The 72089-nt window shown below is 34.0% G+C and overlaps 2 protein-coding genes across 3 annotated transcripts; one reads left to right on the forward strand and one right to left on the reverse strand.

Moving 5' to 3' along the window:
- The first annotated feature begins 13291 nt into the window (after positions 1-13291).
- LOC147401380 (putative 6-phosphogluconolactonase 2) lies at positions 13292-17982 on the forward strand. 2 transcript variants are annotated; one of them, XM_086442664.1, is made up of 4 exons: positions 13292-13449; positions 14754-14957; positions 15049-15184; positions 17197-17982. In XM_086442664.1, the coding sequence occupies exons 2-4, from the start codon at positions 14788-14790 to the stop codon at positions 17686-17688; spliced, it is 798 nt and encodes a 265-aa protein (XP_086298790.1). In that variant the 5' UTR covers positions 13292-13449; positions 14754-14787; the 3' UTR covers positions 17689-17982. The 2 variants fall into 2 exon arrangements, with proteins under 2 accessions (XP_086298790.1, XP_086298789.1); XM_086442663.1 differs by lacking the exon at positions 13292-13449 and adding an exon at positions 13494-13583.
- An 8544-nt stretch (positions 17983-26526) lies between these two features.
- Positions 26527-34167, reverse strand: LOC147401381 (uncharacterized). The gene is made up of 3 exons (XM_086442666.1): positions 33971-34167; positions 26886-26952; positions 26527-26790 (listed from the first exon to the last, which is right to left on the reverse strand). Exons 1-3 carry the CDS (start codon positions 34055-34057, stop codon positions 26555-26557), a joined length of 390 nt encoding a protein of 129 aa, XP_086298792.1. The 5' UTR covers positions 34058-34167; the 3' UTR covers positions 26527-26554.
- Between the last annotated feature and the right edge of the window lie 37922 nt (positions 34168-72089).

The raw sequence follows: 72089 nt of genomic DNA on the forward strand, positions 1-72089 counted from the left end.
CAACTTTGTATCAATCATAGTCTTCCAATGCTGCATACAAGATCTCCTCATATCAACTCATAAATCACAATAAACATACTACAATCAATTAATTGTAATACAATGCACTTTCTATTACTAATTTAATACAATAACACTATATCCAATACTTTACTACTTTCATATCATTTATAAATACACACTACAACAAATATGGCAATTGGGAACGGTTATAAACCATTCCTAAGCTAGTATGAAACAGTTGATGGACCATCTCTAATTGAGGCGTCGTTAATGAATTTAAATGGCTGAAAGTCATTCTAGATGTCAGGATTTGAAACGAGTAAAAACCGTTACAAAACTCAGATTTTGGAACAACTTAAAACCCTTCCAAATCTGCATTTATATAACAAATATATATATATATATATATATATATATATTGGGGGCGGTTCAAGGGCCATATGAGAAAACATATGAAAAAAATTTCGTTTTTCAAAATAAGGGTTAGAGATTTTGAATTGAGCTGAGTTTTTGCAAGGATGGTCACTATGATGAGAAGATCATCCGTGGTCAAATTAGACCCAAATAGAAAACATCGAGGTTCTCTATCACATTCATTTATATACAAAAAGAGTTACAATGAGTCATAATTTACAAAATTACCAAGTACTTAATCATCAAAATTATAAAATGTCGCATAAGACTACAAACAAACTGCAACTGTCCCTCATTTGGAGATCCACTGCTACCAAGACTGCCATTTTTAACATTCCTATGTACAACATCATCCAGAAAGTTTAATATCATGAAACCTTGAGTAAAATCCAAACTATGAACCACACATGTGTACCTGTTCGATGAGATATCTTCAAACACAACAAAGAACTTGAGCTTGTTTTGCAGGAGAGGACCAACAGTAAATAAGTTTTTTTTCCATCATACGCAAAGTCCTTTCCAGCAAGCTCAGTATCATATGTTTCATGAACTTTATCGATTACTCTTCTCCTGATACCCTTCCTATTAATGGGTCGACCATCATTGTAAATAAGGAAACTTGCTCCTGACAAAAAGTTTTAACGGTATTACATAATTTTTAGAACCATGTTACAACAAAAAGATCTTCAACAAGCAAAATAAGACTTAACGGTATTACATAATTTTTAAAAACTTTTGCATGCAAAAAAGCTATTTTTCCTGACAAAAAGTCTTCCAAGAGCTTCAACATTAAAAATTTTAAAAAAAATGCTGCTAAACACTTGCGTAGAATATGCCCCAACAATTACTATAGTATAGAACCTTCCATATGGAGATAGACATACTGGTCATTCTGAGAAAAAAGAAACTCCCTCAAAGCTTAAAACTCTCATTCTCAATTAAGTACATAAATCATTTAAAAACCTAAACAACATATCAAAATGCTTAACAAAGTACTAACAAACAGAACAAAAAAATAATTTAAAATGTAAGAACAGCAATAATAACTTCATATTACCTAATTAGATTTTGAAATATCCAAATAGTAGTATACAACTCAGATAAACATCAATCCTTCACTTGGCAAAGTTATCAACAAAATCTATAGAATAGATACTAACTAAAATACGAAAATGGCTGCAACTGCAGCATTTAGTTATCATTTTTTTTTTATAGATCTTTAGCATTTAAGAATGGTAATATTTTGAGTTTCATCTAGTTAATAACTCAACTAAATCTAATCCATGGTTCAAGAAAACTCAATAAGATACTGCAAACTGAGTCTGGGTGTACAGCTTAAAACCTCAGATCTATCTGTTAAAAGAACCTGAAGACATCAACATACGGGAAGTACCCAAGTAGGTTTACCGTGTTTACTATGACCAAAGGTTTAGCAAAACCCAGTAAATCAGAAGAAACAATTCCCTCTTGGGCTAGACCAGATTCTAGTGAGCTACCTCCTTCGGCTCAAAATGAAGGGAAGGACACATTTTAACAAACATTTGAGATTCCCTTCCATGCTTATATTTAAAAAAGAGGTTTGAGGAAATGGGGGTTTTATGGCGCCTCGCCAAACGCTAACACAAAGCCCCATGTCAGATCTCGAGGCACAAGGTGGCGCCTCAAAATTTCGACATGGTTTCCTCTGTTTATGTTAGCATTCCAAGGTGTTCAACCTGCACCTGATAAACAATATTGCCAATATCTTATATATACATACAAGAACAGAGTAATAACGGAAGATCTATATACATCTAGCCATGAAGATAGATCAGAGAGCGAAATTATAAATAATATACATGATTACTCTGAAAATCCCCACTCTAACAAAAATCCTAACGCTTAATACAAAATCTATAATACTCCTGGTCTAACTGACATCACTAGGGGTAATAACCCCACTACTCACCAGGTAATGAATTCTGGTCGTCTATCTGACGATGGTCCCCACTAGTTGATTTTACGTTTGCCTTGCCAACTGCAGGCTTTGAAACTAAAAAAAATAGGAAGGTAAGGGTGAGTAACAATAGTTACCCAGTAGGAAAACAAACCATTTCTGCCAATAACCCTTCCTAACATGAACGAATAAGCATACTAAATCATTTTAACATGTGCAAAGTTTTACAAAAAAAATTACGATTAACTGGTACATATAGTTAGGGATGAGCAACTAAATATTTTAAAACTGACATTACATTAATCAACAGTACTCACTATATCGTTTTCTTTATATACAAATCTAATTGATCAAATGAAAACATTAAACATGCATTTCATTTTCTATATCAAAATAAGGCAATATATACATAATACGCAATGGTGGAGTAGTGGAATTAGAGAGTTGGGATTCACGATTGGATCACTCCCAATTGGGACATGATATTTCATATTCTTTACTGGCTTTTAGTTCTTGATTTTGTGGCCGGTTGCTGCATTTACCACAGTTGGTTGATCATTTATCTAGCTCAGGCAGGTCGTTTGACGTGACCGTAAGTAATGGGTCTCTTTTGGATATGTCAGAACGTTCGACTACTATAGATTGTTAGTGATCACTAACTAATCATCTTCGTCTATGTTTATCAGGCGTGTATGTGATTCTCAAATATATAAACCATTTGTATACGACTACTTTTACATTACAAGTTCACTAATAAAGATAGAGAGGAATAAACTCGGATTCCAGTTGTGAGTCCACTCTCATAAGTGTCCCATACCACGTATGAACTTGGTGGTCCCTACCATACATTTCAGGATAGTACACCACTCCGGATGATATGACACACTATCCCTTCAGGCATTCACAAACTCTTTAACAACTCGCAAAATAGCTATATATATATATATATCCGTTCACCAACTTACACAAAACACAACAATGTAAAATGCAGACATCACCCCTCGGGTGGGATTTTGATATTTTACCGTTTCATATCATTTTTTTTGTTTTTACAGTTTTCAATCTCTCAAACAAAATATCTACTTTCTGATATTCATCAACTCAATATGAGTTTATTAAATATTAAATCATTTTTTCCAACTATTAAATTTTTTTTTTTTAATAACATAAAAAAATGCAAAACTAAATTCAAAATGGGTTTGAGCGGTGCACATGACCCAACTGATGGAAATAGCCCGGTGAAATATCCTTCCCACGTATAATTGGTTATAAAATACAATTAAACATATCAAATATGCAAATTTTGGCGTGAATTTGAAATAACATCATAAATTTTTAATAAAATCATAAATGTAATTTTTATAATCTACGATTACTAATAAAAATTGAGAGTTCTTTACTATCTCTAGGCAACGGAATTGAAGCACGTGCATGGAAATCGAGGCAATCGGCACAGAAATTGAGGTAGTTTAAACTTCGAGATGGCTGATTTTCGAATCTAACCCGGTGGTTTCGAAGATCTCGATGCCGTCGTTTTTCTCCCTTCTACGACGGATGATGGTTTGATATCAAAACAGATGAAATCCGAGGTCGAAGTTGCGAACCCCCGTATATATGCAGTTATTTTTTGATGATACGAGATGAAAAAGAAAATAAAACGGAAGCAAATTTGGTGGGTTTGATCGATAATGAGGTTGCGGATAATTTTCTCTTCTGCGTCAAAGGTCGAAGACGGACTGTGTCGTGATGAATCGGAGTTGGAAAATTGGAAGAAAAATAAAAAAAATTAAAAAAAAAACCTTCGCTGGTTTTGGACGCGTGAGGATGATGAAGAATAAAAAAAAATTTATTTATATAAAGTCTTGGGACGAAATCGATATTTATCTATTATTTTGATCGATGATAACTTGACCATCCGGCCTCCAAAAATAACGAGTGAATACTCTATTTTGTATAATTTTTCGTTCCAGATCTAATGGTGTGGTCAATTTCTACAAATTCTATTTTTAACAAAAATTTACATTTTTGGCCTAATGTGACCCTAAAATTGATGTCATTTTCGTTTTTAATGATAATTTGACTTTTTGATTTCCAAAAATGAAAAGTAAATGGTCCATGTTTAATAATTTTTTGTTACGAACCCAGTTGTATGATCGAATCTTAACAATTCTTTCTCTAGTAAAAAGTCATTATTTTAGCCTGATCTGACTCGATAATCGAGGATTTTATGATTTTTCTGTTCGGACTCGCATTTGAGTGTGCTCACAGGTAAAAATATGTTTTGCAATCATTTTGAATCCAATGATGAGGTCAGATTTCTTTAAAAATAACCAAAACTAAATCCTACAATTTTACCTTAAGTCCCACTTTCAAGATTTTTTTTTCAAAATTAACTATTTATTTTTCCTCAAGATACAAATCAAAAGCTTGGGGTTTTACAGGTTTCAAGAATTAGAAGATGTGATTCTTAACTATTTAAATTCAAAACCTCCTGGATGAGGTCATAGCACCAAAAATACACTAATCTAGTGATTCTAACTATCTCATTAGATGCTTGATTGTGGATTTTCATTAAAGCTATGGTCAGTAATCCGGAAAGAAAGTTTGAGTATTTGGATTACGAGGATCATCTATATAATAAATCTTGAGAATATGTTCAGGCTTTTAGGTAATCATCTAATATTTGTTCCTAGTGCAGGCATTCATATGGTTCAAATCTATTCAAGTCGCGAACAAGGCAGCGGAAGAGCAAGACATGAGAGATGGTTATCTCTAGAATCGAGCTTGCTGTATTGAATAGGTTGCAATTCAATCTGTGTTTATGGGACTATCACATGGTAAACAGTTGCAATAGAGTTCAACCCAAGCAAAAAAAAAGACGATAAATCAAATGGGAATGAATTACAAAGTGTTATTAAACAACTTACTCTTAAAAGCAAATGTATATGCCAAATGATGGAAACATCATTTATTCTAACGAATACAATTGAGAACAATGAAGAAATCAGCCCAACCAATACCTGAGCAGTATGAGTCCTCACATCTAATGTTAAGAGTATTTAACTAAATCAAACAAATGAGTGGTTTGGAAAAGAAAAAGATGCCATATAAAAAATAGAGAAGAGGATGTACCATTGAGTATGCGGCATACATGAAATCAGAAACCCCATAGTAGAGTCCATCAAAAATAAAAGCAAGGGCATTCATGGGTTCAGATCCAGCAACAAACTGCAAATAATCTTCAATTTTGGCTTTTCTACTCCTAATTATATGTGGGCTCAAGTGCTCTAAAAGTTGAGATGTACAAATACAATGCTCATGCTGACATGCAAGAAAATTTTTAAGTAAATGGTTATTACCAAGATACCTGACCTTGCAATCTCTAAGACAACAACATCTATACTAAACAAGCAAGAAAAGGGCCAAAACCTAAAGAAAAGGATAACAGCCAAAGCTATTCCAATAACTAAACCAATCTGGTTGGAATTCAAAGGAAAGTACTTAGAATGATTATTTGATTTAACTAAATATTATTTCAAAAAATAGAAAAATGGAAACCATGTGCAAGAAAAATATCTCGATTTTTTTAGGGGGTGGGGGGATATTAACCTGAAGAACCCTGTAAATCACATTCTGAGCTAATTTGTAATCCTTTTGAGAGTAACCACTAGTAAGAAGAGCCTGCGAAAAACCAGTGACATTGAGGGGTGAGAACGAGCATCATAAATAACTTCAAGCATTAAAACTCAATCGGTTTGTCCATTGCCCTGTAAGTTATATCGGCAACCAAGAAACAAATTATCATATATAAAATATAACTATTTTTCTCTACACCCAGATAGGTGGCTCCTTAACTATAATGAGGCTTTTTTTTTCCTTATATTTTGGTTATTGAGCTTGTTGGCATTCCCCCTACTAGAGCTTCAAATGTAATTGTTTCTCATGTGCATTACATAAATATAACAAGGTGTGAGCATGTTATTTACAAAGCCAACACTACTGAGAATAGAAAACCATTGAGAGTTCAGTTTTTCAAATACTTCAACATCTAGGATTTTATTTCAAAAACTGTATGGACCCATCAACTATTCATGTTTTCCAAAAAAACACAAATCAATCAAGGTACCAATGCAGATCTACAAATTTGAAATGCACCCATATCGATACAACGTTATGTATGCCATAAAACATACAACACAGGTGGGAATTGAAAAACTGTTACCTGACTAGCAAGAGCTAAAGCATCAATAAGTAAAGAAACAACCAACCAAACTTGCAAGCAAATTTGATGACCAGCCATAGATATAGGACCCTGCTGTGCAGCCATAGGCGTTGCTAATGTCATAGTTATAAGAATAGCCACAGTTCTACCTATTAGAAGACCACCTACAAAAATGGATTCATATTTCAAATACCATATGCTGAGAAAAGCACAGAGATCTCTGAACTATATAAAATTAATGTTGTATAATTCTCTCGATTTAACTTAAAATGCTTCTGAAGTGATCTACTAATGTAAGTGAGACTTCTTATGAACTATCATCAATGAAATACAAAAACTATAACATGATATACAAATTGACAAACACCTAAAGCCCACAGATTGACAGTGGGCATGGTAGGCAAAGTAGGGAGTGGAGGCAATGCAGGCTTTGGCAAAGAAGGCAATTGGGTGCTTAAAGGTGGCAACGTGGAGTTGGAATTGTTGGCAATGGTGGCAAGGTGGGTTTAGGCATTGTTGGGATGGAAGGCAAAGGCAGTAATGTGGGCTTAGGAAGAGTGGGCACAATAGGGAAGGTTGGTGTAGGGGTTGGAGCGGCTAGTGTGTCCAAGAGATGATGGGCTGCCAAGGTTAGGTCGAGGCATGACAATGTCAAAGTAACGAACAAAGCTAAGATGACGCGATCACAAGAAGCCATGCTTGAGTAGGGCGGAATGAGGGCTTTCAGTATTTTAATGAAGTACACAATAGTATAAAAAAAGTTATGATGTTTGAGGAATCAAATGCAGTACTACTAGGTTTTTATAGATGCAATTTCGGAGAGAGATACGGGTATTAGCTACTTAGGTTGGTGAACTAGCCTTCACATGTAGTTAGACCAAGTGAGGAACTTTTAAAATTTCTGGGTTGTTATAACATATATTTTATATCTCGCAAAAGAACACATTTCTTTCCAAAGAACTAGGAATCACTATGATTGACTTAATACCATATCATTGTTCCAATAGAAACAATACATCGAGGATATATCCAATAAACATTACCTTCAATCCATCTTCATGGAAGTCATAGCCTGTCAACAAAGTATCTTACTAAGTAAACCAATGTCCAATAGACAAAAAAGGAAAAAAAAAACCATATTTCTAGTGTCTTACTAAGCTTATTCTGGGTGAAGCCCAATTGAACGATACATTATTAATATTTCTCATACATCCAAGTTACTCATACCTTACCAAATATTTTTTGGTTTCCACATTCTCATGCATCGTTGAGATAACTTGCAGCACTAGTGGTGGGAGCGTAATAGTTTCAATGCATGAGTGATGTAGAACAAGTCAGAAATGAATTCACGGGTGACTTGGAATAGAAGAAACCACGTTGAAAGACTAAAATGTCTTTTTCTTAATTTTCTTGTTGTGTTGAACGTTACACAAAACCATCTTGAAGGAAGCATTCCATGAGATAAACAATTTGATACATTTTCAAATGATTCTTATGAAGGTAATCCACGATTATGTGATTTTCCATTCTCAAGGAAATGCATAGGTGTCAATGCGATGCCGCCACCAACAATGATCCAAGAACTCAAGAACTCAAGTGTATTTGATTGGAAAATATGTATGTTGATAGGATATGGATGTGGAATGGTAATTGGTGTTGCGATCAGATATACTATTTTTTGGAAGGAAAATGGATGGCTCACAAGGACTTTTGAAGGGGCAATATGCAGGCAAGGCAAAAGATTGATGAGGATTCACAGACTCCATGCAAATGGATGATGAAGAAAGCAAGTAAAATCTTTTTTTGTTCAAATGGCATTACTGCCTAGTTTTATTTGAATTTTTTTCATAAGATATTGTAATCGGTAACATTTGTTAATAAAATAAGTTGTCTCTTTGACTCTAATTAATCTTACCAATCAAAAGAAAGAAAAATATATAATAGAAAATCATGTCATGATCTTGACTAGAAGTCATTACAAACTCTGTATCTGTAGTATAATCCAGCCCTACATAACAAAAAACATAATATCTCCTAAGCCATCTCATAGATATGAATTGCATTGATCAAGACTCGTTACTCAAATAATTAGAGTTACTGCTTGCAACGATGAAATGTTTGTGATCACTTTAGCAAATAATCATTTAAAACAAGACACAAATAGAAATTAGAACGTGAAAAAAAAGTGTTAATTAGTTTATTTGATTTGAACAATTGCAAGTCTAGCTTACCTTAAGCTATCATGTCCATAATTTGTGGAAGCCTGTAATAATGAATTACTTAGATGTAGAATGCAGCGAGTAATTTAGAGATAAAAGGTGAAGAAGACAAGGAAAGTTTCTCTAATGAATGAGAGCCATTAGAGAAACTGACCTCTAATCAACTAGAGCCTAACAGTCACTCTCTTGCCTACTTACTATCCTTATTGAACTGACCTCTTGATTGTAGATTTCTAGAACAAAAATGTAAATTTTTCATTGAAAAAAATATTTTTAATGATATTTTTAATTTTTTTCCTTCTTTTTTGTTTTTCCAATCGTCTTCCTGATCTATGCCCCTAATTACTCTTCTCATTTCAAATTAACAATTTTTCAATCGAAATCTTGGGTAATTTTTATTTCTCTGTGAATAGGTGAAATTATCAGAAATCCATGATAATAACTTCCAAATGGAACATCAAATCATTTAGAAAAATAGCTTTTAGCAATTAAAAACATAAAATAGAATTGAAAGAAAGAGATTTTAAGGAATTGAAATTAGAGGTAAAGACGAGACTTACTGAATTTATTGGTGTCATTGAAGATCGAATTGGTATAAGAAAAGGTCTGCAATTGCGCCATGTGATGTTCTAATATCAATAGGTTTGAAGAAAACCCTGCACTTCCAAAAAAGAACAAGAGTCTTTGTCTTCATCAAGCTCCAACGATAAAAGAAAACCTTGCACTTAAAAATTGAAGATGGTGAGTAATCGAAGATGGGAGAAATTGGTTTTCAAATTGAAGAATTGAAAATGAGAGATTAATTAACAACTGAACATTTGGGGAAATTGAAGATTAGAGATCGATTTACGATCCAAGAAAAGCTCAAAACCTCTGCAACGAAATCCCAAAAAAAGTTTCTTCTTGAAATCAAGATGAAGATCGAGCTTTGTTAGGGTTTGAGAGATCGAGAATATAGTTAGAATTTTAGAAATCAAAATTGAGATGAGGATGAAGCTTCGTTATAGATTTGATTTGCTAGCTGATTTGCAATCGAAGATTTGGAGAAATCGAGCAGAAGTCGATTTACAAACGAATATGAGTACGTTCCGTCCGTTCATGCTTGTTGGAATGATTGACCTAAGAGGTTTCTCTCGAGATTTAATGTACACGGGGAAACGGCTTTTAACAGAGAAATGGCTTAAAACCGTTTAGAATAAAAAATGACTAAAATCTGTTTCATACTAGTGTTCCTAATTTGTTGTTTTCTTGTAGTGACACCACAAGTATCTTTGGTTGTTTCCACGACAGCGCGACTTCAATTTTAAAAAGGTCTACTATTATTCATTCACTTGACACTACATGCCCTAAGAATTTCACCTTATGAAATCAGAATTCATACTTGCTGAACTTGGCACATAGCCTATGTTAATTTTTTTTTTCAAAAAGTTAGAAATATTAAAATTGATTTTTTTTAAGTATGGTCTGTAATGTTTGACCAAGTCCTTATATGCATGGTCAGATTGTCCTATGTATCAGCATTATGGCTCTTCTCTAAACAATTTCATCTTATTTGGTAATTCAATCATGCTCACAATTTTATGTCACATGATTTTTAGAACACATTTTAAATAAAATTGATTCAAATGAGAAAAAAATGGGAAAAACTCTTTTCTTTTCGGACAATTAAAGTACAAAATTAGTTCATTGTTGGCATCTAAATTAGTGGAGACTAATCTTGGAAGATTTTATTTTTTGTGATGGGATAAACCTTACATTGTTGTTTGATCATCATTTCATCTCATCTAATGGAAGAGTTGGTTGCATGGACTTAAAAAAGGGTTGGATGACAAGACAACCTCACAATCAATAGAGTTTTAAAAAATAAAAAAATAGTTGGGCCATGAAGAAAAGGAAAAAAGTGCAAGGATTATGAAAACAGTCTAGTATTTTAATTTTAAGTGTTGAATGAACTATGTTTATCAAATATTTATGAAAATGATCATTACTCAATTTCATAATTTTTTATTTTGGACAAAAACAGTTATCACCTGTCACATTTGCTATTTAATGATTTAGCCTTTGAACTTAGTTCAACTCAATAGTATAAAGGTAAATTCAACAAATTGTTTGAGGAAATATATATTGCAATGGATTAATCCACTCAATGACATAATCCGATATAACAATATTAGTTTCGGATAAGGAATCTGATTTGATAATCATCCAGTCGTATTGGTTATACTAAAGATGATGATTGAAGTTTCATTTCTCATTCAGTACAAAACTTAGTATTTGGTCATCCCAATTCTATTAGGTATGTTTTGATAGCTTATTTGGATTGGGTCTAGTTATGGATATTATGATTTGAATAAATTTTTGGACTGTTTTTTATGCATCCTGATTCAATCTGAACTCTTTCCATTAACATTCTTAGATAAAAGGGTAATTGTATTTAAGGTGATTTAGACATAATCCTCAATGTTTTGGTGAATATTTGAGATATCTCGTCTTATCAAATTGATGGCACACGTCTTCAATGTTGATCTTCTAAGAGTTAGAAGTAATTTCAAGCAATGCCCTCTTATTCCTTGAGCCAAAAACACTTGATTTTTCTCTTCAATAACTCATCTTTTTAATCCTCAATTTTTACCTTACAATTAAATCTCCTCCAACCTTCAAACCTCAAGATTAAGAACAAGAGAGGACAATGATTTTTTTAACAAAAATCAAGAGTTTTTTACAAGTGGTTGAAGACGATGTATCGAAGATGAAGGTTAAATAACATGCCCAAGAGGTCAGAGTTTGAAGATGACCGATTTTTAGACAATATCAAGAATTTTTTTGCGAGACATTGAAGAAGAGGGTATCTCAAAATTTTATGTCATTTTCTATTAGTGTTCTATAATTGATCAAGGTATAGTGAATGTTATTAAGTTGAAAACACATGAGGGTATCTCAAACATTCTTCAAGTGGTGGCAATAATACTTAAAAAAAAAAAAAAAAAATCCATTTTGTATCTAAGCTACATCAAAAGATGAGATCACAAAATACTCTAATCACAACCATTCAATCAAAGTCAAGAGTGGGCCCATGGATGGTCAATGGAAAGAGATGGCTTATATGGATGCAAAATTCAAGTTAGCAAGCACAAATGTGTGGCTCTCATTAGAGTGGAAAGAACTAAGTGGGTCCATGAAAGAGATGTGTGAAGTGTAGAAAGACGATACAAAAAAAACATTATAAAACCTGGGCTTAGCTGGTTTGGGGAACAATGGAAAAGATAAAAATTGAGAAAGTGAGAGAAAGATTTATGATTCTTTGAATGAAAGTGGAGAAAGAAACCATGGGCTTCATTCAGTCACTTGTCAAAAAATATATATAAAAGGTTGAGATAAAATAGAAACATAATTTACATGAGGATACATTATTCAACTCTTTAGATCCCTATATGGAGTGATGGTGAGAGAGAGAAATTTTAATCGCAATTATATTTATTGTATCAAAACAAGAAAAAGAAAAGCTATTTCTACTACCTTAGAATAAAATAGTGTTTATGAGTGAGGACCATGTACTTCAAGAAGTGGGTTTGCTATCTAACTCCAAGTTTCCTTTATGCACCATGTCGTGCATTCTTTTGGTTCCACTTATACAAGAAAATTAAGTATGCCATCTTGTGGATCTAAAGACAAAATAATCTAATTATTCTCTTTTATTATATTTTCTCAAACTTTTGAAGTTTTGTTAGGCTTCGTCCGAATTTGCATTTTGGAGACCCCAGAAAACTCAAATTCCAATTGGTCTACATGTATCATAGAGCATTCCAACATGGGGAATAGATCCTATATAGCTTTTTTTTTTGTTGCCCTTAGCTCTTGTTCTCTTATCTATGTAGCATCACATTGAAAGTTATAATAACTCGTTCCTCTTCAACTAAGGTGTAGATCAGATTTCTTTTTTATTCATTTTAAAAAATCTTTATCTTATCAAATCAAGTATTTAAAAATGGATGATCATTGAACTTTTAAACTCATATGCCTAACTCTTTATCATAATTATAGGAAAAATAAGTTACAAAGGATATGCTCCATATGAGTATACATGGTATTACTCATTTTGAGATGTCATTAATACACGTAGACCAATGAAAATATAGGAATTCCTTGGATTTTTCAAAATGGAGCTCTCATTAAAATCAAGTAAATGCAAACAGACGTTAAAACTATTTTTATAAATAAACAACCAAGTTAATGGTTAGAAACTAGTTGGTAAAAGCGGATTTTGATTCCAAATCATGATACAATGCTAATTCTTACATATAAATTGGAGTGGCGTTAGTAAAAGTTGGTGCAACAATAAAATCTCTCATATTTATTGCCATAAACCCAAAGGAACTTGAGTACCCCGACTACATATAGTACAGGATCTGCACACTTATTGACATTAGTTTTGTTGGCTAAAAGACAAAAACACATTCATATATTTGCCAGCATCTGATTTGAACAGGTGTTGGACTATTGTTGGCGGAGAGTATTGTTTGCTTGAAGTTGAAATATTTTGAGATTTTGAGTTTCATCTCTCTCTCTTCGAAGTAAAAGGATAAAATTCTCAATCAATGAGAGAGAGAGAGTTATAGTCTCTGTGCTTTGTCACAATCGTTGGATGCACGTGGAAGGTAAATTCTTCTCATCTTTCTTGCAAGTTTTAAATTAAGCATTAAATGTACTAGAGATTATTATAACATATTTGTTGATGCTTATCTTCCATCACCATTTTCAGCTTTCTCTGCTACCCATCTCTGTTCTTGTTGTAAGTTCTTTTTTTTTTTTTTCCCTAGGAATCTTAGATTCTGAGAAATTTTGTTGTTTTTTTCCCCTTCTTTTAATTTTTATTTATTTATTATGGTTTGGGTTTTTCTCATTTTTTGGTGTTCTTATTTATTTGTTTTTTTTTAATGGGTAATTTTGGTGTTCTTATTTGGGAGTGAAATCTATGTGTTTAGTATATTTTCCAGTTGATTCAAGAACTTTTTTTATTCTTTTGGAATTATTTATTTTCTTCCCTTATTTCTCCTAAGTTGAATTGGATTGCCTTGTTTGTCATAAAAGATCATTATTTTTTTTATTTGAATTTCTAGTCTTCATAAAGATGGCTATTTTGCTCTTGTTGCAGGAATTGTGTTTCCAATTTCATTATATGATTCTTAAATTTTTAGGAACTTGCCTTTCTTTTTTTCTTGGGTAAAATCTTTAGAATGTATTCGAGTATTCACCATTAAACTCATCTATATGTTAAATTGTTTGAGATGGGTTTTATGTTTTTCCTCTTGTATAGTTCAATGTTTATGAGATATTGGGATGGTTTTGAGATCTGGGTTTTCAGTGTTCTTAATATGACATCAATGTTCATACTCAAATATTTTAGTTTCTTTCAAATTAGTATAGAATTAAAACAATTTGCATTTATGTTTTTGTTTCTCCTCTTGTCTAGTTCAATGTTTGTTAGATAGTCATAGTTTTGAGGTCTGGGTTTTCAGTGTTCTTAGTAGAACATCAATGTTCATGCTCAAATATTATAGTTTCTTTGAAATTAGTTTATAATTAAAACAATTTGCATTTATGTTTTTCCTCGTCTGTTTCAATGTTTATGAGATATCGGGATGGTTTTGAGATATGGGGTTTCAGTTTTTCTTAATATAACATCAATGTTCATGCTCAAATATTTTAGTTTCTTTGAAATTAGATTATTAAAGCAATTAGCATCTATATTTTTCCTCTAGTCTAGTTCAATGTTTATGAGATATTAGGATAGTTTTGAGATCTGGGTTTTCAACCTTTTTAGTAGAACATCAATGTTCATGCTCAAATACTTTAGCTTCTTTGAAATTAGTTTAGAATTAAAGTAATTTGCCTTTGATTTGAGATGATATATATTATTATTTTTTTGAAAAAAAATATTTTTTGTTTGTTTGTATTGTAGAGTAATCATTCTGAATTGTAGCCTTGCAAAAGGAATGGCTTTTTCTGGGGGTAGGGATAGAGGTGAGTTGAGGATTCATGACGATTTGGATGAGCTTTCCACCCAGTTGGCGGACTACATTGCTGAATTATCGGAGGTATCGGTGAAGGCGAGGGGATTCTTTGCCATTGCTTTATCTGGCGGTTCTCTCATTAACTTGATGGGGTATTTTTACTTTTTTTAATTTTCTTTCCCCATTTTTATCTGTTTCATTATTTTCTTGGTTTTGGAGGATAAAGAATTTGGTTTGAAACAGAAAACTATGTGAAGCTCCCTATAACAAGACTGTGGATTGGGCCAAGTGGTATATATTTTGGGCTGATGAACGTGTAGTTGCGAAGAGTCACGCAGATAGTAATTACAGGTTAGGGAAGAGTGGCCTTTTATCGAAGGTATGCTAGTGGAAATCATCTCTTATATATGTTTTTCTTTTCTTTAATTATCAGAAGCCCTTCACTTAGTTATAATTCTTTCCTTTAATGAGAAGGTTTAAAGAAATTTTAAGTTGGGAACTCTGTGTTCAATTAAGGTCAAACCCATTATTAAAATGATCTTGATTTCTTCACTATTGTAAATTTTGATTGCTGGAGTGGTTAATCAAGATCTATATTCATTATTAAGTAGCAAGACTTATCTCTGTTTGGAACCCCTGTCTTATGATAAAGTTCTCCCTCGACCATCATTGACAGGTTACATTTGCACAATTTATATTCATTATTAGCTATGGTTTAGAATTTCATTCTGTTTCAGTTTGCCTCATTCGAGACATCTCGGAATTTCAGCAATAATAAATTTGTATTGGTGAGACAAATCACAACAACTGGGAAAACAGAAGTTGGAAGAAAAAAAATTCTGAGAAAAACAACAGCAGAACATTTAAAATTCAATGGCTAGAGGTCAGTGCATGAAAAATGATCAAAACTAATTTTTACAAATCACCAATAGTGCTGATTTTTGGTATGTGATTCCTTCAAGAAGTTGATTAAACATTCATGTGGTGATAATCCCTAAAAGAGACCATCACATGTGATTTGATGCAAGGATCATTAAATTTTGTCTCTACGAAGCCCATGGTAGCCCAAATTCTATTGTACTTAAAATTCTACAGCCCTCCATCAAATGTCATGTGCGTTGCAGGACTCGTTTAAAGGTTGAAGTACACATCTTGGATTCTAGTGCTATACGTTACTGCAAGAAGTATTTATTATAATTTAAAACTCAATGAAGAGATAGCAAAGATTTGGGATTGGTTAAAATTCAGTGTTGTGTTATCTTAATCCCATTATTTGCTTACGTTTCGACTTGACTTATGTTAACTATATGACCTGATTTTATTGAAAGTTCGGTCCATTATTCTTAGGTTTCTTCCAATCATACCCAAAATTGTCCAATATCATCATCGTTATCGAAGGCTAATCCCAAAGATTTGAGGTCGGCTAAGTGAAATCTGTTTCTCCATTCAATCCCGTCCAGAGTCACAATCGTACGCCAAAATGTAATGTTTCTTTTTGTCTGAGGTGTTTTTTAGAGTGAAGAGTCAACCATATAAGCCATGATGATTATGAGTCAAACCTTCCTCTTTTTAGGTGAGACGAACATTAGCACTGACTATTTCGTGTGAATTGCTGTCTAATACAACATGAGTTACAAAATGTTAACTCAAGTTGACAGGATAAGATTGAACATTATTAACTATTCTTGCTTTAAATATTCTTCAGACATTTATAGTTTGGATAATGAGTCGCACTATGTTTTAAGTGTCGGATGATCTACTACTAGTACAAAAAGGGAAGTCTTATGTACTAAAATTACTACTCGTCATATGAATACGTCAGATGGATAAAACATTGAATGTTAGTGTTTGTCTTGGAATGTTTCGATCGGGACAGTCTTGGTTTTTCTCTTGACTGAAATATTGTCTCGAGGCAAGGTTTTCAAACCTTTCTTACTAGTTCATCCAACCTTACATTTCAAGGCTCTCTAGCCGGAATCAGATTTCCTTATAGGTGGGATTTTCTTGCTGTGCCGTTGGTAGTCAACCATTACTTCTTTCAAGTACGTAATTTATCCATCTCTTGTCTAATCCGTTTATTTGTAGCAAATTTTCTTTTACAATACTCCTTTAGTTCCTTTCCTTGATTTATTAAATACTTTTATGAAATTGGAAATTTTAGCCAAAGCTTTTAATAGATGAGAACGCCTAACCATTTGTAAAAGATTTGAAATGGGAACCGATGGAAATTTTTAAGACCATTTAATGTCTTCTAAGATTAGTAGATTTCTGAAAGCTTATGATGTTGCTTAAATATTACTAATATTTCATAATATTTCTAAAACGCCTAAAACTCGCTTAGAATAATGTCAGTTTTCATCATAAACTTAATCCTATATCCAAAATTTTCAGGTGCCAGTGGTCCCCAGCCATATATATTCAATCAATGATTCCATGTCAGCAGAGGAGGCTGCTACCGAGTACGGGTTTGTCCTACGACAACTAGTGAAGACCCGCACGGTCGGTGTGTCCGAAATCAGCGACTGCCCCAAGTTCGACCTCATCCTTCTCGGAATGGGCCCTGATGGCCATGTTGCCTCATTGTTTCCAAACCATGCGGCACTTGATGAGAAAGACGACTGGGTCACTTTCATTAGTGACTCACCCAAGCCTCCACCCGAGAGGATCACATTCACTTTACCCGTTATCAATTCGGCATCCAATGTGGTTGTTGTGGTGACAGGCAGCAACAAAGCAGAGGCTTTACGCTTGGCAATCGACAACGTGGGGCCTGACTGCCCACTTCTTCCTGCCCGGATGGTGCAGCCAACCAATGGAAAGTTGGTGTGGTTTTTGGATAAGTCAGCGGCCTCAAAACTTGAGGCTTTTCAGGTTGTAGAGTAGAGCCAACATTCTGATTAGTGTTATGTGTGTAAGGAGAAGTTTGACACTAATTGCTTCTTTTTTCTTACCATCTATTCTCCTCTTTTTGGATTTCTTTCAGTCTGTCTTCTTTGCTTTCTTCTCTTACTTCTTTAGGGGGTTTGGGGAGTGCGTGTGTGTGTCTTTTTTGTAACAAAATATTAATAAGATGGAAAGCAAAACAAAGGGGTAAAAAGTCCGTCACTTGTGTGTCTCTATCAGGAAGGGATGTGAAATCAGTTTCATGAGTAAAACAATTGGTATTGGTGAGGAGAATCAGGCCTCTGTTCTGTTTTTTTAATTATTTAATTATTTATTATTTTAAAAAAAAAAAAAAAAAAAAAGAACAAAATTTCAGCCATGAAAAAAAATATATATTTTAATTATTTTTTGTTTGAAGAAATATCCTTCCCTGGGGCAATGGTGGCAATCCTGATTGCCCTAAATATTTATTCTTTCACACACAAGAGAAGACTAGAATTTTTTTTTTTTTTTTAAATGTTATAAGCAGTATTCAGCCACCCAGCATATGAGAAGGCCTTTTACAGGACCACTTGCATTAGGTTATGTTCAGGGATCAAGTGTTTGGCTTTGAGAATCCAAACCACTTACTTGCTAAATTGAGCAATTTATGAATTTAAACAATCCCTTAGATCATAATTTGAGCAATTAATAGTTTTCTTCCTGTGAGGTTGATAATTCGGTGCTATCTTCGGGTATTCTTATTCTTTTTGTAGATTAAGGATATTTTACAGTTGCCTTTACGATGCTCAACCACTCATTTTATCAAATATTAATTAAAATTATTTGTCTGAGAGTTTGCAATAGTCTTGGGTCCACAATAAGCCAATTTCTACTCCTATGGTGCCAAAGTAAATACTCTCTAGTTCTCGCTTTGATGACCCTACTTCCATTGCAGTCTTGTCGAAGCACTACGGCAAAACTTGTAATAGAACACTTTTATGAAAATATATTATTCAACAAGCCCCGAATCGTTGGATTATCATTATGTTCGGGAGAAAGTGATGCCAATGAGATTTCGAGTTTTGTTTGTTCTCAATCTCCAACTGACAAACATCTCAATGAAAAAGCCTTCCATTAGCACATTAATTGCCCCATGTTCATCTTACTTGTATATACTTCCAAAAGCTTTTTGAACTAAATTTTAGGAGTCCTTGTAAGAGACTCAGAATTTCTTAACCTGTTTAAATTGGGGAGATTATATTATCACACCAACTTTTGCTAATGCCACACCAATTCGTATGTAACAACATATACAGATGCATATTATCATAGCCTATATTCTCTTCTTCAATCACCTATCTTACTATTTTTATTTTTATAACGATTTCCTTTATTTTGCTTTTTATAATTGTAAAGATTGCCCATGATTCCCTCTTGTAAGAATTCTATATATACAAGACAATACAGCCAACATTAGCATAGGATTCAAATCCAAAACTTTCTTCGTTAATCTGTGACATTTTATGATATTAGAACCACATTGGGAAAAGGTATTGCTCTACCTCTTTAAGACATCACTTTTCTCTTCTTCCTTTTTTCATAAGTTATCCATTAATGGCTTCATCACCAGTCCCTATCAAACATCACCAACTTCATCTCTGTGAAGTTGGATGATTCAAACTATCATATTTGGAAAGATCATTTTGAATCCATCCTCATCTCCACAGACCTCTTTTGTTTTGTCAATGGAACCAAACGTGCACCACCTACAATCATCACCATAACTAATAACACCTAAGTCACAAACCCAAATTACATAACTTGGCGTAAAAGAGGTGCAAAAGCCAGAATATCACTCACCTTTGCTTCGTCGATGATCTTTTGATTTTCTCCAAGGGGAATCGCTCTAGTAATTTAATCATTCTAGAAGTGCTAACGGATTTCTTTGCGCTTACTGGGTTAGAGGTCAATCTTGATAAGAGCTCCGTTTCATGGCGAGCCATGACTGGGTGATCCTTGAGGAAGCTGTGACCACCCTTGGTGTCAGAAGAGGCAATCTGCCCATGAGGTACTTGGGTCTTCTTTTACTGTCTTCAAGGATTTCTTACAGAGATTGTCTCCCTCTCGTAGATACAATGTCCAAAAGAATTCTTTCGTGGAAGTGAAGGTTCCTTTCTTATGCAGGGAGACTCGTGCTTGTGAAATCAGTCCTTCTTAGTATCAAGGTCTATTGGTGCAACTGTTTTGTTCTCCCTTCCAAGGTTATGAAGGAGCTAGAAAGGGTTTGTGCTTGGTTCTTATGGTCTGGGCCAGATAAGTAGAATAACAACAGTGTGGTCAATTGGAAGGAAGTTTGCAAGCCTTTCAAGATGGGCGGGTTAGGTGTGGTGAGCATTTCCACGTGGAACTCTTCTGCCATTGCCCGCTATGCTTGGAAGATTGCCTCAAACGAAAGTTCTCTTTGGTTGAATTGGGTTAGCAAACACTTAATCAAGGGCTTTTGGACTATGAAGATCCCGAGAGAAGCTTCATGGAGTTGGAGAAAAATCTTGAAGGCTAGGCAGTTAGCATTGAGTAACACAGTTCATCTTATTGGCAATGGCTTGTCTACCTCTCTTTGGAATGACCCGTGACACCCCCTGGGGATTCTTAATACCTCATTTCCTGAAGAACTCATCAATGACTCTAGAATTGGGCCGAAGGCTAAGGTTTCAACCATCATCAAACATGGTAATTGGAGGCTTCCAGGGGGAAGAGGAGATCTCATGCATGATATTCTCCAGCTCCTACCTCAAGTCCCCATTTTGGGAGGGTCCTCAGACAAGGTTGTTTGGAAAGGCCATTCGGATGGTACTTTCTCGGTGAGTTCATCGGTTATATCCATGCTTGCTTATCCTCCTTATACTCCTCTCAGTTGGGTTTACATAGTTTGGAGCAAGAACAAGATTCCTAAACATAGTTTCATCGCGTGGTTAGCATTCAAAGAGAGACTTAAGACCTTGATCAAGCTTAAGGAGTGGGGTCTCATCAATGAAACTAAATGCAACCTATGTAGAATGCAAGATGAGGATTCAAACCATATCTTTGGGGGCTGCCCATTTTCGAGGTGGGTATGGCCCGGTATTCTCATGAAATGTCTCGTGCGAAGAACCTCTGGAACTTGGGTTGAAGAGGTTGAATGGGCAGTTGAAAATTTTAAAGGGAAGTCGATTATTCAAAGGGTGAAGCAAGTGATTGTATGTGCCTTTATTTACCACATTTGGAGGGAGCGCTGCAATAGAATTTATCAAAATAAATGCCTTGATCTGGATTCGATTATTCGCAAGGTTGTTGAAGATATTAGGATCAACTTCGAGGGATTTCTAGAAGACATTGAAGACTCTGATGTGAATCGAGCCTTTACTCATGCTTGGGGCCTTCAAGCTAGCTTTATCCACAAGCCAAGAAGGTATTGCACTTGGCTTAAACCAGATAGAGGTATTTGGGCCATTAATTCAGATGGTTCCTTCTCCACAAGTAGAGGAGGGTTTGCCGCAATCATTAGCAATAGTGAATGAGAAGTTTTGGCGGCTATCGCAGGATGTGAAGCCCCGATTTCTGTCATTTCTCATGAGCTCCGGGGCATTCTCCATGGGATCAAGTTAGCAATTTCCAAAGGATGTTCAAAGATTCAAATCTAATTTGATTCCTTTCAAGTTATCCAAGTCCTAAAAGGTAGGTGGAACCCCCCATGGAGTGTTCTTCACGTAGTCCTTGATATAAGGAACTTGCTTCACAGATTCAGTGAAGTTTCCTTCTCTCACGTCTTTAGAGAGGCCAACAAGGCTGCCGATATGCTAGCTTCCTATCAGAATAGCTTGGGTTGTACTAAATTAGATTGTGAGTTGCTTTCAAGTGACCTTGTATCTGTTATTTATCAGGATGCCTGTGATATCCCATTCCTTCGGTTGTAGTTGGTCTGGGTCTACCTTAACCCTGTTGACCTTTCAATAATAAAAAAAAAAATACATAACTTGTCGTAAATTTGACCAATATGTGAAAAGTTACATCAATGCAACACTCATAGATGAGATTTCTGACCAAATCCTTAGATCCAAAACTTCCTATGAAGTATGGGAAAGCCCTAAAAACAATTTCACTCAGCAATCCTTGGCTAGGAAGTCTTTTCTCCACAATCAACTACACCACATACAGAAAGGATCCTCCATAGTCCATGAGTACCTCCAAAAACTAAAATCTACTGCCGACTCTCTCGTGGCAATAAATGAACCATTGTCCGACTCAGATTTAGTAACCTATACGTTGAATGGCCTGGGTTCTGAATACAATTCTTTCATAACCACCATGGTAAATAGGGTAGAACCACCCCCCTTTAATGAGCTTCGTGTTCGAGCTCTTAGCCATGAACAATGGCTCTTATGGGAGGCCACATGACTATCTCAATCTACTACCAATGATGGGAACTCAACAGCCTTTTACACAAATTAAAATCAGTCCCGTTATAAAAAATTTCATAACCGACAACGGAACAACAACAATCCCATCAAATCCTTCAATCTGAATGGCAATCAAATTCGCCACCAAGATACCAATTGTTCTTCTAATGTGAGCAAACAAAACCATGGCCGAAATGACTACCAATCAAGGGACTCCTCTTTCTCTCGTTGTTAGATTTGCAATTGGGCAAATCATACTACTGCCAAATGCTACTTTTGGTATAGTCATTCTCGCAACAACAACTTCCCTCAAGCATTTGCAAGACTACATCTTTCTCCAGATCAGAATCATGTACCTTCTCATGATCAGTACCATGCTCTTTGGATTCTTGATTTGGGAGCTACTAGTCACATGACCTTTGACCCATCCTTGATTCAACAATCCCAGGAATTTGATGGTATTGAATAGGTCACAATTGGTGATTGTAGGGGTCTCTCGATCTCTAAATCTGATAACTCTTTGCTCCATACTATGAAGAGTATATTTTTATTGGATGATATTCTTTTAGTACCCAAGATTACTCAAAATCTTCTTTCAGTTGGACGATTTACAAAATATAATAATTGTTCTTTTGAATTCTTCACTTGGGGTTATATTATCAAGGATCTACTAACGGGGACAAAGCTTCTTGAAGGACCAGTTGAAATGAATCTATATCCTATTCAAACAACTGCTTTGCAACCTTCAAATAAAAAATAAAACATGGCTTTCTTTGGTTGAAGAGCACCAACTGACACTTGGCACCTTCGTCTTGGACATCCAGCACCTCGATTGTTATCTACTTTGTGGTCGAATAAGCTTATAGATTTTTCTAATGTCTTGGATATTAATAAAGTTTGTGAATCTTGTCAAATGGGAAAGAGTAGGAAACTACCATTTTGTGTTTCTGACAGACAATCTTTAACACCTTTGCATTTAATCCATTGTGATATTTGGGGTTATTTACCAGTACTTTCTAATTTTGGCTTTCGATAGTACATTTTGTTTGTTGATGATTTCAGTAGATACAGTTGGATCTACCCTTTGGTAAATAAATTTGATAGTCAGAAATGTTTTCATCATTTCAAAACAATGTCCAAAAACCTTTTTTCAACAATTATAAAAATCTTTCAAAGTGATGGAGCTCGTGAGTTGACATTGGGATCATTTAAGAATTTACTTGATACTTGTGGCATTATATCTCAGACATCCCCATACGCAAGAACATAATGGTCTTGCTGAAAGGAAGCACTGGCACATCACAGAAATGGGATGCACTTTAAAGTTCCAAAATAGAATGCCTAAAAAGTAATAGCCTGAGGCATTCACCACGGCTGTATACCTCATCAACAAACTACCTTCAACTGTTCTTCGTGGTATGTCACCACATGAGAAGTCATTTAAATGGAAACCTGACTACTCACTCCTTCGCATAATTGGATGTCGTTGTTTCCCAAATCTCCGACCATACTGATCAGACAAATTAAACCCAAAATCTATATCTTGCAACTTTCTAGGCTATAGTACAAGTCACAAAGGTTTCAAGTGTTTAGAACCTCGTATTGGAAGGATTTATGTGTCTCGTCATGTCATATTTGATGAAAATTATTTTCCTTTTATAGAATTAGTATCTAAATACACCTCTACCAACAAGTCTATTGTTGTTGTACTACCTATTGCTTCCAACCTGACACCATCACCAGCTCCACCCACAATTATTCATAATGATCATCCAACTTCTAGCACTCCGGTGGATACTTCCACAACTATGCAATTGGAACTTGTGGAGACATCTCCTTTGGAAGTGGTACAACTTGTATCACGTGTTTTCAAGCCTCCTCTTGCACCACATCACCACATGGTTACACGAAATAAGGATGGCACTCACATACCAAAAATTTATCTTGCTACTAAACATCCAATTCCGATTGCCTTACTCTCCACTTATCAACTACCCACTGAACCAACTTCCTTTACATAGGCTTCAAAAGACAAAAAGTGGGTGGCTACTAGGGGTGCACATGGTTCGGATTGGTTCAGGTTTTGGCAAAATTGGAACCGAACCAATCCAATCCAATCTTGGTTCGGATCGGTTCTCGGTTCTCATACTTATTGAAGATAGATACCTTCTTCCTCAATCCAAGCATTCTATCTCCTCTAATCTTCAAACCTTAAAAACAAGTAGGACTTTTTTTAAACGTGGACTTTGGGATAATAAAAAAATTAAAAGGAAGAAGAAGAAAGAAATAAAAAACCGAAATTTTTATTTTTTAATATATATATATATATATATATATATATATAATTGGTTCGGTTTTCGGATTGGTTCGGTTCTATTATATCCTAATCTAGAACCGAACCAAATTAATTGGATTTTTTTTTCTTCGATCCGTACCCGAACCGTGTATGTGTTTAATCCGAACCAATCCAATCCAAAAGCTTCGGATTGGTTCGGATCTCGGATTTACCCAATCCAATGTGCACCCCTAGTGGCTACTATGATTGATGAATATGGTGCTCTCCTTGCGGACAACACACGGTCTCTTGTTCCTCGACAACCAAATATGAATGTTGTCGGATGTCGTTGGGTGTACCAAATAAAACAATGTGCAAATGGATCACTTGAACGATACAAAGCTCAACTCGTTGCAGAAGACTTTCATCAAAAGGTTGGAATTGACTTCTTCGAGACCTTCAGTCCTGTTGTTAAGCTGACAACAATATGCATAATACTTTCGATTGCATTCTCTCGTGGTTGGCCTGTTCAATAACTAGACGTAAAAAATGCTTTCTTACATAGACTTTTAATCGAAGAAGTCTAAATGCAGCAACCCTTTGGATTTTTAAACAAAAATAAATCCAATCATGTTTGTCGTATACATAAGGCCATTTATGGCCTTCGTCAAGCGCCCCGGGCTTAGTTCGATCGGTTTAGTGATTTTCTATCACAATTTGGATTTCATCGAAGTACATTGAACTCTTCCATGTTTGTTTTCTCTTCTCCAAAAGGCACAATGATTCTCCTCTTGTACGTTGATGACATCATATTTACAAGTGATTCCGCAAATATGTTGTCAAAATTCATTAATCAACTAAACAACAGTTTTGCAAGGAAAGACCTTGGCGAGCTTTAATTCTTCCTTAGTATTGAAGCCCAACATCCATCTTCTCATATAATCCTTAATCAAACGAAGTAAACCATCGATCTCTTAAGTCGAACGTAGATGCTCAACTCCAAGCCTTATTCAACACCCATATCATTTGGATCTAAACTGTCTGCTTTGGCTGGTACTCCGCTTAATGATGCAACATAATACCGCAATATTGTTGAGGCTTTACAATACCTAATCATAATACGGCCAGACATTAGTTTTGCTATCAATCATGTGTGTCAATTCATGCATTCCCCTACCACCATCCATTTTGAAGTTGTGAAATGCATCCTCCGTTGTCTCAAAGGAACATTGGGGACTGAACTCCCAATTTCACGAGGCTCTTTTTCTACCCTTATTGCTTATTCTAATGTTGATTGGGTTGGATGTCCTGATAGTCGCAACTCCACCACAAGTTATTATTTCTTAGGACCTAATCTGATCTCATGGGTTTCTAAGAAACAACCTATTGCCTCTCGATCTAACACAGAAGTTGAATACAAAGCCATAACTATGCAAGTGAGCTCATCTAGTTGTTTAATCTTCCACATAATCTAGGCATCGAACTTCATCTACCTCTTACCTTTTTTTGTGATAATATGAGCGCTATCCACTTAGCGGCTAATCCAGTCTTTCATGCCCAAACTAAACACATCGAAGTAGACTACCACTTTATACATGAACTGGTCACAGAAGGCTTCATTCCGATTTGGTTCGTCAACACTAACAATCAAATAGCTGACATCTTCACCAAAGGTCTCCCGAGTCCTACCTATGGTTTGTTTCGTCCCAAACTGTTACCACTTCATCCCTGCCATCAGTTTGAGGGAAAGTAACAACACATACATATGCATATTATCATAACCTATACTTTCTTCCTCAATCACCTTTCTTACTATTTCTATTTTTGTAACAATTTCCTTTATTTTGTTTTCTATAATTGTTAAGATTGCCCATGATTCCCTTTTGTAAGAATTCTGTATATACAAGATAGTACAACCAACATTGGCACAGGATTCAAATCCAAAACTTTCTTTGTCAAATCTGTGACATTTTAATACGCAAATACGAAAGATGAAAAAAAATCATTTCAAGTTCATAATTCATAATTCATAGACACGTCTATCTATTTATTTTCTAAAAAGCAAAAATAATTTATTTCGAGTTCAATTTTCTTAGGACAACAACCAAGTTCTATCTTCAATCACAATTCATAACTTATTTTTGGCAGGTCTTGCCCACTAGAACACACCACTTCACTTGGGCAAATACAGTAGACCAGCAAACACAGATATGCCAATAATGGCTACTGGGATAGCCCAGTACAATGTCCCATTCTTGTTCCTAGGGGTGAGCTCTGCTGTTTGCTTTTTCGTGCGCTGTGGAGTAACCATGGAAGATGGATCCAACTCACCAATGAAATACGTTCCCATAAGCTCCCTCGCCTCTTCACTGTGCCCCACAAAATCGAAATCCTCTTTGGAATCTCTCCCTGAAGCAAAATTGTAAACGAACATCAGATCAAAGATTTTATGCTCTTTTATGAAAAAAATTTCCCAAAATTAATAAGAAGGAAACAAGAAATACCAGTTGAATTGACGAGGACATCATCTCCACCGGGGTGCTCACTTAAAAATCTTGTCACGTCGTATACCTGTTAAAACCCACAAAGAATATGGTCACATGTTTTCAATAAGCAATTCACACCATAAATAAACCAACAAGCTTACGTGTTGCATCCCAAAATGGTATCAAAATAAAGTTTAGGGTTGGATGTAAGATTTCGGGTTTAAATATAATGGTCATATTTTAGTTAATTGAAGTGTAACTAAGTAAAATATAATGAAAATCATCCAAAGTGTCTGGATTCTGCTTACTTTTACCAAGTTGGATGGGCTCAAAGGTCTCGAGTTCTATCACATTTCAGTACAAGTTACCAGCTATTATTAGATCGGTTTACAACTACTATGGCTATTATTAGAAGCACGCAAAGGCTTTTCACAACCTTGTTTAGGTAAGATTATATAAGTTTAATAAGACAAGTCAGTTTTGTAAATAATATGTATTTGTCACTTGAAAAAAAAAGATAACCCAATCTTAATTCTAAAATATTATGGTCAGATATCTATGAAAACAATCAAATAGCTTCTACTATTCGCCAAGGGACTAAATCTCCAGCTTGGCCGACACCAGATACAACCCTAGGACCTATTTGTTAGTTTTACTGCCTTATTTCCTTCTTTGGGGACCCTTCAGTTCTAATAGTGTAGTGGCTTGAATCTGTGGCCGTAACCCACAATGTGCCTTACAAAACAAGGTAACACAATCATAATTGTGAAATACACCAGTGAAATATTCATGGAAACAATCAAATGGATTCTATCGTTCGCCGAGGCATAAAATCTTGCACATGGCCAACACCAGATGCAACCTTAGTACATGGTAGTTTTCCTGCCTTAATTACATGAAGCAATCCATAGACACAACCCTAGTACAGATATGGCAATTTTATTGCCTCATTTCGATAAAATGATCAGAGATTGGTTGCAATGATTTGTTGTTCTAGTCAAAGAAAGAAGTTTGATCCTTTCGTTGTGGACCTCTCAGTTCCAAGTAGCGTACTGGCTTGAATCTCTCTGTGGGCATGGTCCACACACTATGTGAGCCTTTTTTTTTGGCACCCCAAACTACAAATGTTTATAACATCCATTTTGAGTGTTTGGGCATCATATCCTTTGAAAACAGGATAACTCGGTCGTAACTCGTAAAGAAGAATTAGAGATTTGATTGATTCTCGTAGATGCAGATGAACCCTAATAGGGCTTATATAGAGAACACAGGAGATTCCTAAATGGAATTAAACTCGTCCTGGGGGAACCTAATCTAATCCTTCCATCCTAATCTTCATGAGAATAAAGGATATGGTGTATCACATTAAACCTTAATCGTAATCGTAGAATTTTCTAGTGAAAAACTCATGAAAACAAGCTTCTACTACTCTTTGACGGATTAAATATTGCATTTGGCCAAGAGTAGATGCAACCCTAGTACACACTTGGCAGTTTTACTGCTTTATTTAGACGAAGATTTATAAGACTCGGGTGATTTATTTCACAATAATTTTAGAATCTACCAATCATCTCTAATGTGCATTATGATGCTCAAACCCAGGCCTAAGTCAACGTTTGATTAATTCTACAGCCTATAATGCTTTGTAGCTCAATTATGCTTCTTAAAGAGCTCGTAGTCGTAATGGTTTCAAGTGATTGAGAAGGTCTCTTCTTAATGAGTTTAGGTGTTTGACACTCTTTCTAAAGCATAGTACTGCTCATTTCAGTTCTAACGGTGAAACCCATGACGATCATTGAACCTTTTCCCTATACTCTAGTGCAAATTCCCAAGCATTATATAAAGATCCCCTGTTCCTACCTATTTGCCTAAATAATTTTCTTAGCATTGTCCAGGTAATATGGATGGATGGGTTCTGCATATATACTGATTCCGTCAAAATTAAGTTCTGCCCATATTTCATGTATTTGTGAATTTTTCGAATAAGTATCATTGGGGTGAAAAATTCCAGGCAACTATCAATCCCTCGAGATTCACTCCAACAGTCATAATCTTTTCAAAGAAATTAATAAAAATTTAATGAATAAATCAGAGTGAGAGAGAGAACACAAAACTTTGATGTTATTGTTCAAATGACGAATATGGCTCTGAGCTCCTTGAAGTCAATTCACCAAAATACATCCTGTTACATATTTGTCTCCCTCTTTTAGATCCAAAGATCTTTGCAGTGGGGTGGGGTGTTTCTCTCTTGTTCTTCGGGACATTCGAGACAACAAATTCAAGGGAGAACTCTTATTCTAATTCCAATGGATTTAACTCCACTAGCTTACTGGAAATAAAATTAAAGAAACAAAATTAAATAAATGCTTACCAAGAATAGAAGGATTAGAAGGAAAGGAAGAGAAATTCCAATAATCTTGAACTTGAGTTACAAATTTGGCAGAGTTTTCCCTTAGTATTTTCTTCGCTCCTTTTCTTTACATGATCCCCCCTATTTATAGGTTCACATGGGGAGTCAATTACAAAAATAAAGAAAATTACAAAAATGGTAAAAAACAGAAAATTGCCCCTGCAGATCGGTCTACATTGTGTAGAGCGGTAGGCTGATCGCTCAGGAGAGCAATCAACAATCACTCTATACATAGATTCCTTGAATCTTCTAGTAAAATAATTCCCCTCCTTAGCTCTGGATTCTTCTAATCTTGCTTGCACATCTCTTAATGGCCAAAAGTGTGTCTTTTTTAGACACAATACGTCTGTGGGCCAAAAACATTATACAACAATATTACATATTGATTTCCCAATTCCCACCTCCACTCTAAATTCCTCCCCATATCTTATCATTATGCTTATATTTGTAATAAAATGATAGTATTAGGTGAAGAATCATCATGTCTAAAAGCATACCTTAGTCGTACTATGATATTGTCTAGGCCATACCTGATCAGTATGAATCTTTTAACTATCATGTCAATCTTGCTTACAATCATGAAATAGTTTAATTTCTAATTTTTTACAATGTTCTCACTTCCAACATAGAGAAACCTCCAGTAACTACGGGTTATACTTGTAGCATATGAGTTGTCACCTCAATAAAATCAAATCAAATATCATATTTTGATTGGTTAAATGTCAGTTCGATTGATCTTTTTGTGACTTTATCAAACCCCTAACTTCTAATTTCCATACTAGAAAGCGATAGTTTCTTGACTAGAGACTAGACACTTAGTTATTATTGAGTTCAATAGATTTAAGGTACCCATGTGTGAATATTGAGGCTGATGAAGTCAACTCGAATCTTTTTATTTTTTATATTTTAATTGGATCGAGTCTCTACTATCAGGCCTAACTCATATCTTGAGGTGCCACATGTGAGGTCCACATTACGTGTAATTTATTGTACCCCACATAGTTCCCTCTCGATGGTAAAGCATTGTAATTGTGGTCCACTATTGAGAATATTAATTCTTTTTGTCAGATCATGGTCCCCTGTGATTCAAAGTTTTTTTTGTTTTTGTTTTAGGATGTTTTAGTAAGATATTCCAACTTTGATTGAGGGTCCAAGATCAAAGCAAAATATTGCCTCAAAACCATTTTGATTCTTCTTCTAATCAAAAAAATTTCCTTGAAACAGGATTTAAACCTCGTAGGGCCCCAACCAGTTATCGAGCAAGGGGGAAGCACATACACTTTCCCAACTACAAAGAAGGGATCAAGTATACCATGGTTTGTCCTTTTGAGGAAAGTGTGTATCAACTCAAATTCGTCCTTTTAGGGGAATCACACATATCAACTACAATTCTTCTTCACGAGGAAACTACCACTCTATTCTTTACAAACATAAACAAATCAGATCAACCACAACTTGTCCTCTAAAAGAGAAGGATTGCGCACCTCTCCCCCGGCAATGGGAGACACATCAAAATGTCCCGAGTTCATTTTTCAAGAGAAAAAAGGTTGTGTACAAAGCTTCTAACAACTATGATGTTCAAAAAACAAGAAGCATATTCTCAATGGTAGAAAAGAGGTGTGATCCTACCAATAGGCATTTCAGTTAAACCATGGTGCCCACCATTCCAAGCCAAAATGAACCAATATTTTCAATAGTAGATAACAATTGTAATGGCCTTGGCCCACAACAATATGATATTTTTCGCTTTGGACCGAAGTCCGCAAGTCTTTAAAAAATATCATACTATATAAAGTCTAGTTTGTCCTTATAACCCAGGCTCTAAATGTTTTCTTGTCCAATGTGTGACTAATCACATTCTTCCATGTCATTCCCCCCCGTCACGTGACGGCTCCACTTCGACTCTCAATCTCCAAAACCCTTTCAACGTCCAATCAATGGAGCACTGATGAGGTTGCGATAACCTCTCCACCAAATAGAAAGAGTTATCCCCGACACTGATACCATTTGTAATGCCCAAATCCACAATAGTATGATATTATCCGCTTTGGGGTGAAGCCCACACGACTTTAGAACGCATCATACCATATAGGGTGTAGTTTGTCTTTATAGTACATGCTTTGAACGTTCTCCTGTTCAATGTGGAATTAATCACTCCTCCTTCCCATTCTACCCTGCAACATGACGGCTCCACTTCGAACCTCGGTCTCCAAAGCCCTTTCCATATCCAGTCAGTAGTGCACTGATGAAACCATGATAACCTCCCACATTAGATAGAAGAACGTTCAAAACCTGGACTATAAGGACAAACTAGACCCTTTATAGCATGACACGTTTTAAAGTCCTGTGGACTTCGACCCAAAGCAGACAATATCATACTGTTGTGGGCCTGAAATGTTACAATTATTACATTGTGCTCCAAAACTTAGAAAGGATGGTGTGAGACGTAATAAATTAGACCTATTTTGAGTCGGACAGATAGTACATCGCAATATGAGTCAAGCCCTATACTAGATAAACTCGATCGAATCATAATATTAAGAAAATAATACCCAAATAGACCTCATCAACCTCGAGACTCACATATTGGATACATTGGTGCCATAGAACTCAAACAATTAAGTCTCTAATCTGTCAAGATTGTTTGATTTCTAATTGGGATGTTGTCCAACCTCTAGTCGACACATTTATTATCTAGTTAGAAGGTTGTCTAGTCCATGGTCGGGAGTCAAAAGTTAGGGATTTCATAAAATTTTGAAGTAATCAATTAAATTGACATCTCACCAATCAAAATATATTCCCTGAATTGACTTAATTGAAGTGACAACTTACCTACTACAAGTTTGGTATAAACATGACCCTTGAATGGCTTTAACATAATATCATCTCATAATAAATATGAGCAAAATCATAAGAAAATTAGAGGATCTTTGGGAGAATTATGGGGCAATCGTTATGTAAAAGTGTAATACATTGTATTCTAGGCGATAAACCCCATAAAAATATTATGTTGTCCTATCTTTCCTCTCATTTATCCATTGTAATTTTATTAATTTCCTCCAAAGATAATGATGTTGGGGACAATCCCAAGAAATTGATGATTACCAAAAAAAATTCATCCTAATTACATCTACATGCACCAGCTATGTCCTATGTCTAGCTGGGACATTAAACATGTCCGTAAAATAGCTCTTGTTCTTTCCCATTGAGGCAGACTTCTTAGCAAAATCAGAAGATAGAAATACCAAATCCACGTCAATTAGCACATTAAAGAAAACAAAGGAGGGTTTATGGTGATTCTCAAATCTTCTCTACAAGGCTTGAATAATCAATTTAGTGGTCATCTTGATCAGAATCTATTAGGAATTTCTAATCACATCCTCCATATTAGCTCTATTATCACCTCTTTCTCCAAGCTCAGTTGATGAAGAAGGAACCAATAAAGAGGTATCAACAACAATTGGTTTTCAAACAGACAACTTATAATGTTCACAATGATCTACCATGCACCCTTACAAATCTTCATAATATAGGACAAGTATCAGAATAAAGGACTAAAACCTTTCCCTTCAACAAAAAAAAAGTTGCAAGTGATAATTACCTGTTGGATTATGTCTTCTATTCTTGTACATGGAGATTTGTCGTGGATTCAACCCGGATCTTTTGATGATCCATTAACGATTTGCATGACCCGTTTAAAGGCAAAATATTGGGCCCATTTGGTTTGGATTTGGATCCGACCCGTTTAACATCTTTGTAACCCTAAGTATATAAAGGGTAAGAGATGAAACCTTAAAGGGTGTGAGAGATATACGAGAGGCAGAGAGAAATTGTAACCTAGTTCTTCTTTGGTTAATATAGTGAAATCGCCGTTTTCGTCCATGGATGTAGGTCGATACTTTGACCGAACCACGTATATCTTGTGTCTTGTGAGATTCTTGTGTTCTTGTTGATTTATACTTCGGATCATATGGTTCTTTCTAACAATACCAACCATGAGTAATCAAGGAAAAGTTAAAAAAAAAAAAATTCATAAGATCTTTAAAAAAGGGGGAAAAAAGTATCATCAAGGACACACACAAAAGATTTACTCATCAACACACACATACACAGTAGATCTCTCTATCATCATCAAACATGCCTTCTAGCCTTAAGTAGTGAGGGAAAAGATCTATCTCTCTGATCCTTGTATGTCTTCATAATTTAGTATCAAAATGGAGTGAAACACTTCCCTTAAAACAGAGCAAGTTCAGAGTGGTACATTAACCTTGATGAGATTTCAAGGAAAAATACAAAATCCACAAGATCTAAAAAAAAGGAAGAAAAATTCATCAAGGTCAAGTACTACTACTCCTAGAAGAAATTAGTAGAAAAACCTCAGTAATCACACACAACAACAAAAAAAAAAAAAGTGTCAAGAGATGACAGCAACAATAATATGAAACATGCATGAAATAGACAAATCCAAGAAAAACATATCAACAAATATACTCAAGAAAGAGCAGAAAAAAGTAAAACCCATCTCTATTACACACAATAGTCTCTCTACTACCATCAAACATGCCTTGTATGTATAAAACCCATTGAAATTGAAAACCCATATTTCAAAAACTGACGAATATAAAAGAGATCTATCCATCAAACCATGAAATGAAAGGGAATAAAAGACTTGCATATATGTTGTTGGGTATACCTTTCCATCTATGATGACCCAACAACTCTCTCTTGTGTTGTGCTCTGATGCTTCTTGCAAGGTATAGAGCTTCTTCAGGTCTGCCATTTTTTTCTCTGTTCTTGCTCTTACCAACCTCTCTTCTCTCTCTCTCTCTCTCTCTCAATGTTTTCTTCTTACTTTATGCAAAAGTCTTCAGCAAAGAAGATACTTCATTGGTTTTTTAGCATATCGGTATCATACTATTGATACCATTATCTTTATAAGAATCCAACTGTAGACTGTGGTAGGTGGGCTTTTATGCACGTTGGCCGGTTAGGAATCACGAGGCAGAAAATACTCGTCTGTTTCTGGTAAAAGAAAAAAGTTCATTTATACATGTCCCCACATTTTAGCAAATATTACAGAACCCCTCCATTTTGAATATGATGACATACTTGACCTGAGTCTACTTAATGGACTACTGAAAAAAGACTTAAATGCCCTCATCTTCAATCTTAAGCCAATAACCATTTATTTTCCTTCCTAAAAATTACACATGTTCAAGCTCTTCAAAATTCAGCATCTATGGTATTTCCATTTTTTAATCTACTGAATCTTATATTTAATTCATTGATTTCAACCTAGCATTGAACTTTTACAAAATACTTAAATATTTCTATTAAAAAATTTATCTCTTGTTTTTTTTTTTTCTTTATATAGAAGTTTTTTCTTAATTTTTCTTTTTAAAATTAGTCATTTTCAATCTTGTAAACCTCTGTAGTATATTAACCATTCAATCTTATGACTTTAGCTTTTTCTATCTTGCCTCTATGAGAAAATATCTTAGATATTCTCTTAGAGATGAAGACTTGCATTTGAGACTTTTTCCATTTTAAATTATTAAAAAGATTGAGGTCAAGGGAGGTGTGTCGTCATTTTCATACATAAGGGTAACTCTAGTATTGGGGCATATCTAAATCACTCAAAATAGATTGTTTTTTTTTTCTCTCTCCTTAGTGCATTATGGAATTCTGACTTTCAAGATTTGGGGCGCCTACCACCATATAGTCTCAGTGTCACTTAACCATATTACACATCAAGTGAATTGCTCTTTGGATTCAACAAGAGCACTATTTTAAGATGGTAACGATGTCATCTCACTGTGGTGTTCATTATGGGTCTTCATTCATCTTAAGAGGAACACCTCTCTCAATTTTATTTTTTAAACAATAAAAAGGAACTTAAAGGGGAAAGTTTATATTTGGCAGCATGGATGACAATTTGTTAAAAAAATAAAAATAAAAATAAAAAGACACATTTTTTCTATTTTAATGGCAAGTTGATAAAATTTAAATCTAAAAGATATTTTGTATAACTCTAAAAACACTTTGTTATAGTTAAAATATGCTTAATCTAATGCCAAATTTGACATAAGATATAACATATTTCATATTTGAGCTAATTTTTAGCACATGTCTTGGGGCACGATTTTTCGTTGGTCATCCCAAAATTTGGTGTTGCTACCTTCAAATAGTATGCCATTGGATATACTCTATGGTAACTAAAATTGCAATCATCATATTTTCTAATTTCAATTATCAATCATTTTGATGTTAGAATGTTTTCAAACTTAATGAGTTTTAATTAATATTTTATTTTAAACATGCAATTTCTAAATTAACAACATTACTGTCTTTAGAAAACTATTTTGTTCCGACACATAATGTTATTTTTAAATAGGTTGATTAATTATTTGACTTATTAACAAAGGTTATAATGAAATACCATCATACAATCTAATGGTTTCTAAAACAAAACGTGGGTCATGATTTTCCCATAATGCAAGAGTAATGACCTATTAATTCCCCCAATTTATGATGGACATAATTATGGGGAATAAAGAAATCTTATGAATAGGTAGTCGTCCCCCTTTCATGTGCAATTCAGTAATTCCCATCTATTTGGCTACCTAACAAGGATTGGGGTAGAATTATCTTATATGATTTTGCTCTTTGTGATTGTTGTAGATTGACATTGGAGGTATCAAGAAGATTAAATTGTAGATTTAGTTTTGTGAATTATCAAATTATTATTCACAATTCAAAAGGAATGTAGATTTAGTTTTGTGAATTACATTTAATTATTAATTTGATTAGATCATGATGCCTAGATCCTTGTAAAGTGAATTGGAAAATCGATCAATTGATATCAGAACTATAGATGTACATCATTATTCAGTCAAATTAATATTGAAGAGGTTCAATATTGATTTATTTTTATCATGAAAATTAAATTTTTTATATTAAATTCTTCAAATATGGCGAGGTCTTTCCTGATTGACCTCCTTATCATCATCAAATTGATGATTAATCCAATCACGATCATGTTGTCGATATCCTGGCCACCCAACACCAACATTAGACTCATCGTCAAAAGCATACGTTTTAATATGTAAGCATGCAATAAATGATAATAATTTTTTACCATTTCTTTAAGTGTTCAACTACACATTAAAGGTTCACAATATTGTAATATATGCATGAATCTTAATGCATGCATATTTTTAAGTGTTTAACCATGCATTAAATGTAAACAATATTTACTCGACCATTAAAATGTGTGTTTATGTGTTTAAACATGTATTTTATAATTATCGCAATAATAATAATAATAATAATAATAATAATAATACAGTATTTCATCCGATTCAGAAAGTATGTGTTTAAATTTTTTCACATATGTTAAAAACTGAAAATTTTGTATTTAAAGTGTTAAATATTTTTTTAAATCAATTAAATTAAGGTAATGTTTGTTAGTTGGATTCTGAAATAAGTATTTTTTAAAATTATTAGTTTTGTTATATATTTTAGAATCTAATTTACTCAAAATTTATTTTCAAATGGTACAATTTGGTTTCATACTTGTTGAGAATCAATTTTTTAAATTATATTCTATTAAGAGTTCGTTTGTTATAGCATATACTAGAAATCAATTTTTATACTATGCATTTAAATATCAATTTAACCTCCATGAATTACCATATTTTGATTGGATCTGGTTAACATTGATTAACCTTGTGCATGAACTAATAAGTCTTACCAAACCTTGACTAAGTAATGATGACTAATGCATGTAGAAATGACTATTTAACCCTCAACATTATATTATTCTAAAGATTTCAAGGATAATTTAAACCTGTTTAAGTCTTGTAAATAGTCGTTTCAAAGGGAATTTTAATATCTATGCATTCAATTATTTTATGAATTAATATATTTATTATAATGTGGCGATATTGTTACTGAAACATAGATTACTTATCTAGGCTGACATATGCACCATAAACTTAAATGTTCTTTCTTGAGACACAAACATAGAAGTACAATTACATTGCATTACCACTCATAAATGATTAGATAAAGTTAAACATCTAAAATAAAATCACATCACCTTATAAGATAAAATAAAATGTAAGTGTGTATACTTATTAAAAAAACTTTAAGATAAATAACCTAAATATTTGTTCAACCCTTATCGGATGTTAGGTTTTTCCTATAAGGGTTTTTAAGGAAGACCAATAAAGTGGTTGTTTGAGTGAAACATAATCAAATTAGAACACGCTCTGCCTAAAGGTGACTGACCTACATAGATCGTGTTTTCCCTTGAATATTGGGACCTTTGAGTCTCATTAAGACTAGAAAATAATACTCTACTTGCATTAAACTACTATTTTAACCAAAGGTGACTTAGGACAATTTTATATAAGTTAAGCGAATACAATAGTTATAATTATGATAGAAAGATTATGATAATCATCTCTCCCAAAGGTGATAAAAGTATTTAGATTAACTTTGAAACTCTAATAACTAGGTAGTAACCTTGAAACAACAGTAATTAGGTCTATGCACGTTTCAACAAATATATTTTTAGGGGACAAATGACATGAAAAATTATCTACTCAAATGTGAGACTAAAAACTCATCTTGTCCGTTCTTGTAAGGTGGAAAATGTTTGGTATTATAGACACCTCATTTTGCATCTGTCTGATCTGACAATTTGTCACTCGGTTACTATAAATTCCTAATGATGAGTACAGAATATGCGAAGAAGTCAAGTACTTGTGAGAGACCCTCTCCTAATTTTTTTTAATCCCCGTGATTCCATCTATATCTTTCTTGGCATACCCGACGTAAAGATTATGCATGCTTAGGATTGCCACATTTTACACTCGATTCAGCAAGTGTGTACGCTTAAGATCGCACGTATTTTAATACCCTAGAGACCTTGCACTGCTAAGAAAATAGGACCTTGAGACTTAGAAATAATCACATTTATACTAAAATAAATTTCACATCAAAACTCACAAATTGAAAAAATGACCAAAATATCCCTAGCATTCAACCTACACTTAGAAACCTCATTTCGCTAGGAAAATGAAAACTCACGACAAAAGTAAGCTTCAATGATATTTGTATAGATTGATTATACCTAAATACCTTTGACGCTTAGGAAAATCAAAATTATCTCATAAAATGATAATTTTTGTAGCACGAAATGACACTTTCTCATCACAAAAAATGAAAATAAAATTTATATAAAATGACGATTTCCACTTTGTGGAATGACACCCATCACCACAAAAATTAACAATTTCCATTCATATGGAATGATACCTATTGCCACATAAAATGACGAATTTCACCATATAGAACAACAACCATCGATCACATAAAATAATAAAACTTAAGTTACAATCATTGAAACCTTAATTTAAGAACGAAAATTTAAAAGACTACTAAATTTGGATATGGAATCCTCATATCCATAAAAATTTCAATTTATTTATTACACCCAAATTTAAGATACGAAATAAACAAATAGATTGAGAAGGTGGGGCACCAATAGTATTTTTTCGAATTGGATGATAGGATTCATATTTTGCAAATCATAAAAACATTAAAATGCAAAATTGATCAATCTTAAAATAATCAAATCATTAAAATTCATAATTGACCAATCAAATGAAATTTTAGCCAATCAACCTTAAAAATCATCAATTAATTGAATCCATAAGCAAAATAAATTTTTAGCAAGTCAAACCAATTGAGTGAATTGATCAAATCAACCCTAAGCCAATTAAGAAAGTTGCAAAGTATAGGATCACCTCTTCCATTCTCCACACACATGTCCCCACAACCTTCTTCATAGGTTCAACCAATAAAAACAACAAAAATATAAAGAAGAAACATAAAAAAGAAAAGTAAAATAGAAAGATAAGAAAAAGGAAATAAAAATTTATAAAAGATCTCATTTTGCACAACCCTTGGGGGTTCCATTCTCTTTTTGGATGACTCTCATCCCTTTTTCATCTCCCTCTTTTCTAGACAATAAGAAAGATAAAAAGAAGAAGAAAAAAAGAAAGAAAGAAGAAAAAGGGAGAAGATGACTTATCTAGTTCGTCTTCTCCACCAATACTCATACCCCGCATTCTCAGCCATTAGAACATCCCCTTCTTCTTCTTCACGTCCTCATCTTTTTTCTCTTATGAGCAACAACCCCTTCTAGCCCCGACATTACCTTTTTTTTCTTTGTTTATCTTCTACCTTAGCCATTCACGTCCCCCACTTCATTCATCTCTTAATAATACCCCCCCCCCCCCACACTCTTATAACCCAAGTCATCTTCCTCAACTAAACCACCACCTTTACCTTCATTAATGCCCCAAACAACCTCCATTCACCTCTATTTTAAGTCATTTAATACAATCCCATATAGTCATATCACCTTTAAACAGTAGTCATGCATCTCCCTCTAACTCTCTTGTCCTCACTTGCTTACACATGCCCCTTTTTTAGTCACTCCTCATCTCAACTTCTATCTCTCTCTTTCTAAATAATAAGTAAACAAAAAAAAAAAAAAAAAAAGGAACTCACCTTTCATTCTCATGGTATAGCAACTCTAAAAACAATCTTCCACTTTCAACCTCACCCTCATTCACGACCTCACACCCATACAACCCACGACATCATTCTCTCAACCCCTACAGACTTCCATTATCATCTATAAAACACCCATTTCGCTTTCGATTTATGGCGCAAACAACTTCAACCCCACCATTCTTGGCTTCGTGCCTATGACCTCAATCATTCTCAACCAATAATAGTCACGTGAACTTTCCTATTAGACTCTCTATTTCAGTCTCTCTCGAGATTATTCTTTTGATGTCCTCTTAAAGATAATCAAACAACTCTACAGGAATATTCCATAATAACCACACATCATTTTTGCTTCTTTTGTTAGTTGTCACTTAACAATCTAATGAGTAGATCTTATTAACATTATTCCGTCGCAACGTCGGACTCAAGGTAAGGACCTCATCTTTTTTCTCTTTATGTCAAGTTATTTCATGAGGGTTTAGTAAAATCTGAATCGGTAATTAGTTATACACGTTATGATTTTTAACCGTTTTGATAATTAATTATGCATGTGTTATCTTGATCGATTTGGTATTTATTTAAGCATGTTATAATATTTGACCATTTTGATAATTAATTATGCATGTATCATTTAACCTATTTGATATTTATTTAAGCATGTTATAATATTTGTCATTTTTAGTAATCATTTATGCACATGATAAAATTTTAATCGATTTGGTATTTATTTAAGCATGTTATGATATCTGTCCTTTTTGAAAATTATTTATCCACATGATGAAATCTTAACCGTTTTAATAGTTATTTAAGCATGTTATAATATTTATTCATTTTAGTAATATACGTTGGAATTATTTTTACTAATTGAAAATTTATTTATGCATGCGAGGAATTTTTTTTTATTAGAAAATTATTTACACATGTTATGATATTTGCTAACTTGAAAACTACTTATGCATGTGATAGATTTTTACTAATTTGATTATTATTTATGTATGTGATATTACTTTACTGATTCGAAAATTATTTATGTACATGGCATTTAAAATGAATTTCATTTTTAAAAAAATTTGTCACGTGAACCTTGGGAAGTGGATGATTTAAGCTTTTTCAAATTGTTCATTTTTTCCTTGCGTATGAAATTCGAGGAATCATGTGATATTTAAAGAGATGAAAGCCATAGGATTTGATTAGCCAACTCGATATAAATTGATAATGATGATTGGGTCCACACCCTTAGATTATAATCTTGACTTAGACCTCCCCATATTCGACCCTTGGTCATTTACTTAATCATAGTCTTCTTCTTTTGACTTTAGGATAGTCTTGGATTGCAATAGAGATCGATCATCTCGATCGGATGGGTTTGGTGTCTAACACCTTCCAAAAACTTGACTCATTACCTTTTTCTCTTGCTCATAGACCGACTCAATTCCGTAATTTTATTTATCTTTGGTTCCTAGACCTAAATTAGGTGTCGACTGCAATTTCCTAAAAATTCCCAAATTATCATCAGATACTTTTTTATTTATTTAGTAAAAAAGTATCGAGACTCTTTTGGGCACATAGTTGTAGGTACCCCAAAATTGCATAATATATGAATCAAAGCCTGAATCCAAAACCAAAACCCGAAATCCAAATCTAAACCTAAAACGAAGTCAAACCCAAATTTGAATTCAAAGTCAATAACCCTTCCCCTATTTTCTTCCTAAGTTTTCTTAGTCAATAACATTCATCTATTTTCTCTTAATCTAACCTACCATCTCTTCTTCTAAAAAAAATTTCTATAAAAAAGATTGGATCCCAAGGAGAAAATGGCACCCAATTTTTTTATGAAAAAAAATCTGAGATCCTCGTCTCTCTCTCTCTCTCTGATTTGACACGGTTGATGTTATAAAAAATAAATTTAAAAAAAAAAGATTTTTATCTCCCTTGGTAGATCTCTCTCTAAAGCTGAAAGAATTTAGAGTATTCAAGTGAAAGGGTTATTTATTGATTTACATTCTAAGGATTTTTTACAGTAATGTTTAAAAGGCTAGTTATATTTTTTCATTAACTATAACTAATGTGAGGTTGCAAATGTTGAGTTTTTATGAGGTTCCCCAATAATTACTAACGAAGGTTTTTTTAACATCTTTTGATAGTTGTTAGGAAAGTCTTACTTGAAGGCATTTATTTCATTTTGATAGGATGAAAATAATTTTTAATGTATTTTAATGGGAAGCTGATAATGACTTTGGGAAGTTGACCATTCAAACTCTTTATGATGAAAAGTCCTTATCTGCAATACTTTAGAAATAATTAGATATTGGTTTCAAAGTTTGAAAACCATTGAATGGCCTACTTCTTTTGTACTCAAAGGTTAGATTAAAGATTATGCTGTTACAAGCCTTTCTCTTCAAAAAATTTGGTGCCTTCTTGTGGTTTGGTTCATGATGATAATCATGGGGTTTGGTCAGTATGCTAAGCTTGGTTAGTTAAATTGTTGGATGACCTGAAATTAAATTTGTATTTTTTTTCTAGCCCAAGTCATGCCTTAACATTGCAAATCATAACATTTAAGGAACTTTTTTTTTTGTAGTTACTCATCCTAGATTGATTTTTATGTGATGTAAGCTCTACTAGAGTTGGCCTCTGTTGTGTTTTAAGTTTCGATTTGAGACTAACTTTTGGGTGCAACTCCTAGCCATGATTAAGGATTATGTTAATAAGGTAAAATCCAGATTTTTGGACATTTCGATGTACAAAATCTTTGTTTTGTCAGTAGGTCCACATGCTATAACATCAATTTTTTTTTTTTATACAAAAATGTCAAGATGTTTGGGGCTGTTTTAGTGATATCAAACATAATTTTGGGACTAATTTTTTTATGTTGTGAAAACAAAATTTTGGAGCTGATATATTATGACTAATTTGGACTTTTGAAACTGTTTTGATGGCATAATTGGGTGGTGCAAGAGTTAAAATCTTGAGTTGTTTTGATGGTGCTAAAATCAGAATGTTAGAACTTTTCTAATAACATAAAACTCCATGTTTGGTATAATTTTGTGTGATAGAAGATTAATGATAATTGGAATCAGTCACGTATAAAAGAAAGATCATTTATATTCAACATTTTAGATTATTCTTGTCAAAATTTTAGAATGATTTGAATTGCTAGTGTATGAGGATTTACTTAGCTTTATGTTATATGGAGTTAGTTATTGTAATTGGCTCAGGTTCATTTGTGTCAGGTTTGATTTTATACAGTATTTATCGTTCAATATAATTACGACTATTTTCATAAGATATGAATTTTTCTTGAATTTGTTTGAAATATCATGATGCGCAAAATATTTATTTGTTATCGATAGCTGTGAAGTTGGTTTGTTGGTGGCATTGACTTAATAATGAGTTGACTCAGCTCATATTGAAAATTTTCAATAACTTACTAACAACACTTACAAACACTTTTGATTGAGTCGAATTCAATTAGATTATGGGTCCTAACTCATTCAATGGGAGAGAATAGAAGACAATGCCAAAGCATGAGCTAGAAATCCTTGAACCATTGATGGGTCAAAAACCTATGGTTCTTTTGAATTTGACAAGATCCACTATTCATAAGTTGTAAATATTGACATAAAAAAATAAAATAATGTGAGTCTAAAAATTGAGTAACGTTAAGTAGGTAACCGTGTAGACGGATGAGTCGAGGTACCTAACCCCTTTCTTGAGTAGCAATTGAACTGTCGAACTCGAATCTCTAATTCATAGATTATTTCTTGGAGTCAACTCACCAAGAAAAATAAATCATTTTAAAATTAAAATTAAATCGGGTAGCCATTCACACCCGGTTAACTAAATGAATGGTGGCGACTCTGTAACATGTAACAATTGGTTTCCTCTCGATAATTTGATCGCTATAGCTGGTGACTTCATTGAGGAGTAAATGGGTTCAAGCCGGAGATAACATCACTCAATTTTTTTACCCCCAATAAAAATAATAAAAAATAATTCATCTTTGTTTATATTTTTATAAGTTTATTTGTATATATGCATGTTTTTTCTTTTCTTCTTAGGAAGTCGTAATTTGATTGATCATTAAATATTTGGGGCATGAAACTCTTTCTATCCAAAATGAGTCTAAGATCAATCATTATGCACTGCACACTCATGTTTGCATCATTGCACATCCCACTGGTTCATCCTGAAAGCTATTAGGAGGGGTCCCAAACTAAAGTCTCAATTGCTATATAAGCTGATGGCCCTAACCCAAGTCACAAACCAATGACCCGAATTAATAATGGCACGACGAGATTTGAAGACATGGGAGATCCGAGTTTATAAAAACGAAAGCCAAGTCATTCATTTGTTAGCTCAATTATAGAACACATATTTAATAGTCCGTGTCGAGGGATCCGTTGTCTGTTGTTCCTTATCATGATTCCATGAATGTTTTGTGTGCTATTATATAATTTATCCAACTCAATAGGAATCCATTCCCGAGGTAAATCCAAAGTGTGGACCTAGCAAGATGATGATCCAAAACTGTTAAATCCATTAAAATTGGTCAAGTCTAATGGGAATCCATCCTTGGACAAATTCCAAGTCTAGGCTCAATTGGGTTAGGGCCCAAAGTCGTTAAATCCATCAATCCAAGCCAAGTCAAAGTTGATTATCGATCAAGTCCAATAAGAATCCTTTCCACGAGTAAGCTTCAAGTACGTTCCTAACCAACTGGGGATCCAAAACCACCTTACATCTCTATTGGCCTTACCGAAAGGAGGGCGATCATCAAATCATGGGTAACTTTACCGAAAAAAGGCACACCCTCAATCTCTAATGGCTTTACCTAAAGGAGGTTGTTCATCAAATCTTGGGTGATATTATCGAAAGTGGCACCCTTAATATATGTTGACCTTACTGAAAGGAGGGCGATCATCAAATCACGGGTAACCTTATCGCAAGGAAGCACACCCATAAGTACCTTTTGTTGAGGAAAATCTAGAGTACTTGACTCTAAATACACAAATATTGGATATAAACAAGTAAACAATTTACTTGTACTATACCCTCAATAAAAATATTACTCACAAGTTGAAAAAGAAAATAACACTCTATTAAGAAAAACACACTTTTACAAACACTCGCACTTTTTACAATTTCTCAAGATCTCTTACTCACAACTTGTTTTCTTACTACTTGATACAAAATGAGAGGACTCACCCTTATTTATACTAGTGGCACCTCCTTAATTAATGGCTAAGATTGTGCCAACACATTTTTAATCTAATGGTTACAATTTTGTCATCTAGAACTTTCTAAAAATATCTATTAGTCTAAAGTTTTCCACTAAAATATCTACTATTCTAGAATTTTCTACTTTTCTCTTATCTAAAAAATAACATCTAGATTTTTCTTTAAGAAGATTCTAGAAATTGGGCTTAAGTAAAAGGTTTGGGCTTTTTCAATTGGGCTGGTGTTGGATTTTAACACCTTTGACTATGGCAACCCCAACAATTCAACCTCTAGTTGCCTTACTACAGCCAATCTATATCCATTTTCTTCATCCCCTTCAATAATAAGTCACTCTAGAAGAAAGGGAATCCATAAACAATCAAGGGAAAGAGGGTATAAATGAAGTAATAAACAACAAGTTGAAAATTCTTTAAGAAGAAATTAAACAAGTTAAGGGCCTCAACACTTATGCAGGTGTTAGTTTTGAAGATTTGTGTTACCCGGATGTTGAGCTACTAGACAAGTTTAAATTCCTAGACTTTTAAAAATATAATGAGATCAATTGTCCAATGGCCCTTTTCAACTTATATTGTGGGACCCTGGGGACTATTGGCAAGGACGAAAAGATATTGGCCTACTTATTTCAAAGAAACTTAATCGGTTTGACATTAAAGTGGTTTTTAATATTGGATCACTCTCGCATCAAGAGTTGGAAAGATTTGGTTGATGCATTCCTCTTCAATTATAGATTCTACACATATATGTACCCAACAAGTACGATTTTGTGAGAGTGACAAAGAAGTTGGGCGAGTCTGTTCTAGAATTTGCTTAATGATGGAGAGAGAGACAACATTTTTGGTGAGATCACCCATGTTGGAATCGATTTTTATGATACTAGGAATTTAGACCATTGAAATCACGATTTGTGTATGAATCAAATGAAATTCCATTGTGAGATTAAATAAGTTTTATAATCTAAGTTAAGATTTAAAAAATAATAATAATAGAAATTTAGAAGAAAAAAAAAAAAAATCCTATAGATTGGTGTTGATCTTCCACAGATTAGAACACTTTTTCTAGGGTTACATTTTCCTTTAGAGAATCCATTCAAAGGACTTCTAATTGCTTAACTACTTTACATATTTAGAGTACTTCTGCACAACCTTCATTGCAACATCTGGTTCATCTCAGGGAGGTTAGGTTGACGGATCTTGCATTTCAACTTAAGAACAAAGGCATTAGAAGATTGCACGTGGCAAAAGACTACTATTAGATTGATTGAGCTTCACATTTCTTTTTATTTTTATACTTTACTATTTGAACAATTATAGTCTAAAATATGTTCAAAACTTTACTTGCTATATGAACTTGAAAGTTTAAATTCAAGCATCATGGGTTTTTTTAGTTTGTAAGTTAAACTTCTTTAATTGAATTTGTCAGTAGTATTTTAAAGGAGACGTGCGTGTGTATATATATATATATTCTCAACTTATTACACACTTTAAAGTAAAGGCACTCTTGACTTGAGGGCATATTGGAATTAGATGGGTGAGAAAACTCTAGTCACTAAGGTCAATATTCACCTTCTCACTTAATTCTATAAAAGTATCATTATGAATTGAAAATTATAAAACAAGAATGAGTTGACAAGTTACATGCGTATATTTCTTTTTGGGGGTACATACATAAATTGGATTGGAAAACATAATATTTTGGAGGTTGCTAATCCAATGATTTTATATTAATTACATATATGGGAGAAGGTTGCATTGAAAACTTACTTTTTTGCATTTTTATCTGAGAATTCATAAAACTTTATGCTATACATCCATGTGGCACTCAATTGTGTTTTTGGATGCCACAGGACATTTATCTTTGAAAGTGGATCCTATGTAACACACGGTTCTTGTAGCAACCCTATAATGCACTTTCAACGATTGAAAGAGCATCACATCAGCGATAAAATTAGATCTCACATCTTAAAATATGGGGAGTTCAATAGCCGTTCATTATTAAAGAGATAGATTTGCATAAAAAACTTGTTTTTTTTATTTTATGGGCTTGGATCCGTAGACACATAAAGCTGCTAACGTGTTTTATCTTATATGGGAAAAAATGTTTGGAATGGGCTGATTTTTTTTTTTGTGAGGATGATCTTCATGATGAGGGGATTATCCTTGCAAAAAACCAGCCCATTCCAAAAGTTCTAACCTTATCAAAAATGATTTACAAAAAAAGGATAGTCTAAAATTCTTCAACTTGTAAACATGGAGATCATCCTCACAAAAAATCAGCCCATTCCGATCCTTTTTACCTATATAAGACAAAACACGTTATAATTTTATGAGTAGCTTTATGTGTATGTGGATCCCAATCATATATATATATATATGGGTCACGTTCCGTATACCCCTATTACGACTCACATTGCGACACACCGTTTTGTCTTATATGGGCAAAAATGTTTGGAATGGGCTGATTTTTTGTGAGGATGATCTCTATGGTGAGGAGATCATCCTTGCCAAAAATCAGCTCATTATGAAACTTCTAGACCGTCCAATTTTTGTAAATCAATTTTGATGGGGTCAGAAGTTTTGGAATGGGATGATTTTTTGCCAGGATGATCCTACCATCACAGAGATCATCCTCACAAAAAATCAGCCTATTCCAAACATTTTTGCCCATATAAGACAAAACGGTGTGTCGCAATGTGAATCGTAATAGGGGTCGTAATAACGCTGTCCTATAAATATATATATATATATATATATATATATAATATTAGAGAGAGAGTCAGGTATTATTTATTGCAATACGCCTTAAATAATGTTTTCTCTTTAAAAAAAATAAAAAATAAAAAAGTGGCCTTACATATATTCTCTCTTTTGAGACACGGGCTAATTGCACTAATTGCACCAATTTTAATTAAAATACCCTTAGTTCTAGGTTTTTCAAAAGAAGACAATCTTTTATCCTCCACTCACACACATCCACTCTTACATCTAGCTTTTTCTCTTCTTTTCTAACGTATACACTCTCTACTTCAAGAAAATTATAAGGAAAAAATGAATATTAAGATTTCTGTATCAAACAATCAAAATTATACTGGAAAGAATTATCTAAAAATCAGGTTTTCTTCTTTGTGATCACTATTTCTAAGCCAATAGTTTTTGAAAGGTAAGTTATCTCTTTCATTTATTATTACTTTTTCTATTAGTCAATTATTTCTCGATTAACATTTTTACCCTTCACCTTCAAAATTTTTTTTTTTCAAACATTCAAACATCTAGAAAAAGACGGGGTTTATAAAAAGTATGAAGATGATGGGTTTTGATAAGAAACCAAAAAATATATTTTGTATTATCTTCAAAATTTTGCTGATTTTTTCACCAAAACTTTTCCCAGTTGAATTTCCACAAATTTTGTTACTATGCTTTAATGGTGGATTTCAGAGTGAGAATGGAGACTTCTCTCCCTTGTAAAATCTGAAAATCGTTAGGATGGAGATAGTTGTACTTTACAAAAGATTTTAGAAAGGTTTAATAAAGAAAATGAAAATGAACGATACTTTTGTCTAAAATCATGAGTTAATATAGCAAATGAAATGTTTTTGAGTGTTAAAAAATAAAGGGATAATTATCAAAAAAATACAAAAAAATAAAGTATTTATGAAAACAAATCGAATTTTTAAAAAGATACAAAACCGGTCTTTTAAAGACCGGTTTTTCTCTCTCCTCAAAATTTCTCAATACACTCTCTCTCCTCTAATATTTTAAAAAAAAAAATGAAAAAACCGATCTTTAAAAGACCGGTTTTTCTCTCTCCTCATTAATCTCTAACCATTTCTCTCTCTTCAATTATTTTTAAAAAACAAATTAATTTTTTTTTTAAAAAATTTTTCTCTCTCTTCATTTATTTCTCACTCTTTTCTCTCTCCTTAAAATAAAAAACGAATTTATTTTTTAAAATTTTTTCTCTCTCTTCATTCATTTATTTTACCCATTTCTCTCTCCTATTATTTAAAAAAAAAAAACGATTTTTTTTTAAATTTTCTTTCTATTCATTCATTTCTCTCACCCTTCCTCTCTCCTATTATTAAAAAAAAAATCGAATTTTTTTTAAAAAAATTTTTCTCTCTCTTCATTCATTTCTCTCACCCCTTTCTCTCTCCTATTATTTAAAAAAAAAACGAATTTTTTTTAAAAATTTTTTCTCTCTCTTCATTCCTTTCTCTCACTCTTTTCTCTCACCTATGTTATTTAAAAAAAAATAATTTTTTTTTAATATTTTAAAAAAGAGATAAGTAAAGAGAGAGAAAATTAAAAAAAAAATCGTTTTTTTTTTAAAATAATAGGAGAGAGAAATGGGTGAAATAAATGAATGAAGAGAGAGAAAAAATTTTAAAAAATAAATTCGTTTTTTATTTTAAGGAGAGAGAAAAGAGTGAGAAATAAATGAAGAGAGAGAAAAACTTTAAAAAAAAAAATTAGTTTGTTTTTTTAAAATAATTGAAGAGAGAGAAATGGTGAGAGATTAATGAGGAGAGAGAAAAACCGGTCTTTTAAAGACCGGTTTTTTCATTTTTTTTTTAAAAATATTAGAGGAGAGAGAGTGTATTGAGAAATTTTGAGGAGAGAGAAAAACCGGTCTTTTAAAGACCGGTTTTGTATCTTTTTAAAAATTTCTTAAAAATTCGATTTGTTTTCATAAATACTTTTTTTTTTTGTATTTTTTTGATAATTATCCCAAAAATAAATGACCCTTTTTTATCATTGTCATATATATATATATATGTCACCAAAGAGACCTTTATATCAAAATCATAGATTGGATTTGCTGTTCACTCCTGCTTTCTAGGATTTATAGTTGACTGCAGAATTTTGTAAGCATGTAGAAGCCCATAGGTCTAACTCATCCTCACAAAACCGACTTGTTAAGGTGAGGATTGCCTCAAGTTTATATATAGCCAGATGTGGGACTATCACCACGTGTAACTACATCCCTGTAGTTACCCACTCTAATACCATGTAGAAGCCCATGGGTCTAACTCATCCTCTCAAAACCAACTTATAAACTGAGGATTGGCCCCGGTTTACCTATAGCTCATGGTCTGAGTGATGTGAGACTATCACTGATGAAGCATAAGTAAGCAACATATGCAATGGGTCTTCTCAAAAAAAAAAAAAAAAAAAATTACTACATGTTAAATTATTTTTGTTTGTCCCATTAATAAAAAAACACAATCCAAAATCCAAGGCATAAGCTACACAATCAGCCATTTAAGAAAAACACTAGCGGATATAATACAAATTTTTCCCAAGTTTTCTCTACGAGAGATTTACAAGGCAAGCCTGACTGTTGCACCTTTATTGCAAAATCTCCCTTGGAGTTGTTTATTGCAAAAGCTCGCTCGAAATTCTAATAACTCCAAGGGAACGGTACTTATGATGTTTGTTACCCACCAAACCTTTATTTATCATGTTACCCATCATACCTTGTAGCTGGATTTTTCAAATTGATGTGGTTACTTTGTTACAAAGTACCTTGTAGTGGATCCTAACTACATCTGGCATCATAAGGTTATAAAGGACAAAATTCTGAAACCATAAGGTTATAAAGGATAAAACTCAAAAAATAGTTTAATTTTCTTTTCAAATTTGGAAGTTCATTGCCATCCATTTTCAACATCATCAGAAGTTCAAAAGGAATTTTTTTATAATTTTTTCCCATAAAATTTAAAAGATTGTGGTGATAATTCATGTAAGTCTAATGACCCTTGATAAGATTTCAAATCTTACTAAATTCGTCATCCAAACTCATAAAGAAAGATTTGGATTAATAATAATTTTAATAAAGTAAGAGAGCTTTTGTAATAATAATAAAATTACAAGAAGCAAATCTCTCTTTCACTACTTCAATAAATAACTGTACATAACACACCCCCGAAAAAAAAAAAAAAAAAAAAAACCAAAACCAATCAAATCCAATTTTCTTATGAATTGTATTAAATCACTCTAAATTAAAAGCTTAAATGAACGAAAAATACTTTCACAACTCCCAACATACACACCCCATTTGAAGGTAACTAGGTAAGATTTATACCGAAGATTAACACGGAGATTGATTCTATGTTATTTCATCTAGAGATATTCACAAAAATGTGATCAACTTTTGATGAATTTACCATTCTGATTCACTATTCATTTTAATTATCAAAATATTTTAAAGTGACAATTTCACAAGTTAAAGTTAACAAAATCTCCCCGGTACCAAGCGACTTTCTCATAATTTTCACTACTTTTAGTAAGATTGTCATTATACAAACTTGCGAGATTGTCACTATCAGATAAATAAAGAAATAAAAAACCTAAGTTTTTCATTTTAAACCTGTGATCTAGTCATTAAAAAAATCTATCCTTTTGCACATTCACGTTTTGGGAGTTAATAGTTACCCTTTCATCTTCCTCTTCTTAAAGAAATAATAATAAATAAAATTAAATATAAAAATCTACTTTAGCCTAAAACAAAAGGACCGATGATAACAAATTGCACACCACCAATTATCAATTGCACTCCATCACTTAAAAATTCTCTTTGCACTCCATTTAGATGATTACACTCTAAAATTAATTTAAATAGTTGTTGCACTCTTTTTTTTTTTTTTTTTTTTGTCTTCTTCTTCCTCAACTATGCCCTCAAAATTTTGTGTGAGGTCAGTCCTTTTTTTCAAAAACTACTTTGTCGATTCAGAATCATATGCCCACAAAAATTATTGTTGGTTCAATCATTTTTTTCAAAAAAAATACTTTGTCGTTCACACTCACAATCATATTTACAAAATTACATTCCCTTGAAATACAAGGAATTATTTTAATTTTTAAAACAATATTAGAAAATTAATACCTTAAGTTGGAGCCAAAGATAACAAACAAAATCGATGACCAAGCATGAGCAAAGTAGTATACAATAAGGAAATACAAAGCTACAAAAAAAAAAAAAAAAAAAAAAAGGAATTTTTTAGGTTGGTGTGCAACTAGTCGGTCCCAAAACAAATCGATCTGACTTTAAAAGGGCTCCAAAAACAATTTTTTATTTTTATTATATATATATATATATATATGGGTCAGGTTCAAGGGCCGTCTGAGAAACCGTCTAAGAAAACTTTCGACGGTAAATAAAATTTTAAAATATGGGTTAGAAATTTTGGATTGAGCTGATTTTTTGTGAGGATGATCTCTATGATGGGAAGATCATCCAAAAAAAAAATCAGCTCAATCTGAAACTTCTAACCCCGTTAAAAGTGATTTAGAATGTGGACCGTCGATTTTTTACCACTTTTTATCACTAATTTGTAAATCACTTTTGATGGATTTACAAGTTTCTGATTGAGCTGATTTTTTGTGAGGATGATCTTCTCATCATAGTGACCATCCTTGCAAAAAATCAGCTCAATCCAAAACCTCTAACCCTTATTTTGAAAAACGAAAGTTTTCTTAGACGGTTTCTCAGATGGCCCTTGAACCGCCCCCTATATATATATATATATATATATATATATATATATATATATATACACCAATAGAATAAATATAAAAAAGGCATTATAGAAATTTTGGATTTTTTTATCCAAAAATCCATTATTCTACTTCTCCAAAAATTGAATTTTTTTTTCTAATAAAAATCTAAATAAATAAAAAATCCATTAACAAACAGAACACATCTCTTATATTTAAATATTTAAAAAAAGTATATATGTTAGGGTAATTTTGGCTTCTTGTTCACAGTTCAGTTTCTGGACCAACATCCATAATAGTGAAATGTGATACTCAAATTTTTTTTTTTATAAAAAAAAAGTTAGGGTTTGAAGGAGAGCATCAAAAGTACGGTCGAGATGTGAAGATATTTCTAAGGAATCCCCAAAAAATCTCAACTGAACCATTGTTGCTCTCTCCTCTAAGTAATAACCTACTCATTTCCAACTTACCCAACAAATGATTGATGAGATCTGGCCGTACGATCAACTGATTGAGTTAATTTGCAGATCTAGAGCACTGGAAGGAAAGGGAGGAAGAATGGGAAACCCTCGGAATGGGTGGGATTGGGAAGGAAAGACATATATAGAGAAGGATGATACCTTCCCAACACAACCACTCCTAATGTTTCCCCAAATTCTCAGCCCTCCTTTCTACTTACCACCGCAGCCACCACTCTTCCATTTCATCAACTTCACTATCCTTTAAATAGGCAAAATTTAACTTCATCATCAACTGTTCAATCTTTCTTTTAGCTTCTAGGGTTGGGTTTGTTGTTCGTATTTTACTAGACAGATGTGGTATGTCTGCCACCGGAAATACGTATAGAAGGAAAATGCTCAAGTAACATTAAAATTGACGTCGTTTCACATATTGATGACGTGGAGAAGGAAAATGCTCAAGTAACATTAAAATTGACGTCGTTTCACATATTGATGACGTGGATGTTTAATGAATCATAGATTTTTTTTTCATCCAGATACATTTGAGAAGCATGTATTCTATGCAAATGTGTGAGAAATACGACGCGGTTTTCGTCCATGTCCTTGACGTGCCACGTGTTTGTCAATGCCCAACAAACGTTTGACATGTGGCGCGAATGACATAGCAAATAGAGAGGTCTTTTCTCTTGCCCACTATCGGTGTCAATGGGTGAGTGCCGATTGAGTAGTTAAGAAACTTATAATCATAATTATTATATTAGTTTGATTATGGTTCTTTTAGGTTCCAAAATAAATAGAATCAAAATCGAAACTGCCAAGAATCATAGGTACCCATCTATTCCGATTTTCAAGAATCGAATGAGAAAAAAACTATTTCAAATCATTATAACAAAAAAATTTCTTAAAAAACTTTATATGTTATCAACAAAATTATTAATTTAATTATAATTTGTTATATTAAAGATATAAATTAATGATTTTTTTTTTCAAAAGTAAAAAATTTATCTATGTTAATAGTAATAATTTTTTAGAAAAATTATTCATTTTAAGCTTCAATCGATAATTTATATGAAAAATTGAAGAACTGTATATAATATGCATTTATTTTGAAATAAAAAAATACCTTAAATCATCGTTAGTATGGAAATAAATGACAAAATAAATCGACTCTTGGTGCCTGTGGGTACCCATTGGAAAGAACCTAGCGGTTTTAGTTCCGGTTCTAATCGGTTCGATTCCATTTTAGACCCGGCTCTAATCAGTTCCAATAAAAAGGGATTTGGAACCGGGGTTTTAGATTCCAATTCTGGTTCGATTTCGGTTAAATGGGTACCCATTGACACTCCGATTGCCCACTGCCCACATATTTAGTTTTTTAGATTTCAAATCGTAAAAAAGGTCGTAGGGACCACATTGATTATCACATTTACAATCCAACAACAGAGACTTTTAGATTTCATGAAAATATTCATATTCAAAAGAAAAATATATTAAAAAAATATTATTTTTCGAGTTTGATCCAAGGTGTCGAAAATTGACAACCAAGAATTCTCAAATTTAAAAATAAAATCCAACAGTGAAAAATAATTATTTTTAATTTCTTTTTAAAGTTCATATAATTTTGTCCTCTACAACTCCATTGCATCGGATCATGTTTTTGAATGTCACAAGTTGATTAGATCAGAAAGTTTTTTTTTTTTTTTCACAATGGGTAGGAGAGAGAAAAAGCCTTGAAGGGAGTTAGCAAAAAACTGGGTCATATTATGAAAATTCTTATTTCAATATCTCCACATAGAAATAAATACTTTTAGAAGAATCTTAGAAGGGTCGTGTTAAAAGCACCCCACACCATAGCCAGTTTATTTTTTTTTTTTTTGGGATCTTTTATGGGTTAAAAATTTAAGAATTTAGCTGAATTTAGGTGAGGAAGATCTATCTGGTGAGGAGATCATCCTCACCAAAAATCAGCTCATGCCTAACTTCTAACCCCATCAAATATGGTTTAAAAAAAGTGAACAATTTACGGCTCTTCAATTATATTGGTGGAGTTAGAAGTTTCGGAATGAGCTGATTTTTGGTGAGGATGATCGCCTCACCATAGAGATCATCATTAAAAAAAAACACCTCATTCCAAGCTTTTAACTCATATAAGACAAAACAATTTGACTATAGTGTGGGGTGCCCTTGGTAATACCTTTAACACTACCCATCTTGGAAACTTTCCCTAATCAAAAGTAATCGTAACGTTGTGTCGTCTTACAAGAGATTGGTATCAATTGAACTTGCTCACCACTAATTGAGTCTAATCCGCCCGACAAAATAAGGGTTAGGGCCTTTGTATTGAACCCGCAAAGGTATGGCCAGGCGTAATAATTTTCAATCCATCATATCTGAGTTGGGCTAGGGCCTCATACTGTCCAGTTTAGCATGACCCACTTGTTAATATATCTTATAGAAATAGTCATAATATATTGAATTATATGTATAGACACCTCATTTTTGTCTAGATCAAGCTCAAGAGATCATGAAAATTGAAAACATGTGGAAGAAGATTTCTGTCTAAAGGAACAACACATAAAACTCAAGGACCTACCACCAAGCAAGTCCAAGGCCCATAGATCTTTCAAAAAAGCCCTAAAACCCATATGTCCGTACCTTAGGTGGGGACAAGTCTAATATGGCCTTTTCCACACCTAAGGTGGGGACATGCTATTTTTCAGCCCATTTACACCTTACGTGTGGACAATTTTGATTTTTTTCCATCCCACCCTACTTACATGTGCATAGAACTCTTGGGGGGACCACTCCACTTAGCTCCCATTCAAGCTCCATCATTTTGAGATCACTCAATTTGGCTTACTCTCAAACCTCACTCTTTTGGGATCATAACTTATTTATCATTTTACCTTCTCTTTTATCTCACCCATCACTTTATCATTAGGTCTAAGGAATTTGGCCAAAGCTTCCCAATCTTGACTCATTTTCATGCTTCTTCATAGCCTACTAGTTCTCCTTACTTTTGGGGAGTACAATCAACTTTACCACAAAGGCCCCATTTTACACTCTCTCATCACTCTACACCTAGGTCTTATAGTTATTTTGTCTATTTCATCACTTTTGACTATGGTCGCAATTGGAGAATATTGTAGAATCTCTTGCAATTTTACTTCTTTGACTTTGAGGAATTTTGTTGGTGAGACTCAAGCTATTGAAAAGAACTATTAAGGACAATGGCATATGAGAAAATGAATCTTATCTATGGAGGTTTTGTTCGTAATATTGTGCAATTAAGAGGATTAAGACATTTCCCCCCCCCCCAAGGGGTCTCTGAAGACTTTATAAATAGAGATTTATTTAAGGAAAATGAATATGAGACTTTGGAGAGTAAGAAATTTCTGTAAAAATACCCTCTTAAGTGCTCCCATAAGCTTCAAAACTTTGTCCATTTGTTCCCTAGCCCATCCTAAAAGTCTTAAGTAAGAAAGAGAAAAGAAAAAACAATGACGGAGGATTAAGGTAGGGTGTGAGACCATTTTTTGATTTTTTTTGTGTGTTTGAATCCTCCCAATCTCGCTTTCTATCTACTCCCTTTTCTTTATTTAGTTCATTTCAAGTTCAATATAACATGTGTAGATACGTGGTATTCGTCATTATGACGGCCATATCTACGATGAATTGGAGTTGCCACCATTCATATTGTAAGTGGGTGTGAATGGTCACCCGATGTACATTTTTTGAAAAATTGCCATTTTAGGCGTTTTAGTGACTCACGATGGATAAATGGCTAATCAAACCTAGAGATCAAGGTAAGCGGCTCGGTTGGAGGAAAGGGAAGGTGTTAGGCACCCTTTCTTTCCCGTCAAGTGGCGGTAACCTCAAATAACTCGGTCATTTGATAATAAAAAAGGAGAAAATAAAAGTGTCACTTGTGTGCATTTTGTACCCTAGATAGGGATTCATTTTCAGCTTGATCATAGGGTCATTTCATTGATGGAAATGACCCTTATGTGCCTTTAGCCTTGGGGTCTACTCATTTAGAATAAAAATAAAAGAGAGGAGGGGGATATTTAAAAAAGGGAGAAGGAGAAGGTTAGAGAGAGAGAGGGGGGGGGGGAGTCTTGAACCCACCTTGAAGCTTCTTTTCTCTTCTTTCTTATTCTTCTAGATCTTCTTAAGTTCTTAGTGAAGTGTGAGAATGAAACTTTTCCTTTTTTAGAAGATGATATGAGAGAGTAGTGAGGATAAGTAGAGAGAATATATTTTTTTCTTAGGGAGATTTGGTAACCATTTTTGGAAGGAAGGGAGGGGTATTTATAGTGTTTGGAGGATGGTTTGAGGGGTATAATGGGGTTAAAGGTTGGGAGAATGTGTAATGGCATGGTTTTTAGAAGATGAAAGTATGAAATTTAGAGTGAATTTGGGGGTAGTTTTGTAAAGAATGAAAATGGGTGAGGTTTTGACCCAAATGGTTTGGATCCTACCAAAATCCATTTGGGTAGAGTGTTTGGTAGGGTGAGATGAGTGATGATTGATGGGGGGAGTGGAGATGTAAGAAGGTTGTTTGGGAGAATGAGTGTTAGGTTGGTTGAAGATGTGAGGTGTTTAGATTTAGGAGAATGAGTTGTATAAGAGGTGGGTATATTGATTTTTGGGAGGAGAAAGGGGATGAAGCCATATGGCAATCATGATAAGAGGGTGAGGTGATGAGATTGGTTGATTGGTTGATGGGGGTTGTTTGATTAGAGAGAAGAGTGTGGGTTAGTTGGTTGATAATTAGGGAAGTATGGGTTGAGGTGATTTTAGTTGGAGTGTTTTAAGGGAAAGTGATGGGTTGATATGTAAAGGATATGGGTGGTGATGTGGGTGGTTGATGATGTTAAAGAATGGTGATGGATTAGGGTATGGATTGAGGTGTGGGTGGTTGATGATGTTAGAGAATGGGGATAGGTTAGGTTAGGGTAGGGTATGGGTTGAGGTGATTTAGAGAGGAGAGGGTGATGTGGTGCCCCGTCGAACGCTAACACAAATCCCCATGTCAGATCTCGATGTACTATGTGGCACCTCGAAATTTTGGCATTGTCTCCTCTGTTTATGTTAGCAATCCAAGGTGTTTAATCAGTACCTGATAAACGGCATACAATCCTGCATACAGATATAAAATATAATACTAGCGGAAGCCTATATAAGTCTAATAACGTACGAAAGATCATAGTGCGGAAGAATAACCAGGATACAGGATTATACAAAATTTCTCACTCTAACAGAAATCCTAACACTCAGAACAACATGTATAATACTCTCGGATAAATCGACACCACTAGGGGTAATATTCCCAATAATCACCAAGTGACGAACTCTGGCTGTCTATCTGACCCACCAGATGATTCTCACTCGTGCTCTACTCCTGCCTCGCTAAGCTTCGGATCTGAAACTAAAAAAATGGAGAATGAAAGGGTGAGTAACAATGGTTACCCAGTAAGGAAACAACAATTTCTGCCAATAACCTCTCCTAACATGAACGAATAAACATACTGAATCATTTTAAAATAAATAAAGTTTTACAGAAGAAAACTACGATTAACTGGTACATATAGCCAGGGATGAGCAACTAAATATTTTAAAACTCACATTACATCGATCAGCAGTACTCACTATAACATTCTCTTTTTATACAAATCTAATTAATCAAATGGAAACAATAAACATGCATTTCATTTTATATATCAAAATAAGCAACAGATACATAATACACGATGGTGGAGTATTGGAATTAGAGAGTTGGGATTCACGACTAGATCGCTCCTAGTCGGGACATGATATTACAATTCCTTTCTAGCTTTTAGTTCCTGATTTTGTGGCCGGTCGCTGCCCTTACCACGTTTGGTTGACCATTTATCAGGTTCAGGCTGGCCGTTTGACGTGACAGTAAGCAATGGGTCTCTTTTCGATGTGTCAGAACGTTCGACTACTATAGATTGTTAGTGATCACTGACCAATCATCTTCGTCTATGCCTATCAGGCGTACATGTGATTCCCAAATATACAAACCATTCGTATACGACCACCTTTACATTACAAGTTCACTGGTAAAGATAGAGAGGAATAAACCCGGATTCCAGTTGTGACTCCACTCTCATACGCGTCCATACCACGTATGAGCTTGGTGGTCCCTACCGTACATCCTAGGATAGTACACCACTCCAGATGATATGACGCACTATCCCTTCAAGCATTCACAACTCTTTAACCAGCTCACAAAATAGCTACATATGTATATTATTTTTATTTGAAAATAAAAGAGAAATTAACAATACAAGGTTGAGAATAGATATATCCAGTTTCCTACCATGCAAGTGTGGCCACCCGGCCTAAAATAAATAACTAACGGAAACGTAAACAGCGCCTCGCGCTAACAGAAAAGAAATAAACATGCAACCAATAATATTATCCCTGGATATATGTTCACCAACCTGCACACAACACAACAACGTAAAGCAGACAATCACAACTCACCCCTCGTGTGACTCTGACATTTTACCGTTTCATACCCTTTTTCCCTTTTTTCTGATTTTTACAGTTTTCAATCTCTTCAATAAAATATCCATTTTCTGATATTCATCAACTCAAAATGAGTTCATTGAATATTAAATCACATTTTTCAACTATAGAATTTATTTATATCAATAATATTGAAAAAGAATACAATTTTTATATCAAAATGGGGTCCGAACAGTGCACAAGACCCAATTTATGGAAATAACCCGTTATAATACTCTACCCACGTATAATTTGTTAAAAATACAATTAAACATATCAAACATGCAATTTCTGGCGTGAATTTTGAAATAAACAAAGAATTCTATATTTCGGAAATACATCCAAATTTTTTCAATAAAATCCTTAATGCAATTTTCACAATCTATGATTACTAATAGAAATTGAGAGTTCCTTACAATCACTAGGCGACGGAATTGAAGCACGTGAGCGGAAATCGAGGCGAACGGCACGGAAATCGAGATGGATCGAACTTCGAAGCGGTTGATTTTCGAAACCGGCCCGGTGGTTTTGAAGATCTCGATGTGCTCGTCTCTTCTCCCTTCTACGATGAAAGACGATTTGACCCCGAAATTGATGAAAATTGAGGTTGAAGTTACGAAATCTCCGTATAAAAATACGACTGATTTTTGACTATATGGGTGAAAAAGGCGAGAAAACAAAAGGAATTTTGGTGGGTTATGTAGAGAATGAGGCTGCGGACGTTTCTCCCTTCTGCGTCGGAAGACGGTTTGACCCGGAAACGGACGAAATCCGAGGTCAAAGTTTCAAAATTTTCGTATCCAAATACGGCTGATTTTTGACGATATCGGGTAAAATAGAAAGTGAAACAAAGAAAGGTTGGGTGGGTTTTGTAGAGAACGTAGCTGCGGACATTTCTCCCTTCTGCGTCGATCGTCGACGGCGAGCCGTTTGTGAGAGATCTGAGATTGAAGATCGAAGAGAAAAAAAATTCGTTTTTTTATATGTCTCGGCCGTATGGACGCGTTGAGGAAGATGACATATATAAAAAAAATTAAAATTATTATTTAAATAAAATGTGGGATGAATTCGGTATTTTGTCAATTGTTTCAATCGATGATAACTTGATCATCCGGACTCCAAAACTGAATAAAAATGAATACTCTATTTCGCCTAATTTTTTGTTCCGGATCTAATGGTGTAGTCAATTTTTACAAATTTTATCTCTAACAAAAATTTACATTTTTGGCCTGAGGTGACCCCTAAACTTGATGTCGTTTTCGTTTTTAGTGATAATTCGACTTTCTGATCTCCAAACATGACAAATAAATAGTCTATGTTGAATAATTTTTCGTTATGAACCCGATGGTATGATCGAATTTTAAAAATTATTCCTCTAACAAAAAGTCACTGTTTTAGCCTGGTCCGACCCGGTAATCGAGGATTTTGCAACTTTTATATTCGGACTTGCATTTGAGCGTGCTTACAGGCTAAACTATGTTTTTCGATCATTTTGAATCTAATGGTGAGGTCAGATTCCATTAAAAATGATCAAAAATATCCTAAAGTTTTACCCCTAAATCCCACTTTCAAGATTTTCTTAAAATTCTACTATTTATTTTCCTCGAGATACGAATTAAAATTTTGGGGTGTTACATTCTCCCCCCTTAATAAAAATTTCGTCATCGAAATTGAAATCATACCTTATTGAGCTTTGTCGCGATTCCACTAACACGACATAAATAAAGAGACACGCTTATTTTCGATTACCATCTATTGTTAGTCCCAAACCAATCTGATTATAACTCGTAGACTTATGTCTCCCATATTCCGTCAACCAAACCATTCATTAATTAATCACTCTAATTCAAACTTATACTCCAACTAATCCATTATTTATATAACCACAAGATAACAATCAATTCACATTGTATCACTTCCCCACCAATATCTATCAACCACAATCCTTTCACATTTCCTTTATTCTTCATCTTTACTTCTCTCATTAATTACATCGTCTATTATGTTTTACTCATAATTGTTATGAATATTACTCCTCAATGCATAGTCTTACTGCAGCACACCACTGTCTTTATATTCGATTCAATATTACATTTCTACTTATTGCGATATTTCCTCAAAACCTCTGTCATAACCTTTATAATTTAAGATCTTACTCGAGGGGATAAATCATACATCTATTTTCTCACAATTCCATTAAGTCATCATTAATGCAACATTGTCACAAGATTATTCTTTCTCACATTTTACATCGACCCACCTCCTAACTTATACTCTACTAAATCTCTTTAGGATGGATGTGGGCACAGGTAGGTAGTAGCCGCTGCTTCTACGGAATCATAATCATTACTTATAACTCTTTCGTTTCAAGGAGTGAAAAGGAACCACGATCGAAGTCTTGAAGTGAGCGCTTGTCTATAGAAAGCATTGATCACGTAACGAGAACGATAATAATGAAATCTTTTATTGGAAGGCGATCGTGAAAGGAGAAAGCAAAACAAGAGTTAGAATCGACACCGAGGATAGAAAGATAAAAGGGAAAAGATGATCTATCTTTCTAAATGAGGAGTATCGATTCAAGAAGTCGTAAAGCAAGAGCTGCTTTATCTAATAGTTCAGTCGTTAGGCCTCCCAAAGTTTAGCCATCTTCAATCGAAAGGAAAGATATTCAACTCCCTGTGTTGATATTCGAGGAAGTAGCTCTCGACATAAAGGATATACAAGAAACACCTGCTTATCTACTAGCGTAATATACGAGTAATTGACTAGACTATTGATATAAAGACTAACGTACCAATTGAACATCACTTGTCTTTTCACACTTTACAATTATTCTAATACCTATTTTGCAAGTTCTTAAATGATTTTCCAAAAATCTTATTCTTTCTTCGCAAGGCCTCCCAATGGTATAAATAATTTCATTACTTGACCTGTGTTAGTGGTTTCTAGCTCTAGCAAGTGTGCAAACTCTTCATAGAATTATATAATCTAGAGGAATCAATATTGAGTAAAACTCTGCGTTCTAACATTATAATTAGAAACTGTACCTTCTAAAACTTCGTTGGAGACATGTACTTTCTCCTAGGTCATAGCTCTTACTTACGCCTGTGATAGAGGACATTCTTTCTTGATATGTCCCACCTGATCAAACGCGTAACAAAGTCAATGATTTTGTCTTCGTAGATCTCTGTGGAGTAGGTAATTGGAAGACTAGGATCTGTAGGCTCTGAACCTGCCTTGTTGATTCATTTGGCCCTGTTGGCATCATTGGAGCTTCAACTGCTCTCTAACTCAGTGATGGGAAAACTCTACAACTCCGTAATGGAGGAGTTCTATATTATGGTTACCTTGATTCGGAGGAGAATGGCCTTGAATACATCGACCTCTTGGTCATATTTGATTTGGGAGGAAAAGAAGTCTAAAGTCGACTAATTTGTCCTCTAGAGGTCTATAACTCCATATCTTCTCGTTTTATTCTTTAAGCTCGATTCATCGTATCTCTATAATTGGTAATCTCAATCATTGACCTCTTGGCCCTTAAGTAGGGCTATAATCCTCAAAAGAGTCTACGGCCTTCTACAGATCTATCAGGATAAGCTCAGACGCACATCGTGATAACCTATTAAACATTATATCATAGTCGGTAATCAATAGATTACCTTGCACTAATTTCAAAAACTCTTAGTGCTGATTTCTCGAGCAATCTCGGATATGAATCTATCGAGAAATATCCTCTCGAAGTTTATCCACTCAAACGATCCATCTCCCAATACATTCATCTTAAAATGTTACTAATGATTAGCATCCTCATCCAACTAGAATTAATCATTGTCACCCACTAATCTCTTGGGCACTACATGATAATCAAAATCTTTCAGGTCTTCAAAACTCACTCATTGACTTCAATCAAATCGGAAAAACCCCTAAATCTTGGTGGGTGTAATCGTTGAAAATTCTACACCCACATCCCTAGATTTACCTATCATTTGGGCTGGGGAATTCTCTCATTCTTCAAAGACACGACCTGTAGTAGTGGTCCCTGAGGTTGAATAGTATTTGCTTCTTGAAAAGAAGTCCAACACTCTCTCATTTCTTAGATTTAGTAGTGCACCTTGCAATTGTGGTAAGTCTTGTACCATTTCTAGTCTCTAGCCACTAGTCATGTCTATTCAGGATGGCACAAGTACGTTATCCACTTATTGAAATCTGGTGGCCTTGTTGTTCAATGTATTGGCTTGTCTAGCATCTTTTTGAGCCACGCATCCTTAATCGGTTAACGTCGACCCGAACATTGCTCTCCTTTATGTCCCAATTTGTCACACTCATAACATACCACAACTTTTTCTTTCGATGGATCTAATAGTATATGTTGTTGTTTTCTTATGAAATTCTTCTATCCATTGAGTTGGTATGTCTATAATCTCGTTTTTCACGTATGGTTATTTTTCATATGAATTTCCTAGTTTTGTAATTTGTCTCTTATCAAATACTAAATGCCATTATTCCATTTGACTTCGAGGTGGTGATGGTTGTATTATTCATATTTCTTCTCTGAACTTGACATTAGACTTAGCCATATATCTCATGAATGACATTAGCTGTGGTATCAAGTCAGTGGTCTGATCGAGAACCTATTTTGTCTCTATTGCGATTCGATCTCTGTCTCGTCCATTCCTCTCGTTTGTGTTTAATCGTAATAAGGCACTTATCAGAATACAACCAAAATCGCTCTTACCTAACTATGAATTACTATCGTAGCTTGGAACTTAGTAATGGACTCCATTTACATTATTAACAGAATAAACTTAGAATCCTATCTTAGGCTTACAAGGCTCTATAGACTTCTAGACACAGAAAAACTCATAATTCCAAAACGGAATTATTAATGAGCTTGGATACCGAATTTCTAGTGACACTCTATGATTATCGCTCTAATATATGTGGTATCAGCCAATTCTCTAAAACATACCAGATCTGTATCCCATACGGATCTAATACTATGCTCTGATACCATCTGTGGCGCCCCGCCGAACACTAACACAAATCCCCATGTCAGATCTCGAGGTACTAGGTGGCACATTAAAATTTTGGCATGGTCTCCTCTGTTTATGTTAGCAATCCAAGGCGTTTAATCAGTACCTGATAAACGGCATACAATTCTGCATACATATATAAAATATAATACTAGCGGAAGCCTATATAAGTCTAATAACGTACGAAAGATCAGAGTACGGAAGAATAACCATGATACAGGATTATACAAAATTTCTCACTCTAACAGAAATCCTAACACTCAGAACAACATGTATAATACTCTCGGATAAATCGACACCACTAGGGGTAATAACCCCAATATTCACCAAGTGATGAACTCTGGCTGTCTATCTGACCCACTAGATGATTCTCACTCGTGCTCTACTCCTGCCTCGCTAAGCTTCGGATCTAAAACTAAAAAAATGGAGAACGAAAGGGTGAGTAACAATGGTTACCCAGTAAGGAAACAACAATTTCTGCCAATAATCTCTCCTAACATGAACGAATAAACATACTGAATCATTTTAAAATAAACAAAGTTTTACAGAAGAAAACTACGATTAACTGGTACATATAGCCAGGGATGAGCAACTAAACATTTTAAAACTCACATTACATCGATCAGCAGTACTCACTATAACATTCTCTTTTTATACAAATCTAATTGATCAAATGGAAACAATAAACATGCATTTCATTTTATATATCAAAATAAGCAACAGATACATAATACACGATGGTGGAGTATTGGAATTAGAGAGTTGAGATTCACGACTGGATCGCTCCCAGTCGGGACATGATGTTACAATTCCTTTCTAGCTTTTAGTTCCTGATTTTGTGGCCGGTCGCTGCCCTTACCACGTTTGGTTGACCATTTATCCGGCTCAGGCTGGCCGTTTGACGTGACCGTAAGCAATAGGTCTCTTTTCGATGTGTCAGAACGTTCGACTACTATAGATTGTTAGTGATCACTGACCAATCATCTTCGTCTATGCCTATCAGGCGTACATGTGATTCCCAAATATACAAACCATTCGTATACGACCACCTTTACATTACAAGTTCACTGGTAAAGATAGAGAGGAATAAACCCGGATTCCAGTTGTGACTCCACTCTCATACGCGTCCCATACCACGTATGAGCTTGGTGGTCCCTACCGTACATCCTAAGATAGTACACCACTCCAGATGATATGACGCACTATCCCTTCAAGCATTCACAAACTCTTTAACAGCTCACAAAATAGCTACATATGTATATTATTTTTATTTGAAAATAAAAGAGAAATTAACAATACAAGGTTGAGAATAGATATCCAGTTTCCTACCATGCAAGTGTGGCCACCCGGCGTAAAATAAATAACATAATGGAAACGTAAACAGCGCTTCGCGCTAACAGAAAGGAAATAAACATGCAACCAATAATATTATCCCTGGATATCTGTTCACCAATCTGCACACAACACAATAACGTAAAATGCAGACATCACCCCTCGGGTGTGACTCTGACATTTTACCGTTTCATACCCTTTTTCCCTTTTTTCTGATTTTTACAGTTTTCAATCTCTTCAATAAAATATCCATTTTCTGATATTAATCAACTCAAAATGAGTTCATTGAATATTAAATCACATTTTCCAACTATAGAATTTATTTCTATCAATAATATTGAAAAAGAATACAATTTTTATATCAAAACGGGGTCCTAACAGTGCACAAGACCCAATTTATGGAAATAACCCGTTATAATACTCTACCCACGTATAATTTGTTAAAAATACAATTAAACATATCAAACATGTAATTTCTGGCGTGAATTTTGAAATAAACAAAGAATTCTATATTTCGAAAATACATCCAAATTTTTCCAATAAAATCCTAAATGCAATTTTCACAATCTATGATTACTAATAGAAATTGAGAGTTCCTTACAATCACTAGGCGACGGAATTGAAGCACGTGCGCGGAAATCGAGGCGAACGGCACGGAAATCGAGACGGACCGAACTTCGAAGAGGCTGATTTTCAAAACCGGCCCGGTGGTTTTGAAGATCTCGATGTGCTCGTCTCTTCTCCCTTCTACGATGAAAGACGGTTTGACCCCGAAATTGATGAAAATCGATGTTGAAGTTACGAAATCTCCGTATAAAAATACGGCTGATTTTTGACTATACGGGGTGAAAAATGCGAGAAAACAAAAGGAATTTGGGTGGGTTATGTAGAGAATGAGGCTGCGGACGTTTCTCCCTTCTGCGTTGGAAGACGGTTTGACCCGGAAACGGACGAAATCCGAGGTCAAAGTTTCAAAATTTTCATATCCAAATATGGCTGATTTTTGACGATATCGGGTAAAATAGAAAGTGAAACAAAGAAAGGTTGGGTGGGTTTTGTAGAGAACGTAGCTGCGGACATTTCTCCCTTCTGCGTCGATCGTCGACGGCGAGCCGTTTGTGAGAGATCTGAGATTGAAGATCGAAGAGAAAAAAAAAATTCATTTTTTTATATGTCTCGGCCGTATGGACGCGTTGGGGAAGATGACATATAAAAAAAAATTAAAATTATTATTTAAATAAAATGTGGGACGAATTCGGTATTTTGTCAATTGTTTCGATCGATGATAACTTGATCATCCGGACTCCAAAACTGAATAAAAATAAATACTCTATTTCACCTAATTTTTTGTTCCGGATCTAATGGTGTAGTCAATTTTTACAAATTTTATCTCTAACAAAAATTTACATTTTTGGCCTGAGGTGACCCCTAAACTTGATGTCGTTTTCATTTTTGGCGATAATTCGACTTTCTGATCTCCAAACATGACAAATAAATAGTCTATGTTGAATAATTTTTCGTTATGAACCCGATGGTATGATCAAATTTTAAAAATTATTCCTCTAACAAAAAGTCACTGTTTTAGCCTGGTCCGACCCGATAATCGAGGATTTTGCAACTTTTATATTCGGACTTGCATTTGAGCGTGCTTATAGGATAAACTATGTTTTTCGATCATTTTGAATCTAATGGTGAGGTCAGATTCCATTAAAAATGATAAAAAACATCTTAAAATTTTACCCCTAAATCCCACTTTCAAGATTTTCTTAAAATTCTACTATTTATTTTTCTCGAGATACGAATTAAAATTTTGGGGTGTTACAGGTGATGTGGGTTAGATGAATTATTTAGAGAATGATGATGGGGATAGGTGGTTAGATGAGGAAGGTGGAGGGTGGTGATGACATGTGTCATCTTTTGATGTTGGAAGGGTGATTGGTTGATGTGGGTAGTGGATGATGGTTAGGGTAGTGGGTTGGATATGTTTATGGGCTTTTAAGTGTTGGGCTTGGGTTTAGGAGGATTGTGGGTCATTTTGGCTTGATTAGGATTTGTTTTGGGTTGGATATTTGAGGGAAGGTACGTGTTAGGGTTTAGATGGCATGGAGTTAATTTTAGGTTAGGGTGTAAAGTGGAAAATTGGTTTAGGAGAGGGTTAAAGGTTTATGGGCCTTGCATGGGCTTAAGGTGTTTGTGGATTTCGAGGTGGAGCGGTGGAGGGTGAATGATGGGTTAGCATCCCAAGTCTCCTATTTTTAATTTATTAATTTTTTTTGAGATTTTTGTAGTTGTCGGTTTGATAAAAAATGCCACGTGTTTGGCAATTTGGGACTTTTAGGCCCGTTGGAGAATTTTATCGATTTTTTTTTTTGATGTAAACGTGGAGCGGCGAAGGTTGGGACAACGTGGGATGGGTCACAACCCTTCTTGTGAGTCCCTTAGACCATTGGGAGGTCTTAGGGCCTTGATTTAATCAAAACTGCCATCCTTAATGTTTTGGGCCTTAGGGGCCCATTGGCCTATTTTGTCGGAAAATCGATATTTTGAGTGGAGTGGGGTAGAAGGGAGCCTGCCGGATCCTTTTGGTGGACCTACTAAACCACTGAAAGGTGTTAGAGGCTTGGATTTTGGCTAAAATGTCACATTTCGATGGTTCGGGCCATCGAGGCCCGTTGGCCAAATTTATTGAAAAATTATTGTTTTTGGGGCCTTTCGAGTGAGGGCCCATTCAAATTGGGGTGTCTACAACATGGATATGTAATTATTTTTGTTTAGTGGCATAAGGTAGAAGAGAGTAAGACTTCTTTGTGAAGCTATCTTTTCATCTTCAAGTTTACAAATAAATTTTTATAGAATAATTTTAATATTCAAAGTAAATGTTCTATTTCATTTATGTTTCTAGTATTTTACTTTCAATCTTTTAGTTTAGTTTCTTTACTTTAATGGCTAAGGAGGAAAAGAATAATCCCTCTTCATTGAGGTAATTTTCTCCTTATAAGTCCATACAATACGTTCCTTCGGGAACATTCATGTACACACCTTGAGCACCACCATTTTTCTTATTATTCAAAAGATGGTAAGAGTCAAAGGTGGAGGTCTCTATAGACTTACATGTAACTCTCAAGGCCAATAAAAATGATCACATAAGGACACATTTTCATGCATAAATATTCTAGTTCCATCAAGGTTGTGTCCAACCCATGGACATGACCCAATGACTAAACCAACACAAACTACTTCCAAGTGGATTTGCACTCAAGTCCTAAGCCCATACAAATTTTCAGTAAACACAAATTTTCAAGTTTAGCTTGCTCATTGCCTTTACTTCTCAATTATTCAAGCCAAACTAGTCTACTTTACTCTTAACTCCTTTATTATCTCCTCTATCCTAAAGAAATGCAAGAAACTAAAATAGTTTTTATACTTTCTTTATGACTATGTTTTGGTAATCATCACATGATAGGTGGGATGGGGAGTCTAATACCTTCCTTGTCCCTTAACCGAATCTCCTTACCTAATTTCTTAGGTAAATTATCATTTCCATTGATGTGAGTCACTATGAGCAAAAAAAAAAAAAAAAAGATTTTCTAAAATCACTTTTGGTGTCCATTCTCACCTTAACCCTAAATGGTGGCAACTTTTATACCCATTGTAGATTTGAGGTTAAACCCATTGTAGGTTTGAGATTTGATATCATTAGACCTATGACTATAATGGATATTCGAAATTTGAATCCGAATCCGAATTTGATTCGAAAAAATTGGATATTATCAAAAAATTTCGGATAACAATTTCATATTAGAATAGAACTCGGATTCGAATTCGGATATTCATATATTCGATTCGATAATATCTGATTCAATGTAATATAAATATATAAAATAATGTTTATTAAATAAGATTAGAATATTATTATTACTAAAATAATAATCTTTCTCATCCTTTCTCACATTTAACGAAGCCTTTTGAAGAAGACTTCTTCTTCCTTATCTCTTCTTACAGGTTACAAGAGGGCATCGACGAATTTTTCAAGTGATCTTCGGCAAAAATCACCGCAAGCATCCCACGTAAGTAACCCCAGCTGTTTTCCCTTCTTTCTCTCTCTCTCTCTCTCCCTCTCATCTTCTCTACTTTCTCTATCTTTTGTACCGACAATGGTGGGTCTTAGAGAACTAGATCTAGTGGTCCAGTAGATTGATCTCTCTTTCAAGAAGATTCCTTTCATCGACACCATCTTCATTTTCATCTATTTTTTGCTTTGTCAAGTTCGAGTTTTTCCTCTCAATCTATTGATTATTAGCTTCTCCTTCTCGTGTAAATCTCTACTGATCAATCTTTTTTCATTGATGATTGAAAAATGAAAGGTTTGAAGATTGGATTTGAGCTTTGAGGGGAAGAACATCACAAGGTTTTATGCTACAGTTCAAAGATGGGGATATTCATCTAAGATTTTTTTTTTTAGTTTTATTGGATGAATCGAATATTATTCGATATCCGATAGGATAATCAGATTTGAATTCGAATGGTGTTTTGGGATTATCCGTCAGATTTGAATTTGAATTCGAATATCATAAAAAAAATTCGAATTCAGATTTGAATAGAACTGCATTCAAACCGATAAGTATCCGTTGATAGCCCTAATTAGACCCTCAAAGCCATAGTTAGCAATTCAGTGGATGGGGAAAAACAGTATGGAAATAAATCGGGTACCATTCGGAATAGTGATGCACTGGTTCGCCCGAAAGTTCGACGAAAAAAATGCAGGACGGTAAAAATATGATATGGAAATAATTCGAGAATGATTCGGATTCAATAATTTTTAAAACTTTCAAAAATTCAGATATATATAACATATGATATGACCTAACAATTCTAATCTACTAATCAAATTATCAATATTTAAATTAAAAATATCTTAAGTAAACAAATAAACAATCCACAATCACATTCATCCAATAAAATATATATTTGTAATTAAAGATTTAGTTTTAATCCATCTAATAATCAATGTAAATGAAAAGTATAAAACATGATATACTAATTAATGCCAAAATCATCATGTCCTATTGTAGACACCCCATTTTTGCATATGCCTAATTCGACAATTCGTCACCCGGTTACCGCGAATTCCTAATGATGATCACAAAGAACTAGAAGGCTTATGAGTATTATCCATGATTCCCTCCATTTTCAATCTTTTCATCTCCCCTACTCGTTACGACTCGACATATAAATTTACGTACACTTAGGATCGCTACACCTTACATTCGATTTAGCAAACACGTACGCTTAGGTTCGCTACACAGTTCGATAACTTAGAGACCTCACTACGCTAGGAAAACATGACTTTGAAACTTAAAAATAATCATGTCGGAATTGAAAGAAACCTCACTTTAAAATTCGTAAAAATCTGCAAAAATTGACAAAATAACGAAAATACCCCTCATAAATTTTAGACCTCCGAAAGACTTCGAAAATACCTCCATTGCACTCAGAACATGATTTCGAGTCTAACGAAACCCAAATCGATGAAAACAGAAAATTTAGAAAAAATAATAAAAATGACCGAAATGCCCCTCGACCTTCAAACTCAACTTAGAGATCTCGATCCTTAGGAAAATGTAATAAAACTTGAAATCAAATTTAAAATCTAATTAATAAAAATCAAACTCAAATTTAAAATTAAACAATTAAAACTTAAAATTTTATTAAAAATTAAACAATTAAGATCTAATTCAAAATTAAACAATTAAAACTTAAAATTTAATTCATAATTAAACAATTAAAATCTAATTCAAAATTAAATAATTAAACATTTAAAATTAAAATCAAGCAACCGATCAAATTAAAATCAAAATGCAATCGATAAATTAAATCCAAATCGAAATCAAGATAAAATTGACAAACGAATTAAAATTGAAATTGAACTCTCACCGACCAATTAAATTGAAAGTAAAACTCAACCACAAATTCAAATCCATCGACAAAACTAATAAATAAAGTGGCCGATTAAAACTCAAACTAAAAACTGAAATCAAATTTAAACAAATAAAATTTAAAACAAATTTTTTTAAATCAAAACAACCAAAAATTCCAATTAACCAATCATCAAAATTAAACTCAAATCT

This window comes from Akebia trifoliata, chromosome 5 (assembly GCF_017979445.1).
Source record: "Akebia trifoliata isolate Shusen 1 chromosome 5, ASM1797944v1, whole genome shotgun sequence".
In the NCBI taxonomy this organism is placed as follows: Eukaryota; Viridiplantae; Streptophyta; class Magnoliopsida; order Ranunculales; family Lardizabalaceae; genus Akebia; species Akebia trifoliata.

Excerpts from the sequence above, each read along its gene's own strand:
- LOC147401381 (XM_086442666.1), bottom strand. The coding sequence starts at position 34,057 with ATGGCAGACCTGAAGAAGCTCTATACCTTGCAAGAAGCATCAGAGCAC. Across the intron at positions 26,953-33,970 it reads GGGTCATCATAGATGGAAAG|GTATACGACGTGACAAGATT; the intron begins GTATACCCAACA and ends GGGTTTTAACAG. Across the intron at positions 26,791-26,885 it reads TGTCCTCGTCAATTCAACTG|GGAGAGATTCCAAAGAGGAT; the intron begins GTATTTCTTGTT and ends ATTTTGCTTCAG.
- LOC147401380 (XM_086442664.1), top strand. The coding sequence starts at position 14,788 with ATGGCTTTTTCTGGGGGTAGGGATAGAGGTGAGTTGAGGATTCATGAC. Across the intron at positions 14,958-15,048 it reads TCTCTCATTAACTTGATGGG|AAAACTATGTGAAGCTCCCT; the intron begins GTATTTTTACTT and ends GGTTTGAAACAG. Across the intron at positions 15,185-17,196 it reads AGAGTGGCCTTTTATCGAAG|GTGCCAGTGGTCCCCAGCCA; the intron begins GTATGCTAGTGG and ends CAAAATTTTCAG.